At 41.4% G+C, this 66406-nt stretch overlaps 1 protein-coding gene and 1 long non-coding RNA gene across 2 annotated transcripts; both read left to right on the top strand.

The window, feature by feature from the left end:
• Positions 1 to 428: 428 nt before the first annotated feature.
• Positions 429 to 4118, top strand: LOC139029310 (uncharacterized). Its single transcript, XR_011481619.1, has 2 exons — positions 429 to 590; positions 1953 to 4118. It is a non-coding gene; the product is annotated as an uncharacterized lncRNA (long non-coding RNA).
• A 17149-nt stretch (positions 4119 to 21267) lies between these two features.
• tfr1a (transferrin receptor 1a) lies at positions 21268 to 50066 on the top strand. The gene is made up of 18 exons (XM_024009687.2): positions 21268 to 21382; positions 29155 to 29204; positions 31974 to 32208; positions 32921 to 33110; positions 33914 to 34139; positions 34478 to 34600; positions 34869 to 34958; positions 35693 to 35832; positions 35993 to 36144; positions 36500 to 36619; positions 38914 to 38999; positions 44288 to 44351; positions 44502 to 44569; positions 44663 to 44730; positions 44913 to 45000; positions 45718 to 45945; positions 46207 to 46365; positions 49715 to 50066. Exons 2-18 carry the CDS (start codon positions 29172 to 29174, stop codon positions 49955 to 49957), a joined length of 2313 nt encoding a protein of 770 aa, XP_023865455.1. The 5' UTR covers positions 21268 to 21382; positions 29155 to 29171; the 3' UTR covers positions 49958 to 50066.
• The last annotated feature ends 16340 nt before the right edge of the window (positions 50067 to 66406 follow it).

Genomic DNA, 66406 nt, shown 5'->3' with positions numbered 1-66406 from the left:
AGGGTTAGTTGGTATAGTGGTGAGGTTTTAATGGGTGCAGGGTTAGTTGGGATAGTGGTGAGGTTTTAATGGGTACAGGGTTAGTTGGTATAGTGGTGAGGTATTAATGGATGCAGGGTTAGTTGGTAGGGCAATTTTTTCACTAAGTGTAATACATTCACACTATAGAATAGTACACCTAGAACATTTATTTGCGGACCGCCATAATACCAAAGAAGAAGAAGCAGTAGCTACAGGGGCAAAATGAATAGTTGCGAATACAACGGCGTCGGATTGAAGCTTTGACGTGAGATGGTTTGTAAATGTTGCTCTCATAGAAACTCATTCCTTTTCGAGACCTAGCAATAAAGTTGCTGTAATTTAATATAATTTCGCCTGTCACGTTTTTTTTTTAAAGTATTTTTTAGTAGTATAAGTATTACAATTGATGTATTTTGTCTGAAAATGTGATGCACGTGCTCCGTTGTTTCCATTTTGGTGAAAGATTACGTACTGCCTACTGTCGCAGAGGCGAAGAGAGAGAGATATACCTGTATTCTCCAGCAGGCGGTGTCACTCACCAAGCAAGGAATTGTTGTATGGAGGTGAAAGTAAGTGTCAAATTTGGTTAACAAAAATGGTATGGCTTATTTGCAATGTATGGCTTATTTGATCGAATAGAAGTTCCGTAATGCTTAGGTTGTTCACACGCGTATTGCCCTCATTGCCTAGAATGGTCCAACTTGATCTTGCCTCCTCATTGACCGCCTTCCATTTTTGAAGACATTTCATTTTCATTGTTAGAGTGGCCACTACAGTATCTGGTTAATATAATGGACAATTTGTACCTGTAGTGTGTGTGTCTGAACAAGTATAAAACCAAGGTTGTTAATTTACTGTCACCTGCAGTTATGGAACGTTTCCTCGGGCGCAAAACTCCCCAGAAGCGGGCGGAGCGGTGCGGGCAGAGAGGATGGGAGGGGTAAAACCTCTACAGCGTGAACATCGTTGCGATTCTAGCTTGGCTGGTGGTGCATTTGGTAGCTAACAAGATTTGATAAATAACTGGTACTTCAAGTGAACGAATCCCTGTCAGCTATGTGTAGTATCAGCATACTAATACCATCAGTATTAAGCTGTTGTTGAAAAGAAGAAAAAAAAAAATATATATATATATATATATATATATATATAAAATAAACATGGTTGCTTAGCAACTTGGGGAATAATATATACAGTTTTGTACGCCCTCAAAAAAGTTTTACTTTTCAACAGCTTACATTGAAATAAATTGTACATTTTCACCTCCCTCTCTTTCAACATCGGCAACTACACCTCCGACGATAGTTCTGGCTGTTGCTTTGACTGTATGCTAGCAGGATAGTCCATATGTATGCTAGCAGGATAGTCCATATGTATGCTAGCAGGATAGTCCATATCTCCAATCAGATTTGCTGATAGTGATGTTGTGTTAATTGATCTAATTAGCATGTATGGTAAAGCCTCAACTCTTACCCTCTTTTTTTTATAAGGACAAACTTTTTTTGTGTTTTGTGTGACTACAGCGCCAGAGATAAAATGCAAAAATTCTCCTTGAGTGCAGCAGCAAGGCGGACAGAGCGTTAGCTGCCCACCCGTCGGCTCCAGTTGGGTCATTATCATTCAAAACAATGCATTCCAAAATAAATTGCACGCACTTCAGTGAGTTTAGGCCTTTAGGAGTATATTTCATTGGTTGATCCCTCCCCATGACCTAGATGAAAATGGCCCATCTACTGTTGCTAGCCCCAATTCTGACGTGTGCTCTGATATCTGCTTCACTGATTTCTGCTCTCGTTAAAATCCTGGGTTTTCTACACGTTAACGTGTGGGTTCACAGCTCCAATTCAGATGTTTTGGTCATTACTGAGACRTGGTTAAGGAAGAGTGCTTTGAATACTGATGTTAACCTTTCTGGTTCTAATCTTTTTCAGCAAGACATCTTCCAAAGGTGGTGGAGTGGCAATCTTTACCAAGGAACACCTTCAGTGCTCAGTACCACAAGGTATGACTCCAAACACCCAGAAAAGGCTACTCTCCTCGAAGTTATCCTCACAAATAATCCTGATAGGTATCAGTCTTATGTTTTCTGTAATGACCTTTGTGATCACTGTTTTACAGTCTGTGCTCGTAATGGCTACTCAGTGAAACAAGCTGTCCTGATTTGTCATAGACGTTTGCTAAAAGACTTTAATGAGCAAGCCTTCCTTCATAAACTGGCCTCTGTAAAATGGTATAGAATCAGCTTGGACCTTCTTTTTTGATATTTTCAGTGGTATTGTTAACGAACATGCCCCCATAAAGAAAATGAGAATTAAAAACAGATTTGGCCCCTGGTTCGACCGTGATCTGGCAGAGTTATTCCACCGCAAGAATTGCATTTGGCGAAAGGCTCTGCACACACATACTCAGACTGACTGGCTATCGTTCAGGCAAATGAGAAATAAGTGCACTCAGGCTATCCGAAAGGCCAAAGTTAGTTACTTTAAGGAGCAGTTCTCTCTCTGTGGGTCTAACCCCAAGAAGTTCTGGAAAACGGTTAAAGACCTGGAGAATAAACTCTCCTCCTCACAGCTGTCCATGTTCCTTAATGTTGATGATGTGGTTATTACTGACAATCTTTAATCACCACTTCATTATGTCACGATTCCTATTCGACTCTGCCATGCCTCCTTGCCCGTCCAACATTTCCTCATCTCCCACCCCTTCTAGTGCGACTATCCCCGATGCTTCTCCCTCTTTTTCCCCTGCCCCGCTACAAAGTTTCTCCCTGCAGGCAGTCACAGAGTCCGAGGTGCTAAAGGAGCTCCTTAAACTTGACCTCATAAAAACATCTGGGTCAGATGGTTTAAGACCCTTGTGTCGTCTTAATGGTCAAAGATGACCCGCCACTATGTTTAACAGCAGAGAAAACCCCCTAAATGATATTTTTTCAACTTAAAATTTGATGACTTTTCCTAGAGTGACCCCAACATTATAAAAAGTGAAACATCACCTTTGTTCCTATTTCCATTAAGGCTGTACACCACCAGGGTACAAAGGTTGTCTTAGGGTCATTTTTGACCCAGCAGTTATTAAATAATTTACACACCACAAAGACACAYACACACAATGAGAATTGAGATTATGTGTACTACTGATTTGAACTCAGCCAGCAGCTCCTGAACAGGAAGATCACCATCACAGTTAGAAAGAACAAGCCTGACCTCCCCCTGCACTCTTCGCAACAAGGCGAAGAGAGGCCTTCTCATCAATGTTTGCCTTCACCCCCACCACCACTCTAGTTTCTTACCTCCCAAAGAGGAACAAGAATGTGGTTCTTCTGAGCACACTGCACAAAACGGCTGAGACTAGTGATCGTGAGGACAGGAAGCCAGCCAGCATCCTGGTCTACAACCACAACAAAGGAGGCATGGACAACCTGGACAAGGTGATTGGAACTTAAAGCTGCAGGAGGATGACTGCCCGCTGGCCCCTGGTCATCTTCCATAACATCATTGATGTGTCCTCATACGATGCCTTCGTGATATGAAACAAGATCAACCCTACCTAGATGCCTGMTAAGCAGAACAAGAGGAAGGTGTTCCTGGAGCAGCTGGGAAAGGCACTTGTAGCCCCACACATTCAAAGAAGGGAGCGCCTCCCTCGCACAGCAGCCTCTGCAGCGCTTGTGAAAGCTGTTCAGGGGGCTGAATCTTGTCCTGAGCCACCTGAGGCTGCAGCTGGGGCAGGCAAGAGGAGGAGATGCTAATTCTGCCCCCCAAAGAAGGACTGTAAAACAAATACTATGTGCTGCACATGCGAGAAATACATCTGCAAAGTCCATGCACACACACTTGCATACTGTCCTACATGTGCTAATTAGAGTTGATTGATTTATGTTCGTCACGTTTTTGTTTTGTATCTATTATCTTATTTTGTTCTTATTTATTGTTGTTGTTTATGCACCTTGTGGGTGGAGGCAATGGTTAAAAAATGGGAGAAGACTAGTATTTTGTAGTTTACTTCCTCATTGTACAGTATGTAAGAATATATCACTATGTTGCCAAAAAGGTTCAAGACTGTTATTGTTTCCCTTTAATAAAATGCATTCAAAACKATTTTCTGCACATTTCTGCTACTTTCTTAGGCTATACAAGTGCTATCTCTTGCAACAACAAAAAAAGATGTTTACACCTATGCAGTACCTTTAGCAATAATAATAATAATAAACCTCTACTTTAGTAAAGAAAACAATTATGACAGGTGTGTTGTAATTAAAACGAGTGGTGTCCACTGATTAAATGCAGTCTTTCTGCATTGTGAGGGAAAACCCAGATATTCACAAAGTTTGTGATGAAGGACAGGTTGTTTCTTCATGCAAAATAGATTTGGGGTTTAAAATTCAATTAAGCTGCTTTATTTTAGTGGTTTAGTGAAGGCCGGTCATTTTTTTACCCTTAGGACAAGGGGAATATACAGAATGTTAAGACTACACAAGGGTTAAGGTTGCTGCCCCTATCATCACCAAGCCTATATCCAACCTTTTAAACATGTCTCTCCTTTCTGGGGAGGTTCTCATTGCTTGGAAGACAGCCACCGTTCGTCTTTTATTTAAATGGGGAGATAAAGCTGATCCTAACTGTTATAGGCCTATTTCTATTTTGCCCTGTTTATCAAAAGTGTTGGAAAAACTCAATAGTCAACTGACTGGCTTTCTTGGTGTTTATAGTATTCTCTCTGGTATGCAATCTGGTTTCCGCTCAGGTTATGGATGTGTCACTGCAACCTTAAAAGTCCTCAATGATGTCACCATTGCCCTTGATTCTAAGCAATATTGTGCTGCTATTTTTATTGACTTGGCCAAAGCTTTTGATACTGTAGACCATTCCATTCTTGTGGGCCGGCTAAGGAGTATTGGTGTCTCTGAGGGGTCTTTTGGCTGGTTTGCTAACTACCTCTCTCAAAGAGTGCAGTGTATAAAGTAAGAATATATGCTGTCTCAGCCATTGCCTGTCACCAAGGGAGTACCCCAAGGCTCGATCCTAGGCCCCACGCTCTTCTCAATTTACATCAACAACATAGCTCAGGCAGTAGGAAGCTCTCTCATCCATTTATATGCAGATGATACAGTCTTATACNATTCTCTCTGGTATGCAATCTGGTTTCCGCTCAGGTTATGGATGTGTCACTGCAACCTTAAAAGTCCTCAATGATGTCACCATTGCCCTTGATTCTAAGCAATATTGTGCTGCTATTTTTATTGACTTGGCCAAAGCTTTTGATACTGTAGACCATTCCATTCTTGTGGGCCGGCTAAGGAGTATTGGTGTCTCTGAGGGGTCTTTTGGCTGGTTTGCTAACTACCTCTCTCAAAGAGTGCAGTGTATAAAGTAAGAATATATGCTGTCTCAGCCATTGCCTGTCACCAAGGGAGTACCCCAAGGCTCGATCCTAGGCCCCACGCTCTTCTCAATTTACATCAACAACATAGCTCAGGCAGTAGGAAGCTCTCTCATCCATTTATATGCAGATGATACAGTCTTATACWCAGCTGGCCCCTCCCGGAATTTTGTGTTAAATGCTCTACAACAATGCTTTCTTAGTGTCCAAAAAGCTTTCTCTACCCTTAACCTTGTTCGGAACACCTCCAAAACAAAGGTCATGTGGTTTGGTAAGAAGAATGCCCCTCTCCCCACAGGTGTTATTACTACATCTGARGGTTTAGAGCTTGAGGTAGTCACCTCMTACARGTACTTGGGAGTATGGCTAGACGGTRCACTGTCCTTCTCTCAGCACATATCAAARCTGCAGGCTAAAGTTAAATCTAGACTTGGTTTCCTCTACGTAATCGCTCCTCTTTCACCCCAGCTGCCAAACTAACCCTGATTCGGATGACCATTCTACCCATGCTAGATTACGGAGACATAATTTATAGATCGGCAGGTAAGGGTGCTCTCGAGCGGCTAGATGTTCTTTACCATTCGGCCATCAGATTTGCCAGCAATGCTCCTTATAGGACACATCACTGCACTCTATACTCCTCTGTAAACTGGTCATCTCTGTATACCCGTCGCAAGACCCACTGGTTGATACTTATTTATAAAACCCTCTTAGACCTCACTCCCCCATATCTGAGATATCTACTGCAGCCCTCATCCTCCACATACAACACCCGTTCTGCCAGTCACATTCTGTTAAAGGTCTCCAAAGCACACACATCCCTGGGTCGCTCCTCTTTTCAGTTCGCTGCAGCTAGCGACTGGAACGAGCTGCAACAAACACTCAAACTGGACAGTTTGATCTCAATCTCTTTTTAAAAGACTCAATCATGGACACTCTTACTGACAGTTGTGGCTGCTTTGCGTGTTGTATTGTTGTCTCAACCTTCTTGCCCTTTGTGCTGTTGTCTGTGCCCAATAATGTTTGTACCATGTTTTGTGCTGCTACCATGTTGTGTTGCTACCATGTTGTTGTTATGTTGTGTTGCTACCATGCTGTGTTGTCATGTGTTGCTGCCTTCTTATGTTGTTGTCTTAGGTCTCTCTTTATGTAGTGTTGTCTCTCTTGTTGTGATGTGTGTTTTGTCCTATATTTACAGTTGAAGTTGGAAGTTAACGTACACTTAAGTTGGAATCATTAAAACAAATTTTTCTACCACTCCACAAATTTCTTGTAAACAAACTATAGTTTTGGCAAGTCGTATTAGACATCTACTTTGTGCATGACACAAGTCATTTTTCCAACAATTGTTTACAGACAGATTATTTCACTTATACTTCACTGTATCACAATTTCAATGGGCCAGAAAGTTTACATACACTAATTGACTGTGCCTTTAAACAGCTTGGGAAATTCCAGAAAATTATGTCATGGCTTTAGAATTCTATAGGCTAATTTACATCATTTGAGTCAATTGGAGTGTACCTGTGGATGTATTTCAAGGCCTACCTTCAAACTCAGTGCCTCTTTGCTTGACATCATGGAAATCAAAAGAACATTGTAGCCTCCACAAGTCTGGTTCATCCATGGAGCAATTTCCAAAACACCTGAATGTACCACGTTCATCTGTACAAAACATAAGTACGCAAGTTTAAGTAAAACACCCATGGACCACGCAGCCATCATACCGCTGATGAAGGAGACGCGTTCTGTCTCCTAGAGATGAACGTACTTTGGTGCGAAAAGTGCAAATCAATCCCAGAACAACAGCAAACGACCTTGTGAAGATGCTGGAGGAAACGTACAAAAGTATCTATAGCCACAGTAAAACGAGTCCTATATTGACATAACCTGAAAGGCCGCTCAGCAAGAAGAAGCCACTGCTCAAAACCGCCATAAAAAAGCCAGACTACAGTTTGCAACTGCACATGGGGACAAAGATTTAACTTTTTGGAGAAATGTCCTCTGTCTGATGAAACAAAAATAGAACTGTTGGCCATAATTACCATCGTTATGTTTGGAAAAGAGGGAGGCTTGCAAGCCGAAGAACACCATCCCAACCGTGAAGTACGGGGGTGGCAGCATCATGTTGTGGGGCTTTGCTGCGGAGGACTGGTGCACTTCACAAAATAGATAGCATCATGAAGAGAAATTATGTGGATATATTGAAGCAACATCTCAAGACAACAGTCAGGAAGTGAAAGCTTGGTCGCAAATGGTCTTCCAAATGGACAAAGCCCCAAGCATCTTCCAAAGTTGTGCAAAATGGCTTAAGGACAACAAAAGTCAAAGTATTGGAGTGGCATACACAAAGCCCTGACCTCAATCCTGTAGAGAATTTGTGGGCAACTGAAAAAGCGGTGTGCGAGCAAGGAGCCTACAAACCTGACTCAGTTACACCAGCTCTGTCAGGAGAAATGGTCCAAAATTCACCCAACTTATTGTGGGAAGCTTGTGGAAGGCTACCCAAAACGTTTGACCCAAGTTAAACAATTTCAAGGCAATTCTACCAAACACTAATTGAGTGTATGTAAACTTCTGACCCACTGGGAATGTGATGAAAGAAATAAAAGCTGAAATAAATAATTCTCTCTACTATTATTCTGACATTTCACATTCTTAAAATAAAGTGGTGATCCTAACTGACCTAAGACAGGGAATTTTTACTAGGATTAAATGTCAGGAATTGTAAAAACTGAGTTTAAATGTATTTGGCTAAGGTGTATGTAAACTTCCGACTTCAACTGTACTACCCACATTAGCCGACTAACCGCTGCCCCCGCACATTGCTACCCGGACTATCTGCATTGTGTCCCGCCACCCACCACCGCCAACCCCTTTTACGCTACTGCTACTCTCTGTTTGTCATATATGTCATATCATGTCATAGTCACTTTTACCATACCTAGCCCGACTAACCAGCCTGTATATAGCCTCGCTACTGTTATAGCCTCACGACTGTATATAGCCTCTCTACTGTATATAGCCTCGCTACTGTTATAGCCTCTCTACTGTTATGCCTCTCTACTGTATATAGCCTCTCTACGTTTAGCTCTCTACTAGTTATAGCCTCTCTACTGTATATAGGCTCGCTACTTATAGCCTCTCTACTGTTATAGCCTCTCTACTGTATAGCCTTCTACTGTATAGCCTCTCTACTGTTATTAGCCTCTCTACTGTATATAGCCTCTCTACTGTTATAGCCTCTCTACTGTATATAGCCCTCTACTGTATAGCTCTCTACTGTATATAGCCTCTACTGTATATAGCCTCTCTACTGTATATTAGCCTCTCTACTGTTAATAGCCTCGCTACTGTTATAGCCTCCTACTGTTATAGCCTCTCTACTTATATACTCGCTACTGTACCTCTACTTTATAGCCTCTCTACTGTATACAGCCTCTCTACTGTATACTAGCCTCTCTACTGTATAAGCCTCTCTACTGTATATAGCCTCTCTACTGTTATAGGCTCTCTACTGTATATAGCTCTCTACTGTTATAGCCTCTCTACTTATATAGCCTCTCTACTGTATATACCTCCTAACTGTATGCCTCTCTACTGTTATATGCCTCTCTATGTATATGCTCTCTCTGTATATAGCTCGCTACTGAATACCTCGTACTTTATAGCTCTCTACTGTTATACCCTCTCTACTGATTATAGTCCTCCTACTGATATAGCCTCTCTACTGTATACAGCCTCTCTACTGTATAAGCCTCTCTACTGTATAGTTACAGCCTCTCTACTGTATACTCCTCGTTCATATCTGTACATAGCCTCTACTTATACTATGTTATAGCCTCTTCTACTGTATATAGCCTCTCTACTGTTATAGCCTCTCTACTGTATATAGCCTCTCTACTGTATATAGCCTCTCTACTGTATATAGCCTCTCTACTGTATATAGCCTCGCTACTGTTATTATTCACTGTCTTTTTACTGTTGTTTTTTATTACTTATCTATTGTTCACCTAATACCTATTTTTTACTTCGTTGTTCGTTGTCCGTAGCTTAACCCCACCTCCACCATGGGACGCTCATGGTGCAGGCTCTACACGGCAGCCTTGACCGTACAGCCTTGACATCTGCAAACCTCTCGCCCACACGACGCCATACATCTGTGTTTGTGAGGACGGTTGGAGGTGCTACCAAATTCTCTAAAATGACGTTTGAGGCAGCTTATGGTAGAGAAATGAACATTCAATTCTCTAGCAGTCAGCATGCCAATTGCAATTGCATCTGTGGCATTGTGTTGTGTGACAAAACTGCACATTTTAGAGTGGCCTTTTATTGTCCCCAGCATAAGGTGCACCTGTGTAATGATGACACTGTTTAATCAGCTTGTTGATTTGCCACACCTGTCAGGTGGATTGATTATCTTGGCGAAGGAGAACTGGTCAACAAATTTGTGCACAACATTTGAGAGAAATAAGCTTTTTGTGCGTATGGAACATTTCTGGGATCTTTTATTTCAGCTCATGAAACATGGGACCAACACTTTCCATGTTGTGTTTATATTTTAGTTCAGTATATGTTCAGTTGTCTTTTTAACAAACCCATTTGTCCAATGTTCCTAGGATTCAGCAGTCTGATTCAATAATTAATATTATTGATGGTTTCTTGTTTAATGTCCTCTGGACATAACCCCACGACAGTTATCTGTAACATTTGAGAAAAAAACTAATTTATGAATGAGGGCTTTCACACTAACGGGGCTTATGTAACCTACGAACATGTACCATGACTTGAAAAAGACCCTGTTCTGCTGCTGATAACATATCAGTGCTCTACACGGCATCTGACCGTGTTTAACCCACCCTGGGGTTTAAAAAAACACGCCTACACAATCCTGGCCTTGGATTGCATCATCTTTAAAACTTCCTCTACACAACGTTTTGTGTGTGTCTTTTTAAAACGACACAGTCATCGATGCATGTCTAGTATGTGTATCGTCTTTAGTCTACTTTAGTGTTTGGTTGTCTCACCTGCTTAGTTTATGGAAAGAGGAAGAGGAAGGAATTCATGTTTTTTTTTTTTTTTTATTCCCATTTGTCCGCCGCTCACTGTTGTGTTCACACCAAACCACAGTGCATCAGCAGCCGTTTCTTTCTTAATGTATAACATCCCCTTTTGTGTTGTGGAGCCTATATGGCCAAGTCACAGAGATATCTCAAATGGCACCCAGGTCAACCTGTAAGTAGTGCACTATATAGGGAATAGGGTGCCATTCTGGTCAAAAGTAGTGCACTATATACTTAATAGGGTGCCATTCTGGTCAAAAGTAGTGCACTATATAGGGAATAGGGTGCCATTCTGGTCAAAAGTAGTGCACTATATAGGGAATAGGGTGCCATTCTGGTCAAAAGTAGTGCACTATTAGGGAATAGGATGCCATTTGGCACGCACGCATTGGCTCAATGACTTTATTCATTGATGAAAAGCCAATACCTCATTTACATAAAACAAATATATATTTATGGTAATTACGTGAAGAAACAGTTTTATTGTAATTTTTGCTCAGTTCAGTGCTGTTTTTGTATTAGCTAAATGGAGCCATTGTGCAAAACATCCCACGGGGTGACGAGTGAATGCTACTGCTGCAGACAGACTGTATGTAGGAGTCTTCCCCAGGCGTATGGGTGGGACTGTGATAAGGACTTCTGTTCTGGGAAAGTGACAGTTTACTGTTGGGTGACTAAGCTGATACTGTTAGCAGTAAAAAAAGGCGGGATAAAAGTCTGTACGTTCATGCGCGAGAGAACGAGAAAAGTGAGGCAGTCTTATGAGAGACCAAAGAGAAGAATGTCAACACAGAAGATTCTTCAAAAGAATCCCCACATAGCGTTCTATAAGACCCCACGTCTTATAGAACGCTATGTGGGGATTCTTTTGAAGCTACAGGGGGTCCTATCTAAAGCAACTATTCAATGTACATGCATGTCAACAAAGGTACACAGTGCAGTGCATTGTCGCACAAACTCCAACTCCGTACTGTGTTGGACCCCTGCATGGGCTGCTAAACTGCCTGCTCAATAACATAACATCTTCCACCAAAAGTCCAGAAAAACTCCCTTAAATAAAAAACGTTACATTCAGAATGTGCCGCGAACTGTTTTGTACAGAGTATGACAAGGGGAGACCTCATGTTTTTGCTATGCCTGTGCACCTGTGTTAACTTGCATTGTACAATGATGAAATTGTTTAGTAAAACTTCCAAAAACCCATGTCCAGTTATAATAGTGGTGGAAAGACACCTAGTGAGAGGTCGTGTGGTGAGGTTGTGGTTTCTCTCCAACACGGCAAACTGTTCTATTGGAAAACAAACCACAGAATCTCTTTCCACTTGTTTCTGAAACAGCTGTGGGGAACTGTCTGGCCAGACCCTTCTCCCAGACTGTCTGGCTAGGCCCTTCTCCCAGATTGTATGGCTAGGCCCTCCTTCCAGGTGGATTGTGGTGGACTTTGTCTGTGTCAGCACCAGCAAGGCTTTGGACCCGTGCTTCCTGCCGGGAGAAACATGAGCCAAAGACCACATTCAGAGCAGCAGGAGAGGCCTATGGCAGACTTAACCAAGGTTAACCAAGTGGAGAGAACATCAGCAGCCAGTATGAATCATACTGGGAACACCTGGGCTGAGTTTCCCAAATACAAACATTGTCTTTAGCTCGAAGATCATTTTAAGTCCATTGATCCTAATGCTGAAGAGGATCTTGATGTTTTTTGGGGGGGAAACTCACCCCAGGAAGATTGAGGTGCTACATTAAGATAAATGTAGAGCTGGTAAACTGTGTTGGAGATTTCAGGTGTTTCGCTGCTCTAGTAGCGATGCATTGAGGTAGTTTCATGTTTTGCTTTTTTTTATTTTTATTGTTGTGGGGGTGTGGACATTGGTGGAGTCATTTTTAGATGAAGAGGGCAAAGAGCTTTGAATAACTGCTTCTTTACCGTGTAAAACAAAGAAGAGTTAAAAAAAAATAATCTGTTCTTATTTACAATGACCGCCTACACCGGCCAAACCTGGACGACGTTGGGCCAATTGTGCGCCGCCCTATGGGACTCCCAATTACGGCCGGTTGTGATACAGCCTGGATTTGAACCAGGGTGTCTGTAGTTTCATCTCTAGCACTGATACAAAGTGCTTTAGACCGCTGCGCCACTCAGCAAGCCCAACTGGAGGTTTTCAGGTTTCAAAATAAGTAAAATGTACCACCAATGACTATTAGTGTAATCATTGGTTACAGTGCATGGAAAATGTATTGTGTATGTCATTAAGGGTGCAGGTGTTTGTTGCTGTACTCATTTCACTTCCTCAAAGGCAAATTAAGAATTTACTGTTTTGCTTAGAGAAGATTTAACAAAGGCCCAGCCTAAAAACTAACCCTACGCATAAATCTGACAGTTGGAAGCTCTGACAATTCCATTTCATTTGCAGAAGAATGTACCATCAAATGGGAAGAACAAAACCTGTGTAGTTCCTGGATTACAGCCTGGACTTGAATGACAATTTTACTAAATTGATAACCACATTTCATCACTAGTCTAGACTTGATGAATTTACACCCATGCAAAAACAGACACAGATAGTATTGGTTTTCCCATGAAGAAGATCAGGACTTCTGAGACATCATTTGAGCAGAAGAGTCGTTGCCAATTAAGGATTAGTGGGGTCTCCCTCAGAAACAAAGGGAATTGATGTTTACGTTTATGTAATGGGGAGTCAAGAAACTATATTTGCTCTGTGATTACCGGTAGTCAGGCATGGAGTCATGAGAATCCTCTGTGCCCATCTGGTGAGAAACATTCAATGTCTCTCTCTCTCTCTCTCTCTCTCTCTCTCCTCACACACACAGCACTCTCACACTCTCTCTCACACACACACACACACACACACACACACACACACACACACACACACACACACACACACAGTTCCCAGCCTGGCATTAACTGATGTGTTTATGGGATCTGGATCTGTGGGTGGTGTCTTTGCAGGTGGGACCCAGGTGGTGTGTACGGACTACATATTGGTCAAGCACCATCATTCCTCCTCAACCTTTCCTAGGAACTTCACATATTAAGGTGAAGTTCCTAGGAAAGGTTTAGAAGGAAGGGTGGCGCTTCACTGGTGCATTGTTGAGACTTGACTAGCAGAGGGGTTAGGTCTGCGGAGGAACGAAGTTCCTAATATGTATTCCGTAGGGTGGGCTTATGATACATTTCACTGAAATCCTGTGAGGAAAGGAAATAAAGGAACTTTATTATCCCTCCTGTTCTTGAGCATTTAAAAAAAAATATATATATATATTCCATTGCAGTCATTGTAGTGTACGAGCAGCCTTCCAGTCTGCTAGACTGACCCTGTGTKTGTGTTTGTGTTTGTGCCCAAAAAAATACCAAATTGGTTAGCTTCCACAAGTCAATTTCTTAGGAAAATATATTTATTTTGGAATATTCTCTTTAACCAAGGCAACCATCCCACATTGTGARTAGGTGTTTGGTGAGTTGTTCTCTTTCAACACCTTTGCCCCTGAGTTAACAATTCAACAAGGGCATTACATATTGCTCGACAGGTTTGACATTATCCGGTGACACAACAACTAATGATTACACATATAAAAAGAAAGAAACAATGAAGCTTGGCTTGCTAACAGTTGCTGTGGGAGCTTTACATTCTTGGCCTGAGATACCCAGCAACTACAACAGTGATTTACCCAGAACTAATTCCATTACACTTTCAAAACTCTAAATCCATGTTTATGAGGCCCTGTAGAGGAGGAATGTAAATAACAGTCCCATTATGTGAACTGGTTTGTTACAGCCAAGATACACTGTAACTTCCTCTTAGCTTCCTATTAGAGGACATGACATGCACCTACACTCTTTTTGGTTCCAGGTAAAACCTTTTTGGTTCCAGGTAGAACTCTTTTTGGTTCCAGGTAGAACCTTTTTGGTTCCAGGTAGAACATTTTTGGGTCCCGGTAGAACTCTTTTGGGTTCTTTTGGGAACTCAAAAGGGTTCTACCTGCAACCAAAAGGGTTCTTCAGCTGTCCCCATAGAAGAACCCTTTTTGGTTCCAGGTAGAACCATTTCCACAGAGGGTTCTACATGGAACCCAAAAGAGTTCTACCTGGAACCAAAAAGGTTCTACCTGGAGCCAAAAAGGGTTATCCTATGGGGAAAGCCGAAGAACCCTTTTGGAACCCTTTTTTTCTAAGAGTGTACAGTATGAGTTCCCAAGACAAGTCCTGAGACGTGCTTTATTCCCTGCGACCTGCCCTTTCTGGAACTGCGAGGAGTAACGGTGTAACCTACGTTGCTACCATGCCAAAGACCAAAGCAAGCGGGAGTACCGTTGAGGACAGTGGTGAAGGATCTTTTAAATGAACAAAAATATTTCTACAAGCAGTTGTTACAACAACAAGAAAATAGCTTCAAGTGTTTTGTCCAAATGCAGGTTGAGTCAACTAATAAAAGAATGGACGACCTGACCAGAGAGGTCCAGGACATGAAGAACAGTTTGCAGATCTCCCAGGGTCAGCTCGACGAGTTGAAACAGGAGAACGGCAAGATGGCAGCAATCTGTAAGTCATTGAGAGAGGACATCCATTCTGTATGTAAATACATAACAATAACGGAGAAATCAGATTATCTCGAAGGACAATCAAGGCGGAACAACATGGTTGTGGACGGAATTGCAGAATCTCCACATGAGACCTGGACGGACTCTGAGGACAAAGTGAGGGAAATGATCTCGGAGAAACTGAAGATGGACCACAGGAAGATTAGCTGTTCTGGAAAGAGCCAAGAACTTGAGAGGAACGTATATCTTCCTCAATGAGGACTATCCTGAAGCTGTGCACCAGCAGAGGAAAGAACTGATCCCAGCCATGAAAGCTGCCAGAAAGCGTGGGGACATTGCTTACATCCACTATGWCAGGCTCATTGTCCACCCTCCCTCCCAAAAGCCTGGAAGGGATGAGACCAAGCCTATGGGTAGCCCCGCAAGACACATACACAAAATCATTTTTTATGGACTGAATGTATATATTTTTTATCTKGCTATGTTTGCTCTTTTCCACATTATATCTACAGTTGAAGTCGGAAGTTTACATACACTTAGGTTGGAGTCATTAAAACTCGTTTTTCAACCACTCCACACATTTCTTGATAACAAACTATAGTTTTGGCAAGTCGGTTACAACATCTACTTTGTGCATGACACAAGTAATTTTTCCAACAATTGTTTACAGACAGATTATTTCACTTATAATTCACTGTATCACAATTCCAGTGGGTCAGAAGTTTACATAGACTAAGTTGACTTTGCCTTTAATCAGCTTCGAAAAATCCAGAAAATTATGTCATGGCTTTAGAAGCTTCTGATAGGCTAATTGACATCATTTGAGTCAATTGGAGGTGTACCTATGGATGTATTTTAAGGCCTACCTTCAAACTCAGTGCCTCTTTGCTTGACATCATGAGAAAATCAAAAGAAATCAGCCAAGACCTCAGAAAAAAAATTGTAGACCTCCACAAGTATGGTTCATCCTTGGGAGCAATTTAAGTGCAGAAAAGTGCCAGTGCAGAAAAGTGCAAATCATTCCCAGAACAACAGCAAAGACCTTGTGAAGATGCTGGAGGAAACAGGTACAAAAGTATCTATATCTACAGTAAAACGAGTCCTATATCGACATAACCTGAAAGGCCGCTCAGCAAGGAAGAAGTCACTGCTCCAAAACCGCCATAAAAAAAGCCAGACTACGGTTTGCAACTGCACATGGGCACAAAGATCGTACTTTTTGAGAAATGTCCTCTGGTCGATGAAACAAAAATTGAAGTGTTGGCCATAATGACCATCGTAATGTGTGGAGGAAAAAGGGGAGGCTTGCAAGCCGAAGAACACCATCCCAACCGTGAAGCACAGGGTGGCAGCATCATGTTGTGGGGTGCTTTGCTGCGGAGGGACTGGTGCACTTCACAAAATAGATGGATCATGAAGAAGGAAAATTATGTGGATCTATTGAAGCAACATCTCAAGACATCAGTCAGGAAGTTAAAGCTTGGTCGCAAATGGGTCTTCCAAATGGACAATGACCACAAGCACACTTCCAAAGTTGTGGCAAAAGGCTTAAGGACATTAAAGTCAAGGTTTTGGAGTGGCCATCACAAAGCCCTGACCTCAATCCTATAAGAAAATTGTGGGCAGAACTGAAAAAGCGTGTGCGAGCAAGGAGGCCTACAAACCTGACTCAGTTACACCAGCTCTGTCAGGAGGAATGGGCCAAAATTCACCCAACTTATTGTGTGAAGCTTGTGAAAGGCTACCCGAAACGTTTGACCCAAGTTAAACAATTTCAAGGCAATGCTACCAAATACTAATTGAGTGTATGTAAACTTCTGACCCACTGGGAAGGTGATGAAAGTAATAAAAGCTGATTTAAATCATCCTCTCTACTATTATTCTGGCATTTCACATTCTTAAAATAAAGTGGTGATCCTAACTGACCTAAGACAGGGAATTTTTACCAGGATTAAATGTCAGGAATTGTGAAAAACTGAGTTTAAATGTATTTGGCTAAGGTGTATGTAAACTTCCGACTTCAACTGTATTTCTGATAAGCTACCCAGGAAAGGGCTGAAAATAGCCCATAATAATATATGTAGCCTTAGAAATAAGGTTCATGAAATCAATAACTTGCTAACATCAGAGCACATTCATATATTTGCCATTTCTGAGACTGACTTAGATAATTCATATTGATGATACAGCAGTAGCAATAGAAGAGACAGAAATGTTTATGGGAGAGGTGTTGCTGTATATATTCAGTGTAATGCTTAGAGAAGATCTTCTGTCAAGTGTTATTGAAGTGTTGTGTTTGCAGGTTCACCTGGCACATCTAAAGACTTTTCTTTGGCCAAAGTAATTCTGCTACCCAAGAGTGGTAAAGCGGCCTTTACTGGTTCTAACAGCAGACCTATCAACTGCTGCCAGATCTTAGCAAACTGTTGGAAAAAATWGTGTTTGACCAAATACAATGCTACTTCTCTGTAAACAAATTTACAACAGACTTTCAGCATGCTTATGGAGAGGCACTCAACACTGATACAAATTACTSAYGGTTGGTTGAAAGAAATTGATAATAAGAAGATAGTGGGAGCTGTACTGTTAGATTTCAGTGCAGCCTTTGATATTATTGACCATAACCTGTTGTTGAAAAAACGTATGTGCTATGGCTTTTCAACCTTTGCCATATTGTGGAGTCAGAGCCATCTATCTAATAGAACTCAGAGGGTTTTCTTTAATGGAAACTTCTCTAATGTTAAACATGTTAAGTGTGGTGTACCACAGAGCAGCTCTCTAGGCCCTCTACTCTTTTCTATTTTAACCAATGACCTGCCACTGGCATTAAACAAAGCATGTGTGTCCATGTATACTGATGATTCAACCATATACGCATCAGCAACCACAACTAATGAAGCCACTGAAAGCCTTAACAAAGTGTTGCAGTCTGTTTTGGAATGGGTGGCCAGTTATAAACTGKCCTTGAACTTCTCTAAAACTAAGAGCATTGTATTTGGTACAAATYATTTCCAAAGTTGTAGGCCTCAGCTGARTCTGGCAATGAATGATGTGGTGTTACCTGAATTACTTGGTGTTACCTTAGATTGTAAACTATCATGGTCAAAACATATAGATTAATTTGTTGTAAAGATGGGGAGAGGTCTGTCTGTAATAAAGAGACACTCTACTTTTTTGACACAACACTCCAAAGAGCATGTCCTGCAAGCTCTAGTTTTGTCTTATCTTGATTATTGTCCAGTCGTGTGGTTGAGTGCTGCAAGGAAAGACCTAGTTAAGCTTCAGCTGGCCCAAAACAGAGCAGCATGTCTTGCTCTTCATTGTAATCAGAGGGATAATGTAAATACCATGCATGCAAGTCTCTATTGGCTAAGAGTTGAGGAGAGACTGAATGCACCACTTCTTCTTTTTACAAGAAACGATGTGTTGGAAATTCCAAATTGTTTRCATAGTCAACTTACACACAGCTCTGACACACACACTTACCCCACCAGAAATACCACCAGGGGTCTTTTCACAGTCCCCAAATCCAGAACAAATTCAAGAAAGCATACAGTATTATATAGAGCTATTATTGCATGGAACTTCGTTCCATCTCATATTGCTCAAATGGACAGCAAACCTGGTTTCAAAAAACAGATAAAGCAACACCTCGCGGCACAACACATCTCCCTTATCAGACCTAGATAGTTTGTGTGTATGTATTGATATGTAGGCTACGTGTGCATTTACATTTTGTTTTTATGTAGTTATGTCCTTAAGCTGTTCTTGTCTATTAATGTTCTGTATTTTGTCATGTTTCATGTTTTTTGTGGACCCCAGGAAGATTAGCTGCTTTCGCAACAGCTAATGGGGATCCTAATAAAATACCAAATACCCCAACAACAACATATTCACATTGTAGGCCTCAACAGCAGGTATACTAGGCCTAAATATAAAGAGTTGATTCCAAAACKCTATATCCACAAATGTTTCACATTTCTGTTTTTTTCATCAGAAATGATTGCTTATGGGTACGTTCATGTATGTGTAAAATATGACTGTTTTAATTATTATTATTCATTTTAGATGTGCATGAAAATGTTAGTTTTTTTGTTGCAAAACGCTATATATCCATTGTTTAGCTGGAATGGAATGTTTGTATGCTGTATATTTGACTGTGGTTGTCTCACCTAGCTATCTTAAGATGAATGCACTAACTGTAAGTCGGTCTGGATAAGAGCATCTGCTAAATGACTATAATGTCAAATGTAAATGTTTTACATACACATCTCATATTAATGTATTGAATTATTATTTTAAACCATTTTTAAATATTGATGTCACAAAATGTATCATTTGTACATTTCTTTATAAAAAAAATAAAAAGCAGGACAGGCTTATTGTCAAGAAGTGGTGGCATGGCCCTTTTGCATTTCACCTGAATCCCTGTGCGTGTGATAATTTGAGACTCCAGGGCTGACATCTTCCCCCTTTTAATCACTGTCCACAGTGTACAAAATGAATGTGTGACACACAATACTTGTAGTGGGCAGGATTGGTGCAGAAACTATTTTTCACAATGTCGATGAGAAAGGCAGCGAATAGTTTACCTGATGAGACCACCCAAGGAGGGTTGTTTACTTGAAGAGTTGAGCTCTGATATTACATACACAAACAAAAGAACAACCACAAAGTCCTGATTTAACCTCTTTTTATACTTATGGAGGCGATAGAGTAACCTACTGACGGTTAAGAATTACATTTGATAACCTTTTCACTCAGGATATAGAAGCTTATCAAAACAACTATTTCCAGTGGCCCGAAACAATTCTTTACACATCTTTAGCTACTAGCTTTGCTTTTAAATAACAACGGAACCTTGCATTCTTTCTCATTTGAAAAATTCTGTATCAAATGACATTTTATCATATTTTAATGTAGAAAATGTCTAGTCATAGGTCTGCAGACTCAGCATTTCTAAGATTAGGCTAAATCACGCCCTTCTGTCTCCTGGCCTACAATTACAACAAGACCCTGTATAGCAGATAATATTTCCACAGCTGTAGCAGAAAAAGGAGTGTTGCAAAAAAAAACTGAATTTTGTTCCCATGAAGTCTGATTTTCCTATTCATGTGTAACTGTAGGCCTGCGTCCGACTGGTTTGGTAGTTTTGGCATAATCTCGCGCAGAATTCCGGTCCGTCAAACTGCTTGGCGTAATTACTGTTTAATAAACCATTTTGAATACAGAGAGGTCCTTATACCTGACCAGTCGGATGAAACAAACTAAATGAATTGGACATCCTGCAAAATGTGTCACAGTTATGGTTTCATCAGACATGTATAGTGCGTAAAATCATGTCTGCTGTGCAAAAGTTTTTTTTWAATATGTATATATATATATTTTTTACAATAATTGTCTGAGACACAAGAAATCTACCCTACCTACAAGTAAAGCCCTTATATCTGACTTGGGCCTACCCTAAACGTTGATGTGGCTATTGCATAGGTTATAGGCGCATCGCCCCTACTATAATATCACTGAAATAGCCTAAAGCCGAATTGCATTGATGCCATCTCACATCTGCGCAAATTGAGTTATCCAAATTATATTTGGACAAAAATCGTTACAAGAACACCCTTCATTTTTATTTTGAGCAACCTGCATATAGTCACACCGCATTCAAACCAATTCATATTTAGGATGAGTCCCATATGTTCAGAGATTACCTGTTTATTGACGGAATGGTATATGAAAATGTTGCAATGAATTGTTGGTTGTTCATGGTGTGCAGCCTAGACTATGATGCCGCCAGCCAGTTATTCATTGGCAAACTCCTGCGCAAAGCGTGAAAGTCGTCACAATCTGAAAAGCGAAGATACACTTGATTTAGCACGCTAAACAGGCAGTTTTCCCTTTTGGAACCATCCACTAATGCGAAGTGAAGTCCACCGAGCGCGCCGGGTGAGCAAAATCAACTGCGCCCAACGCGACCACGATTCTACATTTCTGTGTACATGTCAATATATTTAATCCTCACTAATGTTGTGCAAACACCCTAGGTCATGTGAATGTGTCAAATTAAACGGTCAAAACACATAGGCCTAGAAACCACTGCCGACGTTGCTTTCTCAAGAGCGCACACCTTCTAGAGGTTCTAGACTAGAACACATGGCAAGGCCAGCGCACCTCCGCTGAGAGGAGACGTGCGACAGGAAGTGACGTTTTCATCTATTACAACTCGATTTTTTTCTCTATCCATAAAGAGCATGCTCAAGGTTGCTTGCGCCAGTGAAGGGARTTTTTTTGTGAACGTTGAAAGAAACCTCGTGTCGAGGGAGCATACAATACCAGACGATTGCCACAATCGAAGAGCGGTAAGGGTGTGATTCTTATCATAATAACTGTAGCTTTTAAAAGCCGAAATAGTCTAACAATACAATGAATTGACTAACATGAATGGCCATGATGACAGTAATGTTAACGTAAAGCGTCATGTTATTGGCGTCCTTCATTTTAGAGCGCATATGGATATATTAGGCTATATGCAACCAAATATGTTTTACTGTCAAAATATTGCCAGCATGTCATAATTACTATTTTTGCCTATCGCTTTATGTAGGCGAGTTGGCAGTTGTCAATGGTTGATTGGATCATGATTGTAGCTCTGTGTCTTATTGAAATCTAGGCTACAATGACTCTCATCGGTTAATTCCTTTACATTACACAACGTTAAATCATTGGATGAAGGCGTCTTCTGTACGGGGGAGTTTTGTTAAGAATGCTCGGTCTGAATATTAAGCATCGCTTGCAGTATGTGTTTGGAAACACACGCACCTTATCCTTCATATTAGCTAGAAATCATTTTCAAAAAACAAAAGGTTAAATTGATATACACCTTTTATAGGGTTGGTGTTCCGGCATCTTTCAAATTTACAGCACACAGCGTGTATTTACGGAAGACAGTGACCACTTGTGCTAATTATCTATCTAACGTGCTTTGAACACCTGTGTGAAACGGAAGAAGGCCGCCAGAAACGTGTTGTCACAGAAAAATACTATCGGCTGCAACTGTGATACACCCGTTTTTAAAACGGTGTACAGTAAGTGTATCTTTTTGCATTTGTTAAATTATGTTAACGTGATATGAAAGTAAAGGGCTTTGTTTCTATATCCGTATAGCTTCACGTTTTTAATTGGAGTATTTGGTGGTTTTGGCTGCCAGAGCAAGTCTACCTCAGAAAATAACATAAGGTCCTTTGGACTATAAGGAGTAATCGTAGGCTCTTTAAGAGTACATCTTGGGCTCAACTTCTGTATGGGAGGTTTGTCATGTTCGGTTGAGTCGAGTGCTCTGTAGCCAAGGCTACTCTCAGCACATGGTAACTAGCCTATTTTCATGAGGTATGCACACACTCGGTTGATCTGGACTCATAGCTACCTAGATATATCGTAGTGAAGTTAACCTCGAGTAGGGTTCTTAAATGGGATTGAAGTTAGTATCGTTAGCATTTAAACAAATTATAATCTCGTAATGGTAGTTCATCTGCATGGGTAAACCTTCGCGCCCCAAAGTCTAATATCCTATTCTCTATCAGCAAGATCGTGTGAAACAGACATTGTGTTATATAATCGATTTCTTTCTGGTCATAAAGGCTAAAAGGCCCTGTTAGTCTACTGTACCTGGCTATAGCTTATCTAAACAAATCCAGTTTTTCAACGCTAGTGTGCGTGTAGAAGTCCAACAAATTTCTTAATTATCTCAACGCAAATCATGTCGAGCAATTATTTTGCATTGAAATAGGCTATGAATGAACTAACCTCGGTTTGCAAATAAATACACAAGGCCAATGTGTGCAGAACATTTGACCCAGAGTGCTATATGTCTATTTAAAACCATAACGTAGGCTACATTGAAGCCGAAACGGCATCAGGGGAACTTGACAAGCTCAAGTAGCCTACTGCGCATTCCTGCCCTTGACAAGTCCGCGTCGCTCCCGGGCGTCCCTATCCTATAATGACCTTGGTGATTTCTTGAATGTCTAAACAACGCTATTGTTATTCACAACCTTTGACACACATGGCTTTGCAACTTAAACTATGCACAGCACTACATGTTGTCATCTCTATGCTGTGTGTGTCAGTCAGTTATATTCTAGAAGTCTCTACTTTGTAAGTAATATCCTTATTCATCCAGGTCGTTGATCTCCGTGTAGAAAATCTCCACAATATTCTAGTTGACGATAGACCCCCAGTGTGTCTGATGTTCACCTCACAGCCGTGGTTGATTGGGTGGCAGGTAGCCTAGTGGTTAAGGAAGTTGGGCCAAATAACAGATTGTTTCCTGTTTCGAATCCCTAGGTGAAAGAAATATGTCGCTGTGCCCTTCAGCTAGGTGCTTAACCCTAATTGCTCCTGTAAGTTGCTCSGGATAAGAGCATCTGCTAAATGACATAAATGTAATGAAGATTCTTGTTTTTTTGTGTTGACAATATTGGGTTAGCCTTTTCATATTCTACCCAGTAATCTCAGACTGAATATGTAATGTGTATGACTGTCAGACCCAGCCATTTTGGAGATACCTCTGTATGGCTCTGTAGCCTGTTCTCCTGGCTGACCCTCATTCTCATGAACAACTGGGAACTTTTCCCAATGTGACTCTCACATGATCGGCTACTGCACAATGAAGCAGAAGATATGACTCCCCTCACACCCCACCTCCCTTCTCACTCCCTATAACAAGGATTAGTGGGCAACAATCCAGATGTCAGCAGCTTATGGAACCAGGATTGGCCATGTTCGATGAATGAAGCTTTTATGTAATTGTTGTGTGGGTTTGCGCTAGAATTCTGGACTCTGGTGCTCCAAGCTTGCTCCTTTTTGTGTTCATAGTAGGTCTATTTGTTGGGCAAAAGATTGAGTTAACAGCACTAGTCTATACTTGGTAGGAACTGGTTGAATGAATGACATCTCATCAGAGTGAAAAATATTTTAATTTCCCCGAACCTACCAAAGTTTGCAGTTGTCACACCTTTTACATTCGGAAAACCTGATTTAAAAAAAAATAAGAAAAAGAAAAAAAAATTCATTTTCAGAACTGAAATAGTTTCAGGATTCTTTTCTTGCTCCTCTTCACTTTAACACATACTGTCCATTCTGACTAAAGGTTTCCTATAACCATTGTGATGAGTCGAAGAACCTTTGTTATAGGTCTGCCTATGTGAGTGGTCGAATAGCTTTAGCCAAGGGCAATGATATAGGCTAGGATCTGTTACTTTGGTTAGGCTACATATTCAACTATAAAGCATAGGCCTCATACTGTGGCATGTAAGCGTCTAATCCTGTTGTGTTCATTCACAACATGTTGCCAGTTCTTGAGACTAAAATAACTTCCCATGGATGTTTGCAGTCAACTCGCAGCTGACGGAGTCAGTCCCCTATATCTGCATTTGTCATGATATTATTGAAGAAATGAATGGTTATGACATACGTTATAGCATGTTTACAACACTGTAACATTGTCAGCTTCATGGATAAATGCTGTTCCATAGAAATGCATTGTGGTCAACCCATTGGTTGGCTACAGTAGTAGGCCTTAACTCAGTCACGCTCGTAAAGCTGGGATAAATGGCTGTGTTTGAACTCGCTCATCCCCCTCCCTGTCTTAAGTTCATGGCAACGGTGGTGTCGTAATGTTACATATGGCCCCACATTATACTCCTGGACTATTTATGAAGTTAAGGTTACCCGGGTTCTTCTGGGAGAGGTGTTGGAAAGCACTACCGTGAGTGTCTGCTTGACAATGGAGAAGAGTAGAGCTATTAGGCTGTTAGAAAAAGCGGTTGAAGATGTGTCTGTTTTCCAAGGAAGAACTTGATACCCAAGGCTTATTGCTTTAGCCTTGAATTGATGTAACCACCCCCCCCCCCCTGGGCCCAGTGTAGCAGTACGTCTGGGAACCAAGGGTGAATTCACGGTTCCCATGGTGATAGCACATGCTTTATCTGTCTGACACACTTTGAAGGCTTTGCAGGTAGAGGCCTACACTCTAGAACAGGGATGKGGGGGGGGTTCAGGCTCCAGGAGACTCCAGACTCCAGGCCTCAGGGGCTTGAGAGGTTTCACACTTTGTCTTCATCCCTAGCAAACACAGCTGATTTTTAAACTAATTGCTCCCGAGCTGTGCAGCAGTCTAAGGCACTGTGTCTCAGTGCTTGAGGCGTCACTACAGACACCCTGGTTCGAATCCAGGCTGTATCACTACCGGGCAGGTGATTGGGAGTCACATTTGGCCCAGCGTCGTCCAGATTTGTCCGGTGTAGGCCGTCATTAAAGATAAGAATATGTTCTTTAACTGACTTGCCTAGTAAAATAAATAAAATGTACATTCTAAACTCAAGATCATGGTTAGATGATTATTGGAGTCAAAGTCTTTAGGCAGTGGTCAACAGCTGGCAGATGCTGTGTGGTTAAGGCTACCTACGTGATGTGATCCTTATGAATTATTTGTCAAACAGCAGCCAAGCATCGATCATCATGTCACCAGAATAAGACCCTCGATATTTATTGGAAAGAAGCATCAAGCTYATCATCGAGGGGTTTCACCACCCTGTGAAGTTCATAATTGATTTAATCTGTAGCCTAATAAACTGCATATGATTTCCTGAGTTGTAGATGGAGGACCACACAACATAATCACGTGACTCCAGGTTTACATCGATATAATGGTTATTATATCAATATTTGTGCGTAAAGGGGTTTCCACCGACACTTCTCGCATTTTATTAATTTGACTGACACAAAAAGATCCCACCTTGGCTAGCGTATTGTTTTGTTGTGTCGACATTTGGAAAGTTTACCGGCAAATTTGTTTCCATCCGGCCTGTTGTGACCTTTTTATTTATCCGACATGTACTTTACTCGCATAAAAAAGTTGGATGGAAACCTGGTTAGTGTATGTGACTGTGTGTTTGTAGTCACACTTCATCTCTTATCTGTAGGTCTTGCAGAATTGGTTAAGTTTCTAACCCTACCAAGGCTGGTTATGTTTGGCATGTAGGCTAAAAGCTTTGAGATGGTGTGATTTTAATGAGAGAACCACTTAACCAACAGTCTTTTCTCAACATATTCCACTGTAAAGCAGAGGTTGAAGTTACAGCCTACAATTTGATATGCCAGCAAGAGGTTAAGAGGTTACAGCCTACATTTTGTTATGTGGTTATGAAGTTTGCCCGTTTACGAAAGGACCGGTCATCATAATAATAATAATAATAATACATTGAATTTATAATGCATTTTTCATTGAAAAACAATCTCAGTACTACAGTTAGTGTATTACAATAAATAAAAAGGAGACTTGGAAAAAGGACACAGCTAGACAGGGCAACTGACACGACGTACACAGCTGACGCTACAAGGAACACAAGGAGGAATAGTGCTACAGTATCTTCTGTTTCTGTGACCTTTACTGAAGTCTTGCTAAGTCAGCCTTTACTAGCCGTAGCCAAAATATGCTGAGGAAGACACGGCCAGGCCAACTTAGCCTAACTGAAATTAGCCTATATCTGCTAACCTAATGTAGTGTTAAGATCATAGGCCTATATTTATTTATGGTTTAGTTAGGCTAGGCTTGGAGGTTGCTAARTAGGGCAGGCCTGTCTCCTGGCATTTGCCCACGGTTCCGCTGTCACGCCATGTCCTCTATGGAATCTCACCCCATTGGGGCTGAACATGTCGCAAGAGGTCATCCGGGGCTCATTGTCCGGACAGGCGCCACTGTTCTGCCCCGTTAGTCTTACTACAGTAATCATTGTGGCAACTCTCTACTGAGGTGACTTTACAAAAACAAGGACTGTCTTTTGCTGATTCATTCAGTCCCTAACACAATCCTAGAATTGATTAGTCTTCTTTTTACACTAGATGGGTCATAAGAGAGCTGTTTAGGTGGTTGAAATTCTTCAGGACTGGGAGGAACGGTTGACGAGCAGTTATTTAGAGAAGCCGTGTTCAATTGGGAGTCATGTCCCGCGTGGCTCAGTTGGTAGAGCATGGTGATTGCAATGCCAGGTGTGTGGGTTCGATTCCCATTGGGGAACAGTGTGAAAAATAATGTAAATGTATGCACTCACTAACTAACTGTAAGTCTCTGTGGATAAGAGCATCTGCCAAATGAGTAAAATGTAAATGAGGGCTCTGCTCACTTRCCTCATTTTCYTTTTGTGTGATTTGGTTCAGGAGCMTTGAGATAATATTGATGCTTGGTGTGATGGGAAAAGAGGTGAATGAGGTTCATTAGGTAGGTTCATGCTGRTTGGGAACACAGTTAGCGAGGCATTTGGTAAGACCGTAGACATGTGGCTTGTTCAGAAAGATTGGGCATGGTTTGAAAGGTAAGAACACATTTTTGTTTTAGTATTTAGGCCTAGGTCCTCCCTTGTCAGAGATGCATTGTTTTGAATGGTAATAAGTGAAACATTGGTTGTCAATTACTGCTTGTCTTTCTCAGTAAAGGAGAAGTGTTATGAGGAATTGCTATCATGACTGCGGTAACCCTGTGGTCAAAACAGCTGTAAGGGGGGTTCGATAAACTTGACTTAGCATGTTGGCTGGATGCTCTGTTTCCTTTCCTGAAATAGTGAAGTGGTTTACTTATTTAATCGTCTATTTAAGTTGTGTTTTGACATGTTATCTCTGCACTTTGTTCTTTATTCAGAGCGTTAACTTAGTAAGACTGCCCTGTTGTCAAATATAGATGAGGTGGTTGTATTCATAGGTATTTAAAAAGAATAGATGAGATGGTGATCGTGATGTATCATTTTTAACTGAATAATGAATGTCCTATCTAGTGGCTTCAAGTTGATAACCCCTCAACGTGATGTAGGCCATCACAGCTGTGGCAATGATTAGAAGAGCTTTCGATTTCTTTGCCCATTATTTTCAATAAGCCATTAGGCCTAGTTGTAATACAATTTGAGCCATTAGGCCTAGTTGTAATACAATTTGAGCCATTAGGCCTAGTTGTAATACATTTGAGCCATTAATCCTAGTTGTAATACAATTTGAGCCATTAGGCCTAGTTGTGCTTCTACACCTGCATTGCTTGCTGTTTGGGGTTTTAGGCTGGGTTTCTGTACAGCACTTCGAGATATTAGCTGATGTACGAAGGGCTTTATAAAATAAACTTGATTTGATTAGTTGTACTACAATTTGAGCCATTAGGCCTAGTTGTAATACAATTTGAGCCATTAGGCCTAGTTGTAATACAATTTGAGCCATTAGGCATAGTTGTAATACAATTTGAGCCATTAGGCCTAGTTGTAATACAATTTTGAGCCATTAGGCCTAGTTGTAATACAATTTTGAGCCATTAGGCCTAGTTGTATATCACCCTAAGCAAAGCAAATCTTGTGGGACTTTGTCGCCACCTACTGCTCTAAACTGATTACTACATGGTAACTTCAATGGGACAAAATAATGGATTATTTTATGAATTCATTTAGGCTAATTACAACAACTTACAATTAGGCCAGCATAACATTAACGTTACCAGTAGTGTACAGTACAAAATCACTTAAGACTGTACAGTCAAATAAGCAATGGGGTCTGCAATRATGACTTAATAACACAGCACATTATCGAAAATGTTTCGAATGGCCTATCCCTTATTCAGAACAATTGCTCATCGTGGGTGCTGCTTGACAGCCAGGAAATGATATGGTAGTCTCGTGTTTCTGGTCTCAGGACTCCATTCACACAGAGACATTGCTTTCTTTGGCGCATCCATAAAATCAAGCCACGTGGGAAGTTTGTGTTTTTGTAATCATGTTATTTTCCTTCCCCCTCGACTTCACGTGGAGCAAGTGTGATTATGTGGCCGGTTCACGCCCTCAACAGTGCTCTTTTGTGCCTGGGAACAGTGCAATCCTTCAGGGCAACACCGTAGGAAGCCTGGTGGATGTTTAGAGAAGATGTGGGACTTTTTTCTTTGGTTTCTTCCCACTAGCCAGAAAGWAACTGTTCATGAATACACAAATAAWAAGTGAAAACCTGGGGCTTTGGGACGTGTGGTATTTTCTTTCCCCAAAACTCCGTATTTCTATTCTAGCATGGATCCTGTTCCACACTCAAATTGTTTTTTTGTTCCCTCTAGACTTCTGAGAAGCTACCATGGACCACGCAAGGTCGACAATATCCAAAATTGTAAGTACTAGGCCTACACTTTAAAGACATTACCCTAGCATTTATTAAATKATTGTCTCATTATCCTGTCTAAAAATGGTTGCAAATAAAAAGCATTCCTCTTTTGAATGTTTTTTTAAATGGTTGCTTTTAGTTTCAGTTGACTGATACCTGCACCACAATTTTCTCAAATGTTAGTAAAATGAGTACACGTCACACACTTGCAAATTGGTCTCGTCACTCTAAAGTGGTTCAGTGATTCCCGAAGCAAACGTATAGTGCTGCTACCTCGCTTTCCAACCAAGGTGCATGAATAAAGGAGCCAACTGGAAATGTGAAGAATGGTGCTAACTTCACAATCTATTGATATTATACCCTGATGAAGGCTACAAGCCAAAAAAGCATTGGTTTTTATTAAGGCAATGAAACAAATGTTTTTCTTCRGTTATTATGCCAGCCGTTTCAGTAAGCTGGTCTAGAGGAAGTAGTGTGTTATGTTTTATACTGATTTGACTYCAATAAAATTGTAACACAATAGCTGTGTTTACACAGGCAGCCCAATTCAGATCTTTTGCCTGATTTTTTTTTATTGGCACAAGCTCTGCTCTGATTGGTCACCTCCTTACTTAATTTGCACACACTGTATACAGGTTTTTCTATTGTGTTTATTGACTGTACTTTTGTTTATCCCATGTGTAACTCACTGGATATAGTCTCACATTGCCATCTGTTTTGTTACCGAAGCCCCATATATTACCCACCACTGCGACCTGTATGCTCTCGTTGGCTGGCCCTCGCTACATATTTGTTGCCAAACCCACTGGCACCAGGTCATCTATAAGTCTTTGCTAGGTAAAGCTCCGCCTTATCTCAGCTCACTGGTCTCTATAGCAACATCCACCCTTAGCACGTGCTCCAGCAGGTATATTTCACTGGTCATCCCCAAAGCCAAACCTACTTTGGCCATCTTTCCTTACAGTTCTCTGCTGCCAATGACTGGAACTTATTGCAGAAATCACTGAAGTTGGAGACTTATATATCCCTCACTAACTTTAAGTGTCAGCTGTCAGAGCAGCTTACTGATCGCTGCAGCTGTACACAGCCCATCTGTAAATAGCCCATCCAACTACCTACCTCATCCCCATATTTGTTTTAGTTTTTCTGCTCTTTTGAACACCAGTATTTCTACTTGCACATCCTCATCTGCACATCTATCACTCCAGTGTAATTTGCTAAATTGTAATTACTTCGCCACTATTGGCCTATTGCCTTACCTCCTTACTTCGTTTGCACACACTGTATACAGATTTTTCTATTGTGTTATGGGACAAACAAACGTACAGTCAATGTTTAACTCCTGTTTGTGTCGCACTGCTTTGCTTTATCTTGGCCAGGTCGCAGTTGTAAATGAAAACTTGTTCTCAACTGGCCTACCTGGTTAAATAAAGGTGACAGAATATCAGAATTAGGCTGCCTGAGTAAACAGTAAACACAGCCAATGTGTTAAGTGGCACACATTATGCAAATTAGTTTCARCAACCTCTGACAAGTTGATGTACGGACACATACGTACTATATTACTGAACTATAGTATAACTTGACATAGTGCCAGCCTAGTAGGACTATACACTAGGGCTGGGAATTGSCAGGGACGATACGATATTATCACGATACTTACGTGCCGATTCGATATGTATTGCGATTCGATACTGTGATATTATTGCGATTMGATTTTTCCAAACATATTGCTCACGATATCGCTGCAGAGGGATCAGTCATGGAAATAAAAGTGCTGAAAACAAATTGGCTCACTATTTAAAAAGAAGATGGGGGAAGGAAAAATACTGTAGTTTTTGTTGCAGGTACAGATGACGAAGTCAAATAATATTGTGATATATCGGCAAATGATAATATCCCGATTTATTTTTATTTTTTTAGGGCTGTCAAACTGTTAGGAGAATTAAGTTCTCATGTTCTTTAACCAATTCAATGAAATGACTCAGTCTGCTATATCAGGATTTGTAAGATACTGATAGAAATAGCAACAGACAGAGGCCAAGGTCTACAATAGTCAAATGTTTATTTACGGGAACTTTCTGCCTATCATTTCCTGTACATTGGTCTATATACCTCATATTTTGTCATTACTGTCCCTCCTCCTCTCAGAAACAGAGGACAATATAGTTCACAAGTCTTCCTGTTATACAATCTACTACAAGCCCAAGGTCTCTCCCCTCCCTGGGTGGGGACAGAATGTCCTGTAAGGAACACAGTAGTACAGCTTGTCTGTCTAGCTCCTCTTATCATTTGTTTCACACTTGCACCCTGCTTACATACTAAAAAGGAACAAGAAGTCCTTGTCCTAGTTCTGACTAAAACTACACATCAGATTTATAGAGGTATGATTCTAATAAATTTCATACAATCATACAATGACAGGGTAGTTTTAGTTATAGTTCTACGTTAAATGTATACATCATTTAGTCATTATTCATAAAATCATAACACAAACGAATTAAAATAATCAATCACATTACATTCTGTAGTTAATCTCGATTTAATCACTTTATTTGCTCAAATTTGGTGCCAAATAAAGATTGTTCCATTTAAAAAATATATATCTGATATAGGCATGTTATTATAGGCATGTAGGGAGTGAAACACAAGGTATTCTGTATAAGAATGTTTTCAATGTTCAAAATGTCTTCATTTTGGCTGAATAAAACACACACTAAATCACATGGCATGTGAGGATTTTAACAGCTCTCCTTCATCAATCTGTCTCCACAGTTCAATGGAGAGCCTCGCTCATACACACGCTTCAACCTGACACAGAACATGGAGGGTGAGAACAGCCAGGTGGAGATGAAACTGTCGTCCGACATGGACGAGGAGGTGGGCGGCAATGGCGTAGGGGAGGACCTCAACCATGCCAAGGAACCCTATGTGGTACACAAGCCTGCCGGGCGCACGCCCAAGAGCGTCTGCTTCATGGTGGCCACCATACTCCTCATCTTCATCATCAGTAAGAACAGACATTTTAAAAATGGACAATTGCATGCTGGTGCCTCAGTCACTATTAGTCACGTATTGGTCATATACTGTATCAGTAAAAGTCACATGCTCATTATTAAAGGACACGTTGAAGGATGGTTGGTTTCTTCACTCTGAAAGTAGTCTATCAAATCAAGTTTATTTTATATAGCCCTTCGTACATCAGCTAATATCTCGAAGTGCTGTACAGACACCCAGCCTAAAACCCCAAACAGCAAGCAATGCAGGTGTAGAAGCACGGTGGCTAGGAAAAACTCCCTAGAAAGGCCAAAACCTAGGAAGAAACCTAGAGGGCCAGGAGAAACTCTAATTCATGTTTCGGGTTTCTTTAAAAGCCACTGAAATTCTGTTAACTTTAGCCACAGATATCTAAAACTCAGTGCAAGTCGCCCCTATCGCTTCCACTGTCGTATGATTTATGGATGAAACACTGTTTAGTTAAACTGATGACCAGATTAAGAGCTGGTTTTCCAGACAAAGATTAAGCCTAGTCTTGRAMAAAAAAAWAAAAGTTCTCMATCGAAAGCTTCTTTTTTTTTGTCTGGGGTAAACCGGCCCGTCTGGGGAAAACCGTCTCTTGGTCTGGTTTCTGCCCGGATGGTTTTGTATAGCTGCTGCTGACAGTGGTTTCAGCGGTTATTTTATMATTTACTCTATTCCCCTTTTTTCTGTTTCTCTCTCAGGCTATCTGATTGGCTACCTGTCCCACCGGAAGAAAGAGTTGGCTCCTCCCAGCTGCTCCAGGTCCACCTTTGAAGAATCCATTACCCAGGATTCCGTTAAGATGGCGGCGGACCCTGTCATGGACTGGACGGACGTGAAGCGACTGCTGGATCAGAAGATGAGTGCCTCCAGCTTCGAGAGTGCCTTCAGGTGACTGCACTAGTAGCCCAGTGGGGTAAACATTAAAGGGWTACTTCAGGATTTTGGCAATGAAGCCTTTATCTACCTCCCCAGAGTCGGATGAATTTGTGGATACCATTTTTTTWAATTATCCATGAGCTCATCAGACTCTGGGGAAGTAGATACAGAGATTTAATTGCAAAAATCAAAGTATCCCTTTTTAAGCTTGTCTGCTCTCATTTTTCAACKTTATATTGGAAATGGCACTACAATGTTATACTACTGCCAATTGTATTATGTTGTGACAGTATGGCAGCTGCATACGAAGCCTGAACAGATTCTACCCCCAAGCCATAAGACTGTTAACCAATAGCTATCCCGACTATTTAACTATCTGCGTTGACCCTTTTTGCACTTAACTATTTTGACTCATATAAGCTGCCATTACTGTTTATCTATCCTGTTGCCTGGTCACTTTATCCCATCCTATATGTACATACAGTATCTACCTCAATTACCTTGTACCCCTGCACATCCACTCTGTACTTGTACCCTGTGTATATAGCCAAGTTATCGTTACTCATTGTGTATTCTTTATTATTTTATCTTTCTACATTGTTGGGAAGGGCCCGTTAATAAGCGTTTCACTGTTAGTTTACATCTGTTGTTTACAAAGCATGTGACCAATAACATTTGAAGTCTTAATAATTGTCTGCATAATGTTTGGCACATCATTGGGATAAAAATATATTTATATTTCTCTCATCACCCCCTTCCTGTCTCTCTCCATCACCCCCCCCCTTTCTCTCTGTCTCTGTCTGTCACTCTCTCAGTGAGTTTGCTAGTGAAAGCCATCAGGCAGGCTCTGTTGGAGACAATGTGCTGGCCAAGAAGGTGCTGGCAAGGTTCAAAGAGTATGGCATGTACACGTGGACTGACGAGCACTATGTCAAGCTTGTGGATCCCCCTGCATCTGGCTCCAACAGGGTGACCTTCAAAGGGTCTGACCTTGGAGCACTGAGGGGCTATCTGGCCTACAGCAAAACTGGAACAGCGAAGGTAATCATTGAAAAAAATCAAGTGTTTCTATTTCTTTCTTTTTTTTTACATTGAAATGAACAGATTTGGAGCATTTCAGTTGATTTCAAGCTTGACAATAGAGCTGATACTCTGATTTGTAATACAATAATTTACATAACAATGTATACTATAAAATACTACGACAGGTATCACATTAGTCATTCGGTTTATTTTCAAGCATTTAGCACAATTGCTAACTACACTTTGCATATACCCCTAGTATTCTTCCATAATAGTACTTCCATATTTATGAATAAATTGTTGCAGAGTAATTTGAGCTCAAGACCGGTTTCAATTTCTATTTTTGTTTTTCACAGGGCGCAGTACTTCACGGCAACTACGGCCAGATGGACGACCTGAGAAAACTGCAGGATAAGAACATTGCCTTGGACGGGAGGGTCCTTCTGGTCAGATCTGGAAAAATAAGCTTTGCTGAGAAGGTGAGGGAATTTGCACAAGAAGAAACAGAAAACATACTTCCTTGAGRTATTTCATAATCTAATTTCATAAGCATACTGCTGAATTTTTAACAAGGTCATTGGTCGCTCTTCATTTTGGAGGTTTAGTGTCAGTATGATGAGTCTAGTTTGTATTGGTAAATCTATTGGAGCCTATATGGACTTGATTGAATAACACAAGGTGATGTGTCATCGCTAGGCGTATAAGGGTTCTGTTCTCGTGCTGCTAACTCCTTTCTTCATTGCGTAGGTGGCCAACGCAGCCAAGCTGAATGCCTCTGCTGTTCTCATCTACCCTGCTGACAGAGGGCTCAGAGAGTCCACTCAGCTCTTTGGCCATGTGAGTGAGGCGGACATTTTCTCTATGAAATGTACATGTAGACAGACATATGATTTACATTCCCAGCCATAACTGAARTTAACTGGACACACACATATATTGTTGGGTATATCTGCAGTATCTACTACTTATGGGCTCCCGAGTGGCGCAGCGGTCTAAGGCGCACTGCATCTCAGTGCTAGAGGCGTCACTACAGACACCCTGGTTCAAATACAGGCTGTATCACAACCGGCCGTGATTGGGAGTCCCACAGGGCGGCCCACAATTGGCCCAGCGTCGTCCGTTTTTGGCCGGTGTAGGCCGTCATTGTAAATAAGAATTTGTACTTAACTGACTTGCCTAGTTAAATTAAAACAAATTACACTTAAGGTTACATTTAAAGATACAGTAGTGTGTTGTTGTACCTCTTGTTGCTTCATCTTATTCAGCTCCACTTTGTACCCTGATGTCACCCTCACTATATTCTAGCCAAGGCAGTGCACCTTCTTGTTCTAGCCCTGCACCAACACACCTGGGGTGTATTCACTAGGAACCAAAACGGGAAGGAACCTACTTGAATTTTTTTCAACAGAAACTAGTTTTTGTTTCCCAAACGCAACTGTTTGGACTAATGATTACACCCCAGATTGAACTTATCAAGGGTTAAGTTGAATTGGCTATGTTAGTGCAGGGCCAAAGCAAAACACAAAGGTCAGGGCTCACCCTGTCGTGTGTCTCCGTTTCTCCATATCCAGGTCCATCTTGGCTCTGGCGACCCTTACACCCCCGGGTTCCCCTCCTTCAACCATACCCAGTTTCCCCCTGTCCAGTCCTCAGGCCTCCCCAGCATCCTGGCCCAGACCATCACAGTCAACATGGCCGCCACTATTATCAGGTACGTTTCCATCAACTGTAGTAGAAGTCCTTACACACAGATCTAGGAACAGCATACCATTCCTATCCTAACCATGACAATTTTTAAGGGTTTAACATGTGAAACTGACCTTAGATCAGTGCCTAACATTTTMCCACCAAATCTTTGTCTGGAAACCCAGGGGGATGAAAGGGAAAAGCGCCCCTACAGGTTGGGTAGCGGTAGGACAACTGGGAGATGATGACGATATGGTCACGGTGGAGGTCAACAACGTCCTGGCTGAGAAGAAGATCGTCAACGTGTTTGGAGTCATCAAAGGCTTTGTGGACCCAGGTATGGTTGACCTATGACCCTGTGGAAAGAAACATGAGTCCCTAGTATTGTATAGTTCTTAGGTAATTTGACGGCAGCTTTGGGGTCAGTTTCATTTCAAATGTAGTCAAGTCAGTAGATTTAATYGAAATTCAATGTGTGAATTGATGCATAGTCCAGATCTAAAAGAATGAACCATTTTCATTTCATGAGCATAATTTCCATTAATGTCCCTACATTAAGGGAAATTAAATGGGATTGACCCTAATTTGAGAGGCTAACTGCTATCTGTGAGAGGATAACTGTTATCTAATAGATCAACTGTCACAATCCTTTACATCCTTTAAATATGCTATGTCTGCCTTCCTTGCTGTAGATCGTTTTGTGGTTATGGGTGCTCAGAGGGATGCCTGGGGTCCAGGCTTCGCCAGCTCCACAGTGGGCACCAGTGTGTTGGTGGAGTTGGCACGCGCCATCTCAGACATGGTGAAAAATGGTGGGTGATGATAGATGCCAGGCCAGACCATATAAATGCCATAGAATAGACAGAATGGATACAGGTCTCTATTCTACTGTACTGCTTTGGGTTTTCAATCGGCAGGTAGCCAAGCACTTAAGAGCGTTGGACCAGTAACCAAAAGGTCACTGGTTCGAATCCCCACAGCGACTAGGTGAAAAATCTTGTTTGTGCGCTTGAGCCAAGCACTTAACCCGAATTGCTCCTGTTTAAGTCGCTCTGGATAAAAGCGTCTGCTAAATGACTAAAATGTAAATGTACGGTTATAGACAGAATGGATATACAGTGTAGGTCTCCACTGTAGTGCCTTGAGTTTTCAATCAATTCTCTCATGTGTTCATGTAGTGTCTGGGGTTAATTCTAATCTATTCCACCAATCTCAAGGAGCATTGTCATATTTTAAGTGACCATGGGGTTCTGTTCACATAAACTGAGCACATGACTGGAGAAGACTTATAGATTTAAAAAGGGGCATATAGATTAACCTAGTTAGAATCAGAATCACCATTTATTTACCAAGTACATTTACATGTACCAGGAATCTGACCTGGTGAAGTGGTGCTGACATCGTCTTACAATAAATACACAGACAGAAGAATGTACACACACAGTGCCTTCAGAAAGTATTCAGACCCCTTGACTTTTCCCCCACATTTTGTTACAACCTTATTCTAAAATGGATTAAATACAAATAAAAATCTTCAGCAGTCGWCACACAATACCATATAATGACAAAGAGAAAACAGGTTGTTAGAAATGTTTGCAATAAATTAAAAACATAGAGACTTGAAATTGAGCTCAGGTGCATCCTGTTTCCATTGACCATCCTTGTGATGTTTTCTACAACTTGATTGGAGTCCACCTGTGGTAAATTCAGTTGATTGGACATGATTTGGAAAGTCACACACACCTGTCTATGTAAGTTCCCACAGTCAAAGGAATTGTCCGTAGAGCTCCAAGAAAGGATTGTGTCGAGGCACAGATATGGGGAATGGTACCAACAAATGTCTGTAGCATTTGAAGGTCCCCAAGAACACATTGGCCTGGCCTCATCATTCTTAAATGGAAGAAGTTTGAAAACACCAAGACTCTTCCTAGAGCTGGCCGCCCGGCCAAACTGAGCAATCGGGKAGAAGGGCCTTGACAGGGATGTGACCAAGAACCCAAGGGTCACTCTGACAGAGCTCTGTGGAGATGGGAGAACCTTCCAGAAGGACAACCATCTCTGCAGCACGCCACCAATCAGGCCTTAATGGTAGAGTGGCCAGAAGGAAGCTACTCCTCAGTAAAAGACGCATGACAACCCACTTGGAGTTTGCCAAAAGGCACCTAAAGACTCTCAGACCATGAGAAACATTCTCTAGTCTGATGAAACCAAGATTCWACTCTTTGGCCTGAATGCCAAGCATCACRTCTGGYGGAAACCTGGCACCATCCCTACGGTAAAGCGTGGTGGCAGCATCATGCTGTGGGGGTGTTTTTCAGTGGCAGGGAGACTAGTCAGGATCGAGGCAAAGATGAACGGAGCAAAGTACAGAGATCCTTGATGAAAACCTGCTCAGGACCTCAGACTGGGGCGACGGTTCATCTTCCAACAGGACAACGACCCTAAGCACACAGCCAAGACAGGAGTGGCTTTAGGACATGTCTCTGAAGGTCCTTGAGTAGCCCAGCCAGAGCCCGGACTTGAACCCGATCTAACATCTCTGGAGAGACCTGAAAATAGCTGTGCAGCAACRCTCCCCATCCAACCTGACAGAGCTTGAGAGGATCTGCAGAGAAAAATGGGGAAACTCCTCAAATACAGGTGTGCCAAGTTCGTTGCATCATACCCAAGAAGACTCGAGGCTGTAATTTCTGCAAAAGGTGCTTCAACTAAGTAAAGGGTCAATACTTATGTAAATGTGATTATTATAATTGTTTTTTTTAAAKAGGTAAGCAAAACATTTTTTGCATGTTTTTGCTTTGTCATTATGGGGTATTGTGTGTAGATTGATTAAATMGTTTTYCCCCCTCATCAATTTTAGAATAAGGCTGTAACGTAACAAAATGTGGAAAAAGTCAAGGGATCTGAATACTTTCTGAATGCACTATTCTATTCTACATGCATGACTTGCAGTACAGATATAGTGGGGGGGGGGAAATGGAACGATTACATAATACAAAAGAAAAATATCCCCATTAGCCTGTAAGGAGGCAACCAACTGTGAATGATGACGATAATGATATTCGTCCTCATGATTCCTGTCTTTTTTTTTTTTCTCCTTTGACAGATGGCTTCAAGCCCAGGAGGAGCATCGTTTTTGCCAGCTGGAGTGCTGGAGAGTTTGGGAGTGTTGGCGCCACTGAGTGGTTGGAGGTAAGAACAGCACTTGATATCAATTCAAACCTTAGAACAACWGTTTTTTTACTTGAGTATGTGTCTCAACCAATGATTTATATACAGTGCCTTCAGAAATTATTCACACCCCTTTACTTTTCCCACATTGTGTTACAGCCTGAATTTAAAATGTATTAAATTGACATTTGTTGTCACAGGCCTACACACAATACTCCATAATGTCAAAGTGGAATTAGGTTTTTATTTTTTTATTTTTTACAAATTAATAAAAAATGAAAAGCTTAAATGTCAAGTATTCAATCCCTTTTATGGCCTAAATAAGTTCAGGAGTAAACTATTTTTTTTTTTTTTAATTTTTTAAACTTTTTTTTATACAAGGCACATAAGAGTTTAACATGATTTATTTTTAATGACTACCTCATCTCTGTAACCCACACATRCGATCTGTAAGGTCCCTCAGTCGAGCAGTTAATTTCAAACACAGGAAAGAAAGCCTGTACCTAATAAACATATTAATCCTTTTTGCAACAAGGCAGTAAAGTAATACTGCAAAAATGTTTTGTCCTGAATACAAAGTGTTATGTTTGGGGCAAATACAACATATTACTGAGTAYCACTCTTCATATTTTCATGCATGGTGGTGGCTGCATCATGCTATGGGTATGCTTGTAATTGTTAAGGACTGGAGTTTTTCAGGATAAAAATAAATWAATGGAATGGCACTTAACACAGGCAAAATCCTAGAGACACCCCCAATAAAGGAGTGGTTCTGCAGGTGGTGACCACAGACCACTTCTCAGTTCCTATGCTTCCTGGCTGATGTTTTGGTCACTTTTGAATGCTGGCGGTGCTTTCACTAGTGGTTATGCAGAGAAACGGCAGTCTACAACCAAACACAAGTGGCTCAGGTAGTGCAGCTCATCCAGGATGGCACATCAATGCGAGCTGTGGCAAGAAGGTTTGCTGTGTCTGTCAGCGTAGTGTCCAGAGCATGGAGGTGCTACCAGGAGACAGGCCAGTACATCAGGAGACATGGAGGAGGCCGTAGGAGGGCAACAACCCAGCAGCAGGACCGCTACCTCCGCCTTTGTACAGGAGGAGCACTGCCAGAGCCCTGCAAAATGACCTCCAGCAGGCCACAAATGTCGATGTGTCAGCATATGGTCTCACAAGGGGTCTGAGGATCTCATCTCGGTACCTAATGGCAGTCAGCTACCTCTGGCGAGCACATGGAGGGTGTGCGGCCCCACAAAGAAATGCCACCCACACATGACTGACCCACCGCCAAACCGGTCATGCTGGAGGATGTTGCAGAACGTTCTCTCACACTCTGTCACGTCTGTCACATGTGCTCAGTGTGAACCTGCTTTCATCTGTGAAGAGCACAGGGCGCCAGTGGCGAATTTGCCAAACGTCCTGCACGGTGTTGGGCTGTAAGCACAACCCCCACCTGTGGACGTTGGGCCCTCATACCACCCTCACGGAGTCTGTTTCTGACCGTTTGAGCAGACACATGCACAACTGAGAAGTGGTCTGTGGTCACCACCTGCAGAACCACTCCTTTATTGGGGGTGTCTTGCTAATTGCCTATATTTCCACCTGTTGTCTATTCCATTTGCACAACAGCATGTGAAATTTATTGTCAATCAGTGTTGCTTCCTAAGTGGACAGTTTGATTTCACAGAAGTGTGATTGACTTGGAGTTACATTGTGTTTGTTTAAGTGTTCCCTTATTTTTTTGAGCAGTGTATATATATGTAAATAAGATATATCTCAGCAAAGAAGAAACGTCCTCTCACTGGCAACTGCGTTTATTTTCAGCAAGCGTAACGTGTAAATATTTGTATGAACATAACAAGATTCAACACCTGAGACATAAACTGAACAAGTTCCACAGAAATTGAATAATGTGTCCCTGAACAAAGGGGGGGTCAAAATCAAAAGTAGCAGTCAGTATCTGGTGTTGCCACCAACTGCATTAAGTACTGCAGTGCCTCTCCTTCTCATGGACCACAGCCAGATTTGCCAGTTCTTGCTGTGAGATGTTACCCCACTCTTCCACCAAGGCACCTGCAAGTTCCTGGACATTTCTGGGGGGAATGACCCTAGCCCTCACCCTCCGATCCAACAGGTCCCAGACGTGCTCAATGGGATTGAGATCCGGGCTCTTTGCTGGCCATGGCAGAACACTGACATTCCCGTCTTGCAGGCGGGTGGCATTGTCATGCTGGAGGGTCATGTCAGGATGAGCCTGCAGGAAGGGTACCACATGAGGGAGGAGGATGTCTTCCCTGTAACGCACAGCGTTGAGATGGCCTGCARTGACAACTGGCTCAGTTCGATGACGCACCGCTCCAGACCATGACGGACCCTCCACCTCCAAATCGATCCCGCTCCAGAGTACAGGCCTCGGTGTAACGCTCATTTCTTCGACGATAAACGCGAATCCGACCATCACCCCCGGTGAGACAAAACAGCGACTCGTCAGTGAAGAGCACTTTTTGCCAGGCCTGTCTGGTCCAGCGATGGTGGGTTTGTGTCCATAGCTGACATTGTTGCCGGTGATGTCTGGTGAGGACCTGCCTTACAACAGGCCTACAAGCCCTCAGTCCAGCCTCTCTCAGCCTATTGCGGACAATCTGATTACTGATGGAGGGATTGTGCGTTCCTGGTGTAACTCGGGCAGTTGTTGCTGCCATCCTGTACCTGTCCCGCAGGTGTGATGTACCGATCCTGTGCAGGTGTTACACGTGGTCTGCCACTGCGAGGGCGATCAGCTGTCCATCCTGTCTCCCTGTAGCGCTGTCTTAGGTGTCTCACAGTACGGACATTACAATTTATTTCCCTGGCCACATCTGCAGTCCTCATGCCTCCTTGCAGCATGCCTAAGGTACGTTCACGCAGATGAGCAGGGACCCTGGGCATCTTTCTTTTGGTGTTTTTGAGTCAGTAGAAAGGCCTCTTTAGTGTCCTAAGTTTTCATAACTGTGACCTTAATTGCCTACCGTCTGTAAGCTGTTAGTGTCTTAACGACCGTTCCACAGGTGCATGTTCATTAATTGTTTTTGGTTCATTGAACAAGCATGGGAAACAGTGTTTATTCAGAGGTATTTTTTTTCCCATTTTTATTTTTTTCATTATCAATTTGTCATTATGGGGTTTTGTGTGTAGCTGGGTGAGAAATATTTAATACATTTTCAATTCAGGCTGTAACACAAAGTGGAATAAGTCAAGGGGTATGAGTACTTTCTGAAGGTACTGTATACACTAGCTGAAGCCACCGCTCCTCCATCTTGGCACTCCCCCACCATTGTAAAACAATTTCTATTACTTTCTAAATATATATTAATATGTACATGTTTATTGTAGTAGACACCATAATGCATTTGAAATTATATGTGAGTCAAACATATTTTTTTGAATAACTTTTCGAAAGTTCTAGGGCTGTTTTTCAGCGTTAAGCCGGTGCAATTGTCAAACGGACGCTAGTTTTCAACTTTTACATGTTTTTAAAGCCGGCGTTCTTCTATTTTCAAACCCTAGTGCCAGGATTGGTAATTTACCCGTCTTTATATGAGCTCACTGGCGCTGAGGTGGGAGGAGTGGCAATATGTGAGGTGTGTTCTTAAAAACGTGTGCCAATTTCAGTATGCAATGGTGGGGATATTTATGACCAACCGAAAGCTGGTTTTAGCGGTARCACCGTTTATGGATTTTGAAGTGCAGCCTATCAAGCTGTGGTGCAATGACCAATGCATTCGCTAAAATATTATAGATTTCGTTAAAAAATATTTCTTAAAGGGTTTGAATCGTAATAACGCTTTGAAATAAATCGTAATCTCCAAAGATTTATTAAAAGATCACGTTTGGAACAGCAAGGTAGTAAAGATCTGTTGGTATCTAAGGTGGTTACCATGACACCAGGATAGCAGAGGGTAGATAAGATCAGACGTTGTCGGAATGTTTCAAAAGTGTTGCATAAAGATTTGTTGGCATTTTTATTGCTTTGAAATGTATAGGAATGAAGGATGTAGGTAATGTTGTCATTCTGGTGTAGAAGGATTGTTCTACTCAGTTATATCCCTTTTATCCGTGTAGGCTATTACATTATTTTAGCCAGCTTCTGTTATTATTTTGGATGTGCATACAAAAACCGTACTATAACAAAAGCTGGATCAACAGCCATGTGTCTGGTGTTTTTGTTATCCTGCAGCCAAGTAGCCTATCCATAAAAGGTTTCTAGATGGTCTACCTGCAGTGCATAATCCATTCGGCTCGTATCCATCCCCCATTTCGAAAGAGCGCCTCTTGTCCGGCTACAAAAGACAAGCTCCTCCAAACAGGCTATTTACATTTTWAAGTCCTATAACGTCATATCAACGGTAGGCCTAGGCTATAACACCTGCTTATTGATAACGTGCCTCACACYTACAATACAATTTACGGAAGCCTAGTATTTAAAAAAAATAAAAATAATAATAATAATTGTGATAGCAACAGTAAAAAAAAAGAATAAAGAATTTAAGTTGTGTAGTCAACATTGTTGTAATTGGCGTCAATGACTATATGCCTTTACCCACTTCTCAGATGTATTTTTAATTTAAAAAAAAAATACTAATCTGAGAAGTGGGTAAAGGCATATACTTGTTGACGCCAATTACAACAATGTTGACTACACAACTTAAATTCTTTATTTTTTTTACTGTTGCTATCACTCATTACTGTAGCCTATGCTATTTAAACTGTAGTATCAAGCCACAACGGACTAGGACAAGAATATTCTGTGCCCCTAGCTGAATTGCACTTGATAATGCAGACTGGTAATAACCTACTGAACTGGAGACCCAACAAATGTAGTATTAAAGCCATGRAACGCCTTGATTGACCAGTGAGTGACCAAACCCTCTCGTACCTACAACTTATTTATTCATCAAAACCCTTTCGCGCCACCGCTAGCTATTGCGCTCATAATAACGGCTGTGAAAATAACTRCAATATTTTGGATTGACCTGTAGCGCTACCGTCAGTGCTTAGATTTGCCATTGCGTTAGTTAAAATAGAGCCCGTAATGTTAATGTCCTTACTACAACAACAAAAATACTTAAATTCATAATTCTTTTCCCTAAGAAACATTTAATTGAAATGCTGTAGAATTCCTGTAGAATTTTATTCCCATAGAAACGGCTCCTTCTGGGGAATGCCAATCTGGCTGACCGGTGGCTTCAAAGCCTCTCATTGGCCAATACATGGCATCAGTAATCCAGGGTTTATATACATAATTAGTCTCAACTCGTTTCTGTTTTCAGGGTTATTTGTCTTCTCTGAACATGAAAGCCTTCTCTTACATCAACCTGGATGGWGTTGTAACAGGCACGTATAGTATATTTGATATCTGTACACAGAATGCATTGTTTGGTTTGTGCCAATGACAGTTTACAGTTGAAAAAGGTTATACATGAAAACTTAAAAGTAATAAGGTGAAATAGTTTCCTCTTGAATTATGCAATGTCTCTCTCCCAGGTTTCCCAACATTCAAAGCCTCGGCCAGCCCTTTGATGTACACACTCATCCAGAGAACGCTACGGGAGGTTAGATTTACGTAGCAGCAGATCATGTGACACGATTTCTCGTTTCATTATGAAGCCGTGATGTTTTGAAACCTGTGCTGTTCTTCTCCTCAGGTGAACACTCTCAGTGACTCCGGTACACTCTACTCTACAGTCCCCGGGCCCAACTGGGAGGCAGCAGTGTAAGTGGGACTTGGTGGCATTTGGGAAGATCATAACAATGTGGCTCAACGTGTCAAGTATTTATTCTAAAGCAGATCCCACATGATGTTAATTGAATCGCTTATAGAATTAGGGGACATTTTCACCGCCATATTTGTATGATTTGTGTAGTCATGTTTTTGTCTTTTTTATGTTTTAACAGCATGGAGCCTCTGAGGCTAAATGATCCCGCTTATCCCTTCGTCACCTTCTCCGGCATCCCAGCCGTCTCATTCCGTTTCACCACAGAGGTCAGTTTGTGAAAAGTGCCTTTACAATGCCTACATAAGGGTCTCGGCAGTACACCACGATACACATAGAAATAGACATTTTAAAACCCTTATACTCAACTGGCAGACCGCGGTACGGAACCGGACCCACAACAGGGTCAATACGGGCCGGGACCCTGGTATCGTATAAACGGACAAATGTGTTGAAATGCAGGTCATTAACTTTAAAACGGCAACATTTTCAGTCTGTCAATAACAGGGGTGTGAACAGTTTACATGGGTTGTGGGGTGGGGGGGATTTGTTACTACTATGATGAATGACAATATCCAGCTGGACTTTTTGCCATCTAGGAACTTTGTGTAAATAGTACTTGAGTAGCCCTGTTATAGAAGACCTGGAGAATCAGGTCCTGTCAGGGAAGCTTTCCATATCCTCTGCTCCAAGATGGCCCCCGGGAACCACAACAATTAGATCCTTGATCCCATTCCTGTCAGATTCCACTGTTCGTTCGATCAGGCTTTGCATTAAAAATGATCTAAAAATGTCTGGTGTAATATGACCGATCACTCTCTCTTTCTGACAACACCAACACAATATAACAAATGTTATTGCTACCTGTTGTTATTTTATGAACCCCGTTTTCCCCCACATTTTGAGTAATGCCAGTAATTGTTTAGCATTCGGTTTCTACCTGTAATCGTTGACATTCTTTACCCTTTAACCACCATGTGTCTCAGGGTGAGGAATACCCATACCTCGGGACACTGGATGATACACGCGACAAGCTGTATGGCGCCACGTCCAACCAGGTGGCCAAGCTGGCGGTGTCTGCAGGGCAGTTCGCCGGGAAAATAGCCCTGCGGCTGGTCCACGACCACCTGCTGSGCCTGGATGTGGAGAAATACAGCCGCCTGATCCGCGCCCACGTGTTCGCAATTAACTCCAAGATCAAAACAGTGCAGAGTGTAAGTCGAGTCCGATCTGCTTAATTTCAGCGCAGTGCAGAATTGCTCAGCTAGTGGGAAAGGACATGTTCACTGTCTGGTAATGTGAACTTGGTGGAAGAATTTATAAGTTTAGTCTTCCTGTCGTCTTGTTTTCCTGTCCATGTCTATTCGTCTAGGATTTTGTTTTGTGCTTTGTTTAATCTGTCTCAAATTGACCTTCATTTGATCTCGGTGCTTGTTTTGTCTGTCCTCATTTAATCTTAATTTTGTTATCTCCAGATGCAGCCCCAGCTGTTGCCTAAGTCGCTGACTGTCCAGTGGCTGATGTCTGCGACGGGCTCCTACAGCCGAGCCGCCAGTAGCCTGTCCACTGAAATCGATAATAGTAACCTGGAGGAAGCAGATGTGTGCCGTAACATCAACGACCGTATCATGAGTGTGCGTGCCTGTCCCTTCAAGTGTTATCTGGTCCTTTGAGATTATTTTGTTGTTGGAATTGGACTGCGTACGGCAGGGTTAGGGTTACGGTGCCTTCATGGGGTGTGAACACTTTCTGACTTTTTCCCCACATTTTGTTACAAAGTGGGATTTAAAATGGATTTGTCATTTTTTGACAACAACCTACACAAAAAAATACTCTGTCAAAGTGGACAAAAAAATTCTAATTTGTCAAATATTAATGAAAAATAAAACACTATTTATATATATATATTTGTACCTAATTAGTTATTTTCAAACTTTGCCATGAAATGAGCAGCAGCAGTACAGAACCATTGCTAGACTGGCACATTAGACTGCACATTCCTCACTCGCTAGATGCGCAACTAAATTAGTTWGWTTTCTTCTACTTAAAAAAAAAAAAGGTGTTCTGATGTGATTTAAGCATTGAAATGGACTCAGAACATCAAATTTTGTTTCTCTTTTGAACAATTGTAATTTTAAGTGTGAAAAAATAAAAACATWATTTGGGAAAATATAAAACTGMATTTTGGGAGGACACCCCTTWGTTMWKAACWATTATTTCACCAGGTTTATTGAAAGAAACCAGTGCACTAATGTATATTGTACACTAAGGACCTGGGGAAGAGTTGCAGGGGAGAAAAGCATAAAAGAAAAGTCTGTTTTTCATTATTTAAAAAAAAAGTTGCTCTCATGCTAGAAAAGGTTGTAGACCCCTGTAACACAACAAAAATGTGGGGGGGGAATCAAGGGGTGTGAATACTTTCTGAAGGCGTCATGTACATCAGGATTGGAGGTCCATTTCAATTCCAGGCAATTCAGAAGGTAAACCCGATTCCACATTTTTAAAAGCACTGAAGAAAATGTCAATTGAAATATGTGTACTTCCTGAATTGACTGGAACTGAAATGGAATTGACCAACCCTCATGTACACATGATCCTTTTGAAAGCAAACTCGGTGTTGCTGGGCTGCAGTGGCTGCAGGCCAAAAGTATGAATTTCAAGTATTTTGAAAAATTACACCAATAGGGAGACTRATTWAAAAAWATATATATATATATTTTAAGTGCCTCCACACATGGTTCATCCAAAATGTTTTGGGACACTAAAGTCCATGGAGAATAAGAGTACCTCCTCCCAGCTGCCCACTGCACTGAGACTAGGAAACACTTACCACTGAAAAATCCACGATAATCGAATTTCAATAAGTATTTCTCTACGACTGGCCATGCTTTCCACCTGCTTACAACAACCCCGGCCAACAGCTCTGTACCCCCTGCAGCAACTGGCCCAAGACCCCCCTGCTTCTCCTTCACCCAAACCCAGACAGCTGATGTTCTGAAAGAGCTGCAAAACCTGGATTCCCTACAAATCAGCTGGGCTAGACAATCTGGACCCTCTCTTCCTAAAATTATCCTCCGCCATTGTTGCAACTCCTATTACTAGTCTGTTCAACCTCTCGTTTTGTCTGAGATTCCTAAAGATTGGAAAGCGGACGCGGTCATCCCCCTCTTCAAAGGGGGAGACACTCTAGACCCAAACTGTTATAGACCTATATCCATCCTGCCCTGCCTTTTCTAAAGTCTTCAAAAGCCAAGTGAACAAACAGATCACTGACCATTTCGAATCCCACCGTACCTTCTCCACTATGCAATCTGGTTTCAGAGCTGGTCACGGGTGCACCTCAGCCACGCTCAAGGTCCTAAACGATATAACCGCCATCGATAAGGGACAGTACTGTGCAGCCGTCTTCATCGACCTGGCCAAGGCTTTCGACTCTGTCAATCACCGTATTCTTATCGGCAAACTCAACAGCCATGGTTTCTCTAATGACTGCCTCACCTGGTTTACCAACTACTTCTCAGAGTTCAGTGTKCCRAATCGGAGGGCCTGTTGTCCGGACCTCTGGCAGTCTCTATGGGGGTGCCAGAGGGTTCAATTCTCGGGCCGACTCTTCTCTGTAWACATCAATCATGGTGCTCTTGCTGCGGGTGATTCTYTGATCCACCTCTACGTAGACGACACCATTCTGTATACATCTGGCCCTTCTTTGGACACTGTGTTAACACACACCTAAATGAGCTTCAATGCCATACAACACTCCTTCCGTGGCCTCCAACTGCTCTTAAATGCTAGTAAAATGAAATGCATGCTCTTCAACCGATCGCTGCCCGCACCAGCCCGCCCATCTAGCATCACTACTCTGGTCGGTTCTGACTTAGAATATGTGGACAACTCTAAATACGTAGGTGTCTGGATAGACTGTAAACTCTCCTTCCAGRCTCGCATTAAGCATTTCCAATCCAAGTTAAATCTAGAATCGGCTTCCTATTTCGCAACAGTCTCCTTCACTCATGCTGCCAAACATACCCTCGTAAAACTGACTATCCTACCGATCCTTGACTTTGGCAATGTCATTTACAAAATAGCCTCCAACACTCTACTCAGCAAACTGGATGTAGTCTATCACAGTGCCATCTGTTTTGTTACTAAAGCCCCATATACTACCCACCACTGCGACCTGTATGCTCTCGTTGGCCGGTCCTCACTACATATTTGTTGCYAAACCCACTGGCACCAGGTCATCTATAAGTCTTTGCTAGGTAAAGCTCCGCCTTATCTCAGCTCACTGGTCTCTATAGCAACATCCACCCTTAGCACGCGCTCCAGCAGGTATATTTCACTGGTCATCCCCAAAGCCAAAACCTACTTTGGCCGTCTTTCCTTACAGTTCTCTGCTGCCAATGACTGGAACGAATTGCAAAAATCACTGAAGTTGGAGACTTATATATCCCTCACTAACTTTAAGCGCCAGCTGTCAGAGCAGCTTACTGATCGCTGCAGCTGTACACAGCCCATCTGTAAATAGCCCATCCAACCAACTACCTACCTCATCCCCATATTTGTTTTTGTTTTTCTGCTCTTTTGCACACCAGTATTTCTACTTGCACATCCTCATCTGTACATATCACTCGTGTAAATTGCTAAATTGTAATTACTTTGCCACTATTGGCCTATTGCCTTACTTCATTTGCACACACTGTATACAGATTTTTCTATTGTGTTATTGACAGTACGTTTGTTTATCCCATGTGTAACTGTTTTTGTTGCACTGCTTTGCTTTATCTTGGCCAGGTCGCAGTTGTAAATGAGAACTTGTTCTTAACTGGCCTACCTGGTTAAATAAAGTTGAAATAATAAATTAAATAAAAAAATKGTGTAACCTTGGGTACATAYGGCTCATCGTGTAACCTTGAGTGTAGGACGATACTGACACATTTTAAACACTTCTGTTTTAGTTACCTTACTTTCCTCTTCCTCCTGTAGGTGGAGAGGGACTTCCTGTCCCCATACACGTCTCCCAGAGAGACCCCGTTCCGCCACATCCTGGTGGGCTCCGGCTCCTACACCCTGAAGGCTCTATCGGACCACCTGGACGCCCTGCAGRTCGACCACTCGGACGCCAACGCTGATCTGTTCCGGATTCAGTTTGCTTTGGCAACCTGGACCATCCAGGGCTGCGCCAACTCACTGGCGGGGGAAGTCTGGTCCATAGATAACATGATCTAAGCCGGCCTCAACATGTYCTATTAAACAAAACACCCAATATAGCCATCAGTCAAGGCACCATCAGTAAGGGTCACCCATTCAGGAAAATGAAATAGAAGTGTTCTGTATCATCAATAACTCAACCTCCTTTTTTTCATATGCATTGTAACTCTCATCAGTATGATATGCTGTACTTTACCTTCCGCACAAGGCCCSAAAAAATAACACTTAAATTCAACTGCCTTAAATTTCACTTGTTTGAGAAATAAGTGAAAAGCCATTATCACTCTTGCGAGAAAAAAAAATGTGAAATGCATTTCCTAACGCCGCATTTGAAATATATTGGTGCTAAATACGAATGACTAATGGCCTACAAATGTCACAGTACTTACTAGTATGRCAATAACGCAGTTTTGGCCCAATATCAAAGGTCACAAACACCTAAATTGTGTGTGTAAACTCAAGAGGTACTTTGCGATTACAACAAAAAGGTTATTATGGTTCTATTACCTACCATGAACAAAATTACAATTTTTTTACAATCCGAAACTGCTGTTACTTTACATTGGATTCAAACCTGGGCTGTTTTTTTATAGAGATTATGGTGCTGAAAACTTTAGAACGAGACCTGGTCTGAGAGCTGTTGCCAAATTGGTTTAAATGTACATTCAGTTCAGAAAGTAACACAGAATAGATCGTTATCAATAAAACGTCTCAATATTCGATTTGCCTGGTTGGTGGGAAGGAGACCGCAGCTCCGCTAAAACCATGGGCAACTGCGTGCCCTTTTTTTCAAGGGATTGTTAAATAAATGTTAACTATTTGGTTGTAATAATCCCCCTCCTTGAAGAGCATAGTCAGAACTACAAATGTACTATTATTCCTTGCAAACAATTGAGCACATTTTAGCTCYATCTTCAGTTTTTATACAGCATGTAACTGCATGCTTTTCARCCTCACGAGATCCCTCAATRTTGGCCACCATTAATTGGATATTTAAGTGMTAAAAAAAGTTAACGAAACCTGACGAATGAGTGGTTTAGGTTAATTTCCCCATCTTTTGTGGGCTCTGCCTGTCAAGCAGCAGAAGGGCGCATTTGCAGATGTAATGTTTACATTGCAAGCTACCGGTAGAAAGTTTGTACAGTTGGCTAAACATGTATAGTGGAAAGTAGACCTATTGTACTTTTTTCTTCAAACAATGTAGGCCTACCTAACATCCCCTTCTCAACATAGTGTTTAATCACGATTGCTGCTGATTGCTGCTGACACATAATAGGCGACATTGATTGATGGACCACGGCTGGTTAACAAGCTAWTTTTCAGGGGACATATTGTGCGCCTGCCATCTATTGCGATGACAGTAGTCCGATTTACAACTTTACCAGGACGAGGATTTACCAATGTCAAGGTCTTTCCTAAAGCCTAATCTCTGGTGAAGCAAGCTAAATGAGTTTTAGCCAGTTAACATGCCAAATGGCTAGGCTACCTACCCTCACGTATCTTAAATGACATGATACATTGATGTTTACTGACAATGAAAAGCATGCAGTGACTGCTAAATGTGCAATAATCGGAAATGTGGTGTTCTGACTATACTCTTCAAGAGGGGATGATATTTAAAAACCTAAATAGTTATAATATTGATTTAACAATTCCCTTAAACGGCACATATAGTTGTCAATGGTTTTAGTTGACGCTGCAGTCAAATCGAACGCTCCGACATATTTGACACACTAACTGTGATGATAGAGCTAGATGTGGAATAATGGAACTGTGTACTTCTGACAGCGCTCTTCAAGAGGGGATGATATTTAAAAACCTAAATAGTTATAATATTGATTTAACAATTCCCTTAAACGGCACATATAGTTGTCAATGGTTTTAGTTGACGCTGCAGTCAAATCGAACGCTCCGACATATTTGACACACTATTGATAACGACCTGTTGACCCTTCACTAAGCCCTGCCTGCCTTGGTTACTGTTGCCACCGGGAAGCCCAATTCTCCATTCAACCACTGGCGAAATCTCCTCACAATGATCTCAAACTCTGTTTTCGAATACACAATGAAATTAGACAGACTGACTACCCCTTGCTAATCAGGAAGCTCTTGGGTATGTTGTGGTTGCCTGTCATTACAATTGCTTCACGGGAACCTGGTAAAATTGTTTGTACTTTAGCTAGCCACTGAATGGCTCTGAATTCATTGTAGGCATGCAGTTAAAGCTATAACCACTTTTGGCGCTAACTAGTGCCCTCAACCCGTATCCTGATGTCGACAGCAGTATACACTAAAAACCAAGCTAAGTTWGCTAGCTAAAACAATTTAGCTAGCGCTAGCAAGCTTTGGTGGTCAGCGACAGAGCTAGCTAACCAGCTGAACTAGCAAACAAAATTMTATAATTTCGGATTCAAAAAAATACTCCAAGGTCTATATTTCARGAATCACAGTAGCAAGTATTCCTGGTGCATATTTCAAATATTTATCAATTTTAATAAAAAAATTTTTTTTTTTTGCCATAGATGGGTTGGCGTGGCTTAGCGAAGGGTCATTTGAACCACGTAAAGTGAGACCATCTAACCTAGTTACTGATGTTCAGTTGTCCTTAGACCTAAAGGCTAAATAAAGCCCTTACGCCTCAAGCAACATCTTCCTTACACCACGCTTGTGAGCTCTTTCAAAATGGCCTCCTGCTGACATGAATACAATAGCGAGGACTTTTAAACCTGGGGGAGAAAGGGTCTTCACCACATGGCACTGAAAAKGTCTATTTCTTTGTTTATTTATCAGTGACAGGGTTCATAAATGGTGTGTTTTTTTAACTACTTTTTAAACATGAATAATTATCGGGAGCAGTGTCTTCCATAATTGACAGTAATACTGTCGAAATGACAAAGCAGCATCTGCTATGGAAGTGTACCTGTCAGACCRACTAACCCATACTAGAGACCAGCCCATACTTCAGTCCATTCAGTCACCTACTTAACAACCGACTGCAGGTTCTGCGAGTTAGCCGTTAATATATTCCCGAATGACATCTCAAACCGATGTTTAAAATGCATTAAAAACAGCACAACAGAAGTTTGTTGCGTAAAAAAATAATAGTAATTTAACCGTTATTTCACTAGGCAATCAGTTAAGAWCAMATTCTTATTCATAATGACGGAATACCCCGGCCAAACAYTAACGACGCTGGGCCAATTGTGCGCCGCCCTATGGGACTCCAATCACGGCCGGTTGTGATACAGCCTGGAATCGAACCAGGGTCTGTAGTGACGCCTCTAGCGCTAAGAAGCAGTGCCTTAGACCGCTGCGCCACTCAGGAGCCCAAATTGCCTTTTTAGATTAACACAWAACTCAAGGCGGTTTCTAGTACAGGTCTCTTGGTGAATGTACACTTTCTCATCCTGAAACATTATCGGGAGCAGTGTCTTCCATAATGGGAAGAAGAAGGTAGTTTTTGTCTACCAGTGTGTCCGTATCGGAGGCAGTGACCTCCATATTTCACTGTAGGGTGGATGTGATTTATTATCGGGAACAGTGTTTCCCATAATGTTGTGTATATAATTGTCTGCATCTTTTGCGGTGCTTGCCGTTCCCTGTCATGTTGTCGCAACCCCTATAACCGTGGCACTCTGTAGTCAGCTAGTATTTGATTTCTACCTGGTGCTGTTCTTCTCTTGTTGACTCAATTCATAAGGAATTGATAGTGTGAACCTGAAACATCCATTGATTGGGTAAATGTTAAAGCTGAGACTGAACGATGTAGTCAAAAGGGTTTAATGTTTTCACAAGAGATTGAGACCTGATGTGGGCTATCGTATTTCCTGTATGATTCTGTTCCTATGAAAATATCGGTTACACTTAACATAAAGCCTGCACTGCAGTATAATGCTTTATTACTTATAAGCATGTGTGAGCCATTATAATGTCTTATTCTAAGGCTTATAATATGCTTTCTCTTTATGTAGGACATTTTTAAAAGGACAAAAATTGACTTATTTAGTCCGGATCATTATGAGACCAATCAGAAGACAAGTCTTACAATGCAWTATAACCACATCATAATGCATTATAACCACAATGCATTATACCTGCAGGCTTTGAATAAAGTGTTACCAAGTTACATATATTTTTCTATTTCTCCCTTTTTTTGGGTTGCTGTACATTCTGTTCTCTTTAGGGGTTTAGGCTATGTGTGCCTTGTTRTTTTTGTGAATGGTAATAATGTAGAGAAATCCTGGCGAAATGAAGTCTTCTCTGTGGTGAATTGTTTTTGCTTTATCCATACTTCTTTGCAGACATTGTAGTTCCTGATTTTTATTTTATTTTTATTATTATTATTTTTTTGGATGTTTGAGTATAATTTGGATGCGTTTTGAGTCTGTCATTTGTTAGCTTAAAGCTAGAATCCGCTGTTGAAACAACAAAGGGTGACTTTGTTGTCCTTAAGCCAACTTTGTTGTCCTTTTCCTCTGTGTTAGTAAAAGTGATGGGCCTGGAGAAATGCAACCGCTCTCAAATTCATAGACACCATGACATCTATCAAACTCATTCCATGAAAGGCCGCGCGTGTCTGCAGGTTTTCGCTCCACACTTGTACTTGATTGATGAGTTAAGGTCGCTAATTAGTTAAACTCCCATCACCTGGTTGTCTAGTACTAAATTGAAACGAAAAGCCCGCAGACACTCTCTGCCCTCTGTGRAATGAGTTTGACACCCCTGATTCATGATATCAAAATTAGCGTTTTAACCATGTTTTGAGGCTATACAGTATTTTACATTTGCTTTGTTTACATTGGAGTAAAACAAGCTTATATTTTGTGATCAGATGGGGTATGCCAGTTGAACTAAGCTCATTAATAAGGCATTCATAATTGATATTCTTCAATATTCAATGGGTGTATATACCRTTTTTAATTTGTAAGTCCAAAATGGATGTAGCAACTGCAGATTCCAGCGTTAAGCCCAAAGTCATTGTTTTTGAGAGAAGTCTACCCTATACTATTACACTCATAGGTTATAAACAGGCTTGATTATGACTGATGGAAAATAACATGAATAACATGAAAAAATAATGTCTAGAACAACTTCCTAACTTGCACAGCAGACAGTGAAGAATTTCTTAAACTATTTGTTTACGGGACACACAATTTACTGATAGTCAAATATTTTTATTATCAGACACTCACGTCTGCTCGAGTTGTCATGTCACATTGGCAGAGTCAAAATTCCATTAACCAAATTGTCAGGGATTACCACACTGTGAAATTGCTATTTTCCTGCATTAGTTAGACTTGGCATTTTTACATTTAACCACTCTAAACAAAGTATGCTACAATCAGATTATTCAATATGTTAATTTAAATCTAAAGTATTGGCAAAACTGATGCCCCACAAAGGTGTAATTGGTGTATTGCTTGTTKAGTTTATGATAGAAATTTCCTACAATGTATGTTTTTGAGGATTGGATTACATGGCTTCCCTTTGGTGGGCACTTAAAAGCCTGAAACAATAGGTAGAATATTTTGAAAATACCATTTATTGGATGTTGGATTTTTTTTCTTTGTTTAGGACTACGCAAAATTGCTTGTCTCTTGTGTTTGCTGCAATAAATCATTACACAGGTTTTTTTGTCTTTTGTAAAAATTTGAAGAATGTACCGGTAACACATTACTGTCTGAAAGGGAATGGGTAAAATATAGTTGTCGACAGGAGACCAATGTAAGTKTAGTAAAAAAAAGAATTGGAAGAGGGGTATGATTTATTTAAAAAAAACTAAATTGTAGTGTTGCTTTTCACCATGGGATGTCATCATGGAAGATGTTTGGCCAAATACAAAAGCAACTACACTGAACAAAAATATAAACGCAACATGTAAAGTGTTGGTCCCATGTTTCATGAGATGAAATAAAAGATCCCAGAAAGGTTCCAAATTCACAAAAAGCTTATTTCTCAAAAATGTTGTGCACAAATTTGTTTACAGCGCTGTTAGTGAGCATTTCACCTTTGTCAAGATTAGCCATCTGCCTGACAGGTGTGGTATATCAAGGTTACACAGGTGCGCCTTGTGCTGGGGGCAATAAATAGGTGCACCTTGTTCTGGGGGTGATAAAAGGSCATTAAAATGTGCAGTTTTGTCACACGATACAATTCTACAGATGTCTCAAGTTTTGAGGGAGCGTACAATGGGCATGCTGACTGCAGGAATGTCCACCAGAGCTGTGGTCARAGAATTCTACCATAAGCCACCTCAATTATTTTTGAGAATTTGGCAGTACGTCAAACCGGCCTCACAACTGCAGATGGTGTCGTGTGGGCGAGCGGTTTGCTGATGTCAAAGCTGTGAACAGAGTGCCCCATGGTGGCGGTGTGGTTATGGTATAAGCCACGGACAAAGAACACAATTGCATTTTATCGATGGCAATTTGAATGCTCCAAAATACTGTGACGAGATCCTGAGGCCCATTTTTTTTTTTTAAGGTATCTGTGACCAACAGATGCATCTCTGTAATCCCAGTCATGTGAAATCCATAAATTAGAGCCTAATGCATTTATTTCAATTTACTGATTTGCTCATATGAACTGTAACTCAGAAAAATCTATGAAATTGTTGCTTTTATATTTTTGTTCAGTATAATCATATCAATGCTATATTCCCATCTACTCAATGTAGGGAGGAAGTAGTGCAATGGGGGGCCTCTACAGCAGAGGCTGCTAGGAGGAGCTATATGAGGACGGGCTCATTGTAAGGGCTGGAATGGAGTAATTGGAATGATATCAAACATATGGAAACCACATGTTTGGATCCGTTCCGTGAATGCCAGTCCAGCCATTACAATGAACCCGTCACTAATCCAGCCCTGTTAGCCCATGTGGGACACAAACACAGACCACTCTAACATCGAACGGACACACACACACGCACGCACGCACGCACACACACACACACACACACACACAGACAGACAGACAGAGGTGTTAACTGGGCAGGAGCAGCCTGCGCACACCATGGTCCTCCAAAACGAGATGCCCACTTCAGTCCTTTAGAAGTTTCATCTTCATATTGCCTGGCCCTGCAGTTTCATTTACTGTCATTATAGCACCACCTGATGGCGACAGAGAACAATACAATGTACAAGGGAAACTGTACATGCAGCAATCCAGTGACAGCTATCTCTTCAAAATATGGGAGCCGTAGGAAAGGAAAGGGGCAGTACAACCAACACATGCTCTTTCTACACGTTTTATTTACAGTGTTATACATCTGTGAAACCCCTATTACAGCTTTCGACGAAGTCGATATTGTCTTTCATATATTAATTAAGAAAAACACTGTCTGTGCACGACAGCAAAGTCAGACACCAAATAMAAATGTAATAATTGCATTCAGCATTGTTTTGTATTTGGAAGTGCAGTCGCGGTCAAATGTATTTTCAATAGTGCAAGTGTACGTTTTGCTCGGTACTTTACCAAGTTCAGGTTCAAAACGTGAGTCAGAGACATGTGCCTTTAAGAGTGGGTTGACGGCATAAACGCGTAGAAAAAAAAGCAGGGGTTGAGTGGATGACGTCTGCTCGAGCCGACGCAAGCAAGGCTGGAATATGGTCAATTGAGAATAGAAGAATAAGAACAAAATTAGCGATCCATGTTAAGTTTTCATAAGGAACTGGAGAGTTTCAAAGAAACAGGCAGCCAAACACGCCTCGCCRGGGAGCAATGCCGTGAGAGAGAGAGGAGCAGAGATCTACAGGTAGTTTCAAGTTTTATTAGTTGTATRTAATGAAGTTGTATGTACAGGATACACATGGTAACGTTATAACTTTTATAACACTGTCCAACGAAATACCTTCTCGACAATGCAACAACAATAAGAAATAATGAAAGATAAGAATACGAACATAAAGTAAATGTCTCAGTAATAAATTTTTAATAATAAAATAGTAATAAAATAATACATTTTTTTAGCATTAGTATAAAACAGGAAGGCACAATTTATAGTCCAATATTTACAAATTTTGAGGAAGGGGGGATTGGGGTGCAAGTGTTTAAATTGTGCAGTATTGAGCAATAAATAAATAAACAGATGTGTGTGTRTGTACATGAGTGAGTGCATGTGTGCTAAGGTGCAGGTGGTCAGTCCAGTTCATGTGTTCAGCATTCGGATGGCTTGTAAATAGAAACTGTCTTTGAGCCTGTTGGTATCAGACCTCATGCTCCGTCTGATACAGTCTGCCGGACGGTAAGGGAATGAACAGCTCATAGCTGGGGGTGTGTGGGGTCCTTGATGATGCTGCGGGACTCCTTCAGGCATCGTTTCGAGTACATGGATGGGTCGGAGGATGGTCCCAGTGATGTACCGGGACCAGTTGGCCATCCTTTGCCACCCGCTGGAGGGCCTTGTGGTCGTGGACTGAGCAAGTCTCGTACAGGCTGTGATGCAACCTGTCAGGACGTTCTTGATTCTAACCAAATTCTCTTAAACGATGTTGGAGGCGCCTTATGGTAGAGAAATTAAATTCTCTGGCAACAGCTTTGGTGGACATTCCTGCAGTCAGCATGCTAATTGCACGCTCCTTCAAAACTTGTGACATTGTGTGGTGTGACACAAATGCAAATKTTTAAGTGGCCTTTTATTGTCCCTAGCACAAGGTGCACCTGTGTAATGATCATGCTGTTTTAATCAGCTTCTTGATATGCCACACCTGTCAGGTGGATAGATTATCTTGGCAAAAGAAGAAATGCTTACTGACAAGGATCTAAACATTGAGGCTTGGAAATTGTCAGTGCAGACTTACCCCAGGCACTTGCCTAGTCCTGCATTTAATCTTGCCTGGTCCTGCATTTAGTACTGCATTTAGTCTTGCCTAGTCCAGCATTTAGTCTTGCCTAGTCCTGCATTTAGTCTGGCCTAGTCCTGCATTTAGTCTTGTCTAGTCCTGCATTTAGTCTGGCCTAGTCCTGCATTTAGTCTTGTCTAGTGCCACCATCTGAAGTACTTTAGTAGATGAATGCTCGGGTTTGAACGCCAGACAGTCAGCCAGTGGAAGTAACTCTTGAGTTCACTGACAGAGCCCATATTATTGCCGCTTTCAAGGCAACTCGGAAACTCTGAAATGTCAGACTTGGAAACYCATTTTAGAAAGATGAGTTTCCCACTTGGTAAGTATAAGAATCAAAAAAGTAGGTAGTGTGTTTACCCACTCTGCCCAGAGTGGGTGAAAATGTCTTTTGGTGATGAAATTTCACTTTATGTTATCAAATACATTTTACCAAGATAAATATTTTTTTCATGTTCTGAATCTTTAAGTGGGGTCTTTCTCTAACCTATCATTTACATTATAGCCAAAAAGTTGGATTTYGTAACCTAATACATATCCGATAATAAACACCAGCTCTGTTGACAGAGCGCAGTCTTACAACGAATTTGGAGGATTTTGCATGTTGTGGTGGTCGTCTGCAAATTTGTTTCTGTGTGCCGCAAAAAAAGCCAAATGAACACAAACGGAATGAAATGTAAACTTGGGTATACGGTAGTACAGTGGAATGGTAGAGGGAACGTTCGCTGGGTGCGTCGGTAGACCAGGTGTCGGTAGACCAGGTGTCGGTAGACCAGGTGTCGATACTGATGGGATCCAAAGAAAAGCAGTGCTGCTCCTAGATCAGCTTTTTCCATTCAAATCTTACCTTCACATTAGAATCATGGCTCTGGCCTGGAGAATGTGGCCTATAAGCATGCCTGGTTAACTTTGAGAACCTGCTCTGCTCACATAGACTTCTCTCTACCTCTACCCAACACACACAACACCTCATCCTTTACACTGTTGACCATTATCATCACGTTATACAGTTCCATTAACAGCAGAGTTGTCATCACYATGGAGAGAAAAGCCATAGCACAATGAGTTAAAGCTGGTGAACCTTWCCTTACTTTCAGTGATTCAGCCGTTCTAGTCCATGATCAGAATGAAACTACCCACAATGACCAATCAACATTACGGCATTACAGCAATTACTGTCTGGCCGGCAACATCAAATTTGAAAGGCCTAATCCTCATTCAGTAATAAACATTCTAGCAATACAAGTCATGAGCAATATAACGACTGACCTTAATTTACTGCTGCTTAAAATGACAGCTAGGTCACACAAATGTGCTAGGAAATGGTTCCAGCACATTTGTTAGATTGTGGCAAATGTTCTCTTAACACAAAAACTGTTCTAGTTGTGATGATTATAGAATGTTTGTATAAAGCATTTTACCTGATGTTCTAGTACACAATTAATCTGTTCCCAGAATGTTTCATGATGTTTCGGAACATTGTGTGGAACACTATAAGAGATTATAAGAGTTCCCAAAACACAAAAACTGTCCACTTGTGAGGATTATTTAATGTTTCTATTAGGTTGCAAAAAAAACATTTGCCTGATGTTGCAATATCATTCACAGAACAATTATTTTGTTTCTTTAAAAGTTCACACACAACAACATTTATTTAGTTATGAACATTGTGGGATATGACAAGAGATAGGTTCCTAGAAAACAAAAACTGTCCATTTGTGCTGACATTCAGATAATGATTTGTATCCGGGTGCCACAAAACATTCCTTTGATGTTGCAAGAATGTTGACAGAACAGCCTTTCTGAGTTCTTTAAAGGTTCCCAGAAAAATGTAATAGGTTTTGGAACAGTGTGGTGCATTACAAGAGATAGGTTCTCAAAACACAAAATATGCATGGTTGTGATGAAATTCATAACAGCTCCTAGCTCCTAGCCCTAGAGAAGATATTATCACCTTATAGCTGCAAATATTGAGCGGTTATGATGCTTACCCTATAATAATGCAGTAAATCACAGATTGAGAACATGTTGTCACACATCATGAAACACATTGAGCCAAAAAAGCATATAACGACGCACTTAGCTGTTCTTTTTGTAAAAAAAATAATATAGATTTTTTGAACCTTTTATTTAACTAGGCAAGTCCAGTTAAGAACAAATTCTTATTTACAATGACGGCCTACCCTGGGCCAAATTCGGACGACGCTGGGCCAATTGTGCGCCGCCCTATGGGACTCCCAATCACGGCCGGTTGTGATACAGCCTGGAATCGAACCAGGGTGTCTGTAGTGATGCCTCAAGCACTGTGATGCAGTGCCTTAGACCGCTGAGCCACTCGGGAGCCACACRGTTTGGAAAAGTAACTTTTAYGAGTGGTCTGAGGCAGTCGGTAAATAACGAGCGTTTCTAAGTGCARCTGTAGTAATGATGGTTTCGAGGGAAACAGCTTGGYTACTAAAGMTACATCGTATCTGGTTCTAACGATGATCTTACCGCTACAGAAGGCTATGGGAAATGGCTGCAGCACAAAGCAACTGCACTCCAGCCACCACAGTCACAGACAACTTCCCATTATGACTAATGGAGGACTATGTCAACACAGAGCCTCGATCGCAGTAATACAATACAGATCAATCCACTGGTGGGCCCAGACACATCCTGTTCTCTCACAAAGGGTTTGATTGGACAAAGGCCAGGGCCATTACTGGACACCACCATTCTGGAGAGACAGTGTCACTAGAACTCTCAGGTCAATTGGTCTTGTTTCAATGTCTTCCATTTCTTTTTCTTTTTTTACCCAGTTTTCTCCCCAATTTCGTGRTATCCAATTGGTAGTTACAGTTTTGTCTCATCGCTGCAACTCGCATACGGACTCGGGAGAGGTGAAGGTCGAGAGCTGTGCATCCTCTGTAACATAACCCAACCAAGCCGCACTGCTTCTTGACATAATGCCCACTTAACCCGGAAGCAAGCCGCACCAATGTGTYGGAGGAAACACTGTACACCTGGCGACCGTGTCAGCGTGCGTTGCGCCCGGCCCGCCACAGGAGTCGCTAGTGCGTGATGGCACAAGGACATCCCCTCCGGCCAAACCCTCCCCTAACCCAGACGACGCTGGGCCAAATGTGCGCTGCCCCATGGGTCTCCCGGTCGCGGCAGGCTGCGACAGAGCCTGGCCTCGAACCTAGAATCTCTAGTGGCACAGCTTGCACTGCAATGCAGTGCCTTAGACCACTGCACCACTCGGGAGGCCCGATGTCTTGATTCACATGAAAGTCTGAGTTCCTCACGCTTATCTCAACTGGGAATAGGCCCAGCAATTAAGTGTACAAAGGCCCAACAATCACAAAATAGGCTGCTTTATCAGGAATGGCAAATTGAGAGAATTCTGCTTCTCTTAAGAACAGGGTGACTGAGTCAACTAATTCAGTCATAGGAGACACTATAGTACATCAGGTTTCTACCTGAGGCAACCAAGCGGTTTTCAGTTTCTGAGGATAGGTTTCCGAACGGGGGGGGGGGGTTCAAGCCGTGTGAATAAGTGTGAGAACAGGATTCACTGCACTGTCTCATTGTTCCTTAGAGAGAATTGAATTTCAAACCCACTCAGTTTTCACCATAATACCGTCCAGCTCCTCCAGTGTATAGAGAAAACATTGGTCCCTGTAGCACTGTATCAAATGTCCTGCTTTGACTTTGGACACCKTATGCCTTACTTTGACTGATGGTCCTATACTGTGAAGGAATATTCTTTACAGTGTCTTCTATTGAAATGCAGTATGGTGTGGATGAAAGTGCATTCTCAATTGCATGCAAACCTTCCTTTTAAAGAAAGTTAAAGAAAACTGTGAATTTTCAATCCGTGGGATCTAACTAGGCCTGTGCTTCATACTACACACAGAGCTTTTTAAATATCCTTGTGGAGGTTAGAGTTGGCTACTAACAATATTCACAATATGGACCAAGACCTACAGCATGGCTTGTTACTAGAGGTCGACCGATTATGATTTTTCGATACCGATTATTGGAGGACCAAAAAAAGCCGATACCGATGAATTGGCCGATTTTTATTTATTTTATTATTTATTTATTTATTTTTATATAAATATATATTTGTAATAATGACAATTACAACAATACTGAATGAACAATGAACACTTTTATTTTAACTTAATATAATACATCAATAAAATCAATTTAGTCTCAAATAAATAATGAAATATGTTCAATTTGCTTTAAATAATGCAAAAACAAAGTGCAATATGTGCCATGTAAAAAAGCTAACGTTTAAGTTCCTTGCTCAGAACATGAGAACATATGAGAGCTGGTGGTTCCTTTTAACATGAGTCTTCAATATTCCCAGGTAAGAAGTTTTAGGTTGTAGTTATTATAGGACTATTTCTGTCTATACCATTTGTATTTCATATACCTTTGACTATTGGATGTTCTAATATGTACTTTAGCATTGCCAGCCTAATCTCGGGAGTTGATAGGCTTGTAGTCATAAACAGCGCTGTGCTTCAAGCATTGCGAAGGGCTGCTGGCAAACGCAGTGAAGTGCTGTTTGAATGAATGCTTACGAGCCTGCTGCTGCCTACCACCGCTCGGTCAGACTGCTCTATCAAATCATAGACTTAATTAATATAATAACACACAGAAATACGAGCCTTAGGTCATTTAATATGGTAAAATCCGGAAACTAACATTTAGAAAACAAAACGTTTATTCTTTCAGTGAAATACGGAACCGTTCCGTATTTTATCTAACAGTGGCATCCATAAGTCTAAATATTGCTGTTACATTGCACAGCCTTCAATGTTATGTCATAATTACGTAAGMTTCTGGCAAATTAGTTCACAACGAGCCAGGCGGCCCAAACTGTTGCATATACATACCCTGACTCTGCGTGCAAGAGAAGTGACACAATTTCCCTAATTTAATATTGCCTGCCTGCAAACCTGGATTTCTTTTAGCTAAATATGCAGGTTTAAAAAAAAAAATGCTTCTGTGCATTGATTTTAAGAAAGGAGTTGATGTTTATAGTTAGGTACATTCGTGCAATGATTGTGCTTTTTCGCAAATGCGCTTTTGTTAAATCATCCCCCGTTTGGCGAAGTTGGCTGTCTTTGTTAGGAAGAAATAGTCTCACACAGTTCGCAACGAGCCAGGCGGCCCAAACTGCTGCATATACCCTGACTCTTTTGCCACAGAACGGGAAGAGAAGTGACAACAATTTCCCAGTTTAAAATAAATTAATGTTAGCAGGCAATATTAACTAATATGCAGTTAAAAAAATTAATACTTGTGTAATATTTTAAATGAGAAAGCGTTGATGTTTTATGGTTAGTACACATTGGTGCAACGACAGTACTTTTTTTCGCGAATGCGCTTGTTTAAATCACCCGTTTTTGGCGAAGTAGGCTGTGATTCAATGATAAATAACACGGCACCAACATCGATTATATGCAACGCAGGACAAGCTATTAAACTAGTAACATCATCAACCATGTTGTAGTTAACTAGTGATTATGTTAAAGATTGATTTTTTTATAAGATACGTTTAATGCTAGCTAGCACCTTACCTTGGCTCCTTGCTTGCACTCGCATAACAGGTAGTCATCCTCCATGCAGTCTCCTCGTGGGAGTGCAATGTAATCGGCCATGATCAGTGTCCAAAAAATGCTGATTTACCGATTGTTATTGAAAACTTGAAATCGCCCTAAAATTAATTTGGCCATTCCGATTTAATCGGTCGACCTTTTACTTGTACATCACTCAGCCTCTCAGTCACTACATGTTACTGTACATTCACTCAGCCCTCGTCACTACCATGTTACTGTACATCACTCAGCCCTCAGTCACTACCATGTTACTGTACATCACTCAGCCCTTCATGTCTACTACCATGTTTACTGTACATCACTCAGCCCTCAGTCACTACCATGTTACTGTACATCACTCAGCCCTCCAGTCACTACCATGACTCAGCCCTCAGTCACTACCATGTTACTGTACATCACTCAGCCCTCAGTCACTACCATGTTACTGTACATCACTCAGCCTCAGTCACTACCATGTTACTGTACATCACTCAGCCCTCAGTCACTTCCATGTTACTTCTACATCACTCAGCCCTCAGCCATGTTACTGGACATCACTCAGCCCTCAGTACTACCATGTTACTGTACATCACTCAGCCCTCAGTCACTTCCATGTTTACTCTACATCACTCAGCCCTCAGTCACTACCATGTTACTGTACATCACTCAGCCCTCAGTCACTACCATGTTACTGTACATCACTCAGCCCTCAGTCACTTCCATGTTACTCTACATCACTCAGCCCTCAGCCATGTTACTGGACATCACTCAGCCCTCAGTCACTTCCATTCGTACTGCCCTTAAACGTCACAATCACGCAAAGAAATAATGCCAGTTGTCTGTGTTCAAGTGCTCATGATTAATAAAGATTGGCCATTCAATCGCCCTTGTTTTTCTAACAGTGGTGTGATGATTTCATTATGGCCACATCAATGAAAGGCCTAACTGGTGGCCTGTCAATCAGCAGTGACTCGACTGGGTTGACTGGTCCACTTCCATTTTTCTCTGGAGTCTGTTTTGTTAAGGGATTACATTCATATCACGGCTACGGTGCAATTCTGGCTCAATGTGGTAACAAGGAAATCGGCTGTTTTTTTTTTTTAATGACAATTCAGATCCGGTAATGGTAATGACACGTCTTTAAACTGTACAACATTGTGCAAGCAGTTTACATTTACCATCTAAATTAGGCCTAGGCACAAGGACTGATCTGCATCGATGACTGTCCTCCCTAGGTAGATTTTGTTTTCTGAACACTCTACAGATTGAGGGGTATGTCCATTTTCGACCACATACCGTCGCCCGCCACAGCCCACTGAGTGAATTGCGTAACTATAATTCAATTCGGTATAGTATAGTCTTCTATGTGTATAGTGTGTGTCCTTGCATAGGTGTGTGTGTGTGTGCGCGTCCCTCAGTTAATTTATGTCTCTTGGTGTGTGTATATTCCGTTTTCTGGACGCCCGCTCAGAGAAAGATGATCACCTGCCTCTCGCCCAAGCACGCACTCTACGTGTCACTCTACGTGTCACTCTACGTGTCACTCTACGTGTCACTCTACGTGTCACTCTACGTGTCACTCTACGTGTCACACCACGTGTCACTCTACGTGTCACTCTACGTGTCACTCTACGTGTCCTCATAAAAACACCTGGGACATGGAGCATAGTGTGAACCGTCTGTGTAACTTCTGTTGTCGTAACACTGTTCTGCTCTATGACTCAAAGAGATGAAGGATCAACATCAAGAGAATCATTTGCATACTGTCCTGTGTGATTGTGTGTGTACCGGAGGTTCGGCTAATACAAACTGAGGTGTGATGGTTATAGCTCTATCATTAATACGTGGTGTGTTATTGTAGAGTAACTCAGGTGTGATGGTTAGCTCTATCATTAATACGTGGTGTGTTATTGTAGAGTAACTCAGGTGTGATGGTTAGCTCTATCATTAATACGTGGTGTGTTATTGTAGGTAACTCAGGTGTGATGGTTAAGCTCTATCATTAATACGTGGTGTGTTATTGTAGA

The sequence above is a fragment of the Salvelinus sp. IW2-2015 genome, linkage group LG19, assembly GCF_002910315.2.
Source record: "Salvelinus sp. IW2-2015 linkage group LG19, ASM291031v2, whole genome shotgun sequence".
Classification (NCBI taxonomy): Eukaryota; Metazoa; Chordata; class Actinopteri; order Salmoniformes; family Salmonidae; genus Salvelinus; species Salvelinus sp. IW2-2015.
This window is presented reverse-complemented; position numbering and strand designations above follow the sequence as displayed.